General features: G+C 43.2%; 1 protein-coding gene across 1 annotated transcript; it reads left to right on the top strand.

The window, feature by feature from the left end:
- Window positions 1–53,730: 53,730 nt before the first annotated feature.
- On the top strand, window positions 53,731–67,205 carry LOC144826889 (urokinase plasminogen activator surface receptor-like). The gene is made up of 5 exons (XM_078685345.1): window positions 53,731–53,813; window positions 57,174–57,290; window positions 58,081–58,236; window positions 59,482–59,631; window positions 67,075–67,205. The coding sequence occupies exons 1-5, from the start codon at window positions 53,762–53,764 to the stop codon at window positions 67,197–67,199; spliced, it is 600 nt and encodes a 199-aa protein (XP_078541471.1). The 5' UTR covers window positions 53,731–53,761; the 3' UTR covers window positions 67,200–67,205.
- Window positions 67,206–72,089: the final 4,884 nt, after the last annotated feature.

Here is a 72,089-nt window from a genome sequence, read left to right as displayed (position 1 = left end):
ACAGAGCCACGAAAACTCGCTGTCGAGGCGGATAGATGGGTGAGCACCCGAGTTCCCCGGAGTCCGATGGGAGACTACGGCCGGGGATCCCCGGGCAACCACCGACCACGAGGCGGCGGAGGAGGCCAGAGCTGGGGCCGAGACGGCCCCCCGGGGTCCTCCCCTACCTCCACTTTGCCATCCCTGGGTCGAAGGGGGGGGCCCCCAGCAAGACCTGGGCCCCGCCCGAATGTTGCGTGCCACAGATGCCAGCGACAGGGCCATTATGCGAACGACCCTCTCTGCCCGATGAACCAGCGACCGGCACCACCGGTCCCCCGAGCCGCCAGATCGCGGCCGCCACCCTGAGTGCAGAGGGAGACGAAGAAGAAGACGACGACACCGAGCAGGCCGAGTGGGAGCCCACCGCTATGATCTTAGCATGCCTGGGCGATCGAGACATGATCCCCCGAGACCCGATCCCAGGCAACACCCAGAAATACTGCCAATGGGTCACCATCAATGGACGCCGGGCCGAAGCCCTCCGAGACACGGGAGACAGCGTGACGGCAGTCCGCTGCCACTTGGTGACCCCCGAACAAATTCTTCCCAACGTCTTGTGCCCAGTGCGGTCGGCGGACAACTCTGAGAGTTTGTGCCAGATGGCCCGCATCCCCTTCGAGTGGGGAGGGGTGTCGGGCATGCTGAAGGTGACTGTCCGAGACGATGCCCCCGTGGACTGCCTCCTCGGGAACGACCTGGAAAGTTCCCTCTGGGCCAGCGTAGAACGGAGAGAGCATCTGGGGATGCTAGGCCTTCCAGAGTGGGTCTGTGCGACCACCCGCTCCATGTCCGCCCGAGCCTCCACCCCAACGGAGAAAGCCCCGACCGAGGAGCCGGAGTGGCCCGCACCTCCACCGGCCGTCGTCCCCGAGGACGCCGACCCTGAACCCGGCCCCCCGGGGCCCAGCCATGAAGAAATCACCGAGCTCGGCCAACTTCCAGAACTAGCTCAATGGCTCCAAGAAGGTGGCCCCACCCGCGAACAATTCCGACAAGAGCACAGCACCTGTCCCTCCCTCGAGGGAATCCGACGACAAGCCGCCACTCAAGCCGCTGGAGACCCTGCGGGGTCCCACTGGGTCTATTGGGACAACGACCTTCTCTACAGTGAGCAGAAGATTGCCGAACTAGGGGCCAGCCGGGTGCTGGTCATTCCCCTACGATTTAGAGACTTCCTCTTGAACTTAGCACATGATGTGCCCCTCGCCGGGCACCTGGGGCAGGACAAAACTTACAGCCGCCTGGTGACCCACTTCTACTGGCCGAAAATGCGCAACGATGTGCATAATCACTGCAGAACATGCCCGACCTGTCAAGCCAGCGGGAAGAGCGGGGGGAAAATCAAAGCCCCGCTCCAGCCGTTTCCCGTGGTCACCACCCCCTTCGAGCGAGTGGGGATAGACATCGTGGGGCCCCTGGACCCCCGCACCTCTCAAGGGCACCGCTTCATCCTCGTTCTGGTGGACCATGCCACCCGCTATCCGGAAGCCATCCCCCTCCGAACCATCACGGCCCCAGTAGTAGGCCGAGCCCTAATGGGGATCTTCTCCAGAGTCGGCTTCCCCCGAGAAGTCGTGAGTGATCGGGGCACAAACTTTATCTCCAAGTATATGCGATCCCTGTGGCAACAGTGCGGGGTCACATATAAGTTCACCACCCCGTATCACCCCCAAGGGAATGGACTTGTGGAGCGGTTTAACCGAACACTGAAGGGAATGATCAAGGGCCTAGAGGAGCCATTACGACGCAAATGGGATGTTCTGCTGCCTTGCCTCCTGTTTGCGTATCGCGAAGTACCCCAGAAGTCCCTGGGGTTCAGCCCCTTCGAACTATTGTATGGGCACCCGGTCCGAGGCCCCCTCAGCCTGGTCAAGGAAGGCTGGGAGACGGCTGTCCGAGGTGCCCCACCAGATGTCTACCAGTACCTCCTGACCCTCCGCAACCAAACTCGGAAGTTCCGGGAACTGGCCGAAGCCAACCTGGAGGCTAGTCAGGAGGAGATGAAACGCTGGTATGACCGGAACGCCTCGTCCATCGAATTCGAGCCGGGCCAGCAAGTCTCGGTCATGTCCCCGGTTGAACCTTGCGCCTTCCAGGACCAATGGACGGGGCCCTTCAAGGTGGTGGAGCGCAAGAGCCCCGTCACTTATTTGGTGGACATGTAGTCCCCCAGGAACCCCCTCCGGGTTCTACACGCTAACCAGCTCAAGCCGCACTTTGCCCGCACTGAACTAAGTCTGCTGTTAGCGACCGATGACGGAGCTGAAGACGACTCCGAACCTCTGCCAGATCTCATGAGCACCACTGAGAAGGACGGCTCCATCGAAGGGGTCACGCTCTCCTCCACCCTGACCCCAGAACAGCACCATGACTGCCGGCAGCTGCTGGAGCAATTTGCAGATCTATTTTCCCTCACCCCTGGGGTTACCTGATGGTGCGTCCACGATGTAGACACCGGTGACAGCCCACCTGTAAGACACCGAGCTTTCCGGGTGCCCGACCGAGTGAGGGCCTGCATCCAGTCCGAGCTGGCCAAGATGCTAGCACTGGGGGTAGTCGAACCCTCCGACAGTCCGTGGGCCAGCCCAGTTGTCCTGGTCCCCAAAGCTGCCACCCCCGGCACGCCCCCGGAGCTCCGGTTCTGTGTTGACTACCGGGGGCTGAATGCAGTCACCAGGACCGATGCCCATCCCATCCCCCGGGCGGATGAACTGATCGATCGCCTGGGAGCTGCAAAGTATCTCAGCACCTTCGATCTCACGGCCGGGTATTGGCAGATCAGCCTCACTCCTGGAGCACAAGAACGATCAGCCTTCTCGACCCCTGATGGCCACTACCAGTTCAAGGTGATGCCCTTCGGCATGAAAAACGCCCCGGCCACCTTCCAGAGACTGGTGAATAGGGTGCTAGCGGGGCTAGAAGAGTTCAGCGCCGCCTACTTAGACGACATTGCGGTGTACAGCCTCCACTGGGATGCGCACCTGACCCACCTCCGGGAGGTCCTGACGGCCCACCGTCGGGCCGGACTGACAATAAAGGCCAGCAAGTGCCAGATAGGCCAAGGGTCCGTGACCTATCTGGGACACCAAGTAAGGAGCGGCCAGGTGGCTCCCCTCCAGCCAAAGATTGACGCTATCCAGGCCTGGGAGCCCCCTGTCACCCAGACCGCCGTCCGAGCCTTCCTGGGGCTCACTAGATAGTATCGACGCTTCATCAAAAACTATGGGAGCATTGTGGGACCCCTCACAGAACTGACCTCAAGGAGACTACCCCAAAAGGTGCACTGGACCCCCGAGTGCCAGGTAGCCTTCGACACCCTAAAGACCGCTATGTGCACCGCCCCCGTGCTCCAAGCCCCTGACTACAGCCGGGAGTTTGTGGTCCAAACCGACGCCTCGGAGCACGGCATTGGGGCGGTCCTCTCCCAAGTAAACCCTGAAGGGGCCGACCTTCCCGTTGCCTTCATCAGCCGGCGGCTGCTGGCCAGAGAACAGCGATGGAGCACCATCGAGAGGGAAGCCTTCGCCGTCGTGTGGGCCCTAAAGAAGCTCCGGCCCTACCTCTTCGGCACCCACTTCCGGGTCCAGACCGACCACCGGCCCCTGCGGTGGTTGATGCAGATGCGGGGAGAAAACCCGAAACTGTTGCGATGGTCCATCTCCCTCCAAGGGATGGACTTCACTGTGGAGCATCGCCCCGGCAACGACCACGCCAATGCTGACGGCCTGTCCCGATTCTTCCGCCTCGGCGAGGAGAACCCCCAAGAAGATGGGTGACTCCCCCCTGCCTTCAGCTGGGGGGGACGCGTGTTGGACCCGGCCTCAGGGCGTGGTCCTACCCCTCCCGCATTGCGGGCCCCGGACGACATCGGCCCTCCACAGAGCCTCGGGCAGCCCCTTCCGCCCGATCCTGCATGCACCAACACTACCGGTCCGGTTACCATCACGGCCCCCACACCGGCCTGACTCCATCGTGGGCCCATCACGTCCTGAGCACGAGGCCTCGCCCGACTCCATCTTGGGCCCACCACGTCACGAACAATTGGCCTCGGCCCCGGCCCAGGCCCCAGCAAGCCCACCTCGAGGCGCCAAGATCTACCCAGGTGGTCGAGTGGCCACACGACAGATCCCGGAAGAAGGGGAGTTTCGATGGGCCTCCAGCCGTCCCCGGACGCCTGGTATCGATCGCCCCCGGCATCCCTGGGTGCTGGCTCCACCCCCCTGCTGGGTGTCTGGACACCATCTTCCCGGCCCCTCTGGCCCCAAGGTGCGAGGGTCCGGACATCAAAGGACTCCAGTCCTATATCTGGGCCAGCCCCAGAGTAGGACGGCAGTTGTATCCTGGACTGGAAAGCCCTGCTGACGCTGTCACGGCCGACACCAGAAGAACTAATTTCCCTGTAACCTGAAGATACCCTGAGAGCCTGCTGGCGCTGCCGCGGCCCACCTTTGCCGAACTATCTCTGGAGCCTGCTGGCGTTGCCGCGGCCCGCCTTTGCCGAACCATCTCTGGAGCCTGCTGGCGTTGCCGCGGCCCACCTTTGCCGAACCATCTTGAGAGCCTGCTGGCGCTGCCGCGGCCCACCTTCGCTGAACCATCTCTGGAGCCTGCTGGCGCTGCCGCGGCCCACCTTTGCCGATCCATCTTGAGAGCCTGCTGGCGCTGCCGCGGCCTCCTCTTTGACGCCAACCACCTGTCGAGTCCTGCTGGCGCTACCGCGGCTCGACCTCTCGGAACCCCCGGCTCGAGGATTGAGAGCGGTGCGCAGGGTATCCCTTCCTGCACCCCTATCAAGACTGTCCCGCTACCCTAACCCTTTTACGAGACTTTACAGATCCCACATCTGCTTGTACATATCGCTGAGAACCAGCAACCTTTATTTCCTGATAAAGCTTACGAACTCAACCTGGTGTGGTGTCCATTTGTAGTGTTGTGGTTACTCTGCTGTCCGATCCTAGGAGAGGGCCCTCACCCAGGAGGCCTCTTGGTAACGCTCGGCTACTTCTTGACGGAGAGGTGGACCTAGGGGTGGTCAGTCAGACATCTTCTGCCTCCCCCGGGGGTGGTACCTGAACCCAGCACTCAAATGGAGCTCAGGACAGGGAAAAGGGGAGGCAAACAGCCTTAGCCCCTCTGCTGGAACGGTTGGGAGTTCCCTCCCCAACCAAATGTAAGTTTGGCTGCAGGAGCTGATGTTAGCTTTTGAGCTGGGGCCACTACCCCCTTTCGTGGAGAGCAAGTTAAAAGAAGACCTGAGACAAATTTTGTTAAGGCCGCACTGATTCCTGTTGAGAACTCCACAAGAGTGTAGGTTGAGTGTGGGGAGAAAATGGCGGCCGGCTGAACAGTCCGGTCGGGAGCTCCTCACTCTCCGAGCCCGATATTTGCGTAAATAAGAGTCACGTGTGAGCAAATGTATGAAGGGCACTAAAAAGGCATATCGAACAGGAGTTAGGACCTCAAGTCAACTGGATCAAACTGAGTAAGGGAAAAAAAACAACCGTTGGAAATTCTTACCGATAGAGTCGGCAGCGAAGGCAGCACTAACAATTCCTGGCGCAGTGGAGTCACAACAGAATGAGGCGGCAACGAGCTGAGACACGCTCTGGCTGGGAGGCATGTGGGCAGAAGCAGTAGCAGCTTGCCGCAGCAGCAGGAGGGCCACTCCAAGATTCCCCCTGAGAGGAAGGACTGCGATCCAGGCAGCAAAGTAGAAATGTCACACAAAACAAGACAAAAAGAGGTGTGGGAAACGAAAAAAAAAACGAATACACAAAAAAATGAAGAATAACATACTTACATGGAATGTAAATGGCCTAAGAATAAAGAGATGTAGACAGAAAATCATGGAATATTTGAAAGCAGCAGATTGCGACATAATTATACTACAAGAGACCCACCTCTTAAAAGAGGAATGGGCAGACATAATTAAAGATCAAAAATGGGTAAACACCTATATCTGCATCAACTAAGAATGCTGCACGAAAGATGTGGTGATCCTGCTCAAAAGATCTCTAAAGGGAAGAGTCGATTCATCTGAGGTAGAACGAAAAGGGAGCTGAGCAATAGCCAGAGTTAGAATATATAATACAGCATATACAATAGTGGGCTATTACGAGCCGAATATAGACGATCCCACTCCACTTCAGAAACTGTACTTTCAGTTATTGAACCCCAGTCCCCCATTATAATGAGAAGAGATTTTAATATAATTTTAAATCCAGAAGTGGACCGTCTCCCGGTTAGAAATAGAATGAATCTACCAAAAATGAGAGAATGGGTGATTATATTTATTAAAGATCTGGGGATAATAGACATCTGGAAGGAGAAGGGGAATAAAAACAGATGCTTTACTTTTTAGAATAAGACATATAAACATGCATCAAGAATAGATTTTTTTTCTTATTGATAGTCATCTGACTAATATCACACAGAAGGTGGAACATCTAACAGCCCACCTTTTGGACCACTCAGCAGTTTCACAACAGCTATCACCTACAACTCCCTCCCTCCTTCATTGTGGACAGTGGACCTCAGTATTTTTGTATATCACTCAACAACTGAAACACTATCTAAGGAAACAGCCCTGTTTTTCCACATGAACTCGGGGATAACGTCTAAACAAGTCATGTGGGACACTTACAAAGCAGGCATTAGGGGTAAAATCAAAAATCTGGCTAAATACAAACATAGGAATACCAAGTCCCTTATAAGCCAAACAGAAAACGAAATAAAAATCCTGGAGCAAACTCTGTTACAAGAGGAGAGCCCTAATGTAGTAGCACAGATAAAAGAGGAAATAAAACCAAAGAGGGATGCTCTTTTTGATACACTGGAAACAATATTAAGAAATAAATGGGAAGCAAGTACGCTTTCGCAGTATAAATATGGGGAAGGATGTGGAAGATTCTAGCATGGAAACTAAAAACAGACCTATCACAAAACAGGGTAACAAGCATTCAAATAGACAACAACCATCTTATAGCTTGAAGGATTCAAGGATTAAAGAGGCCTTTGTAAAATGTTTCATGTACTGTATTTGTTTTAAATGTACTGCGAAAAGTCTTCTGCCACCTTAGAGGAAATATCTAGCTTTCTGGAAAACTTAACACTTCCAATCCTGAATCACGAAAAGAAGAAAATGCTTAACCAGGAAATTACTGAAGAAGAAGCATCAGAGGTGATACGAGGCCCGAAAAAAGGGAAAGCAGCAGGCCCTGACGCACTGGCCAATGATCTGTATGCTAATATAATGGAAGTCTTAATTTCCCCTATGACCGAGCTCCTAAATAAAATCTTCTTAAATCAAGGAGATCTCCCGGATTCATGGAATGAGGCCTTCATACCCATCAAGGGAATGATCCAACCAACTGCGTATTATATAGCAAAATCTCTCTTTTAAATACAAACTTCAAAATCTACTCACAAATACTGACCAAAAGGCTTGTCAAGGTTGCTGGTTGTTAAATTCATCCAAACCAGAAAGGCTTTATCAAGGGGAGATAAATACAGGAATTAACTCAAGAACAAATCGGTGCACTAGACATAGCCACCCAATATAATACACCACTATCAATCGTCACCTTTGACGCAGCTAAGGCATTCAACAGAGTCAGCTGGGTATTTTTGAATGAAGCGCTGGGGAAATTTAATCTAGGAGGAACCTTCCAAAAAGCCATAAAATTTATATACAAAAACCCCTTATCTAGAATCCTGGTCAACGACAGCCTCACTTATAACATAACAATTAAGAGGGGCGCAAGGCAGGAGCGCCCCTTATCTCCCTTTTTGTTTAACCTTGTCAGGCCCCCAGACCGAGTTGTGGCGGTGCTCTGCACTGGTCTGGGCCCAACAAGCCAAAAACTGCCTGAAAGCAATTATTGGACGAAGCTCGTGCGAAACCGGCATTCCAAGATGGCTGCCGAATCCAAAAACTGAGTAGCGGTCTAGTCAATAGACCACAGCTGCTCGGAGATTAGGTGATGCGCGAGTGTGAAGGGAAATGCGCACTTCTCCGAGAGTTTGACCGAGAGAGCAGCTTTCCGTAGTGTATCGGAAGCTTAGTCAGGATTTAGTAGAATTTACCGGCCAAAGTTATAGAGTAGGGATTTCATGACCTCCGTGAAGAACAACGAGTCGGCAAGTCCTAGGCATTGTTTGAAGTTTACCAGAGAAGAGTTCCATTATCGCCGCTCCCGTTCCCTCGAGACTCGCGTGGATAACCAACGGCGAAATCTCGAGGCACCAGTGTTCTCAACCTGAGGGAAAAAACAGAATCAGAAGAACAGAGTTAAGTGATGCCGCCAATACTAGAATGTAAAAAAACTCTGTAATGATAATCTGTCAAGTGTAAATAGAGATTGTAAATACTTACCAAGAACTGTTGATTGATAAAGGCTCAGCTTAATTCTGAAAAGAAGAAGGAAGAAGAGTCAATACCTAGGTATCATAGAAAGTTAGTAAAAGTATAGATAGAACTATTAGAATATAGATACACAAGAAGGATACAAGATAAGATACAATCCCCCCCAAAAAAGAAGTAAGTAGAGACACATTAGAATAGATAAATATCTAGGCAAAAGTTAGATAACAATTAATAAGATATTTGTGTTTCAGAAAATGAAGGAATTGTTAATAAAGGAACGTAAATAAGGACCACGCCCCCAAAAGAAATAACAAGAGTACACCTAGTAAGTAGATATACTAAGACATAGGAATAAGAGAATTAATAAGCAGACATAAATTAAATAGGATAACCTTGTGTTTCAGGTACAAAGTTTACTGGGCGTAGACAGTTAGTTAAGAATATCACAGAAGGAGTAGAAGAGAAGCACAGATCATGGCAGATAAGGGTAGGTGAAAAATATAGAAGGATAGACTAGAATAAGATAGAGTAGATAGGAGAAGCTAATTGTGTTTACTCTTTCAGGTTCTTCTAGAAGAATAGAAGTCTGCAGGTCGGGCTAGAAAATAGAAGAACCAGTCCAGGACCAGTCTCTTCTTTGTTTATTATTTTATCCATTCCCCCATTCCCCAGAGGAAATAGTCTGGAGGTTCAGCATTTATTGCCCCCGGAGTATTTTCTAGAGGGATTTGGGATCAACCATCTCTGTTCTTGCGCAAGTTTATGGTAAGAAAATATATAGTCATTAGACAAGATTTAAAGGAGTCTGACAAACCTCTACTTAGAGCCGTTAGCCTCTCTGCTGAGAGAAAACAAGGAGATTTTACAATTTATCCACCAAGGCTGGGAGAACAAATTTGCACTGTATGCCGATGACCTGATGTTATTCACTAGTAAGCTAAAAACATCCTTTCCAATAACTGAAGAGGTTATGGCTCAGTTTGGAAAAGTGTCAGGTTACATGATAAACCATTCAAAATCCGAGATCATGGAATGGGATTACATCTCAAATAACATGCTGGTTAAGGAAAAAATAAAAAAACTTGTCATAGAGCTGGTAAAAGACATACAAAACTATAGTGTAGTTCCTATATTCCCAATAGGCTCTGTGCATTGGAATAATATACCCTATAGATGTGACGTAGGAATTAGGTCTACTAGGTCTCTATCGAATATATTAGACTTAATTGTGAGTGCCAGCTAGCTCAGAGGTCACTAGAAACTTTCTCGAATAAACAAGAAGGGATTAGTTTCTGACAACCGCATAAACATGACAACTTTGTTTCCCCAAGATAAAACATATCTTTCAGAGTCATGGAAACAATATATAGATATTTCACTCAGTCATTCGTGCATGCTTCGTTTCATCAGAGGTGCAGAGAAATAGAGAGACGGGCGTTTTCAATAAAAGTATTTATTGAACAGTCTTCTTTCTCATGCAGAAGAAATGAACTGCTACAATCGTAATACTGGCTGCAAAGTATAATGCATACAGCAAGAAGAGTATCATAAAATAATACAGTAAAAGCATGCTATGCTTCCTAAGCCATATTATACAAACATAAATAACCAAGACTAAAAAATACTCAACTGGTGCTTCTAAAATACACCTACCCCGATGTACCTAACCTAAGTCTAGTACAAGGGAAGAATTAAGTGTGGTGTAGCATACGTTTAGTATTCTTTTGCCAAGAATCTATCCAAGATTTCTCTTAGGGTCTAATCAGCTCCGTACCTTGGTTTAGAATGAAATAGGTCTGGTATCTCTCGGTCTCAGGACTCGATTTCCCAACACCCTGCAAGGGGAGCTTGGAAACACTGGAGCTGGATTTCTCGGCAAGAGAAAAAATACAGCGTCTCTCTCAGTGCGTCAGCTGGAGGGTCAGCTTTCTTCGGCACTTGCTGTAGCAAGCTGTGCCGGGCAAGTAGAAGTCGAACAGCTCCAAACCACCGTGTTTTTGCTAGGGCAGGTGTGGACATATTTATACCTTGAAGGTGCCGAGTTTGACGTAAAGGTGGACATAATAACGTCACCAAATAGTTGCAGTTCTTTGAAAACTCCATGAGTTCTTGGACAAATCAATATTCAAGCAAGCGGAAGTCGTTGTGGCTTTTTGGAACTAGTGGAAGTATCCATGCCTGTATTTGGACTGCATGGGCTATGTCTAAATATCGTTATGATTTCTATGCCTATAAAAGGACGAGGTAATTTTTACCTATATATGGGCATGAATTGGGAAAATTACACTAGGGTCCTAAAATGCTATACAACACCCACTCCACTTTATTATGTTCGACATTACTAAAATCAAGCACTAAAACATATTTAAAGCATGTGTTTACAATCCCACCCAAAAATACATAAAAATGCATTTGAAATGGTTGCACACGAAAATGAGCATTTGTATTGAACGCATTTGAAAGCAATGATTTCATTTTAAGCATATAGTATGATATTTGGCAATGCTAACTGCTGAATGAATCTTGAAAATTACATTTATTAAATGGCTCTTAAATACAGAAGAAAATAGGTCGAGATCATCTCATAGGAGAATATATCAACTGTTTTGGTTTGTGGAAAAGGTCAATATTATTTCTAGGAAGTATTCACAGAATTCTCATTCTTTAAGAATAGTTCTACTTCAAGCAGATTACTTTGTGCCAAAGTTCAAATTTGGAACAAGTCAAATCAAATCGTAGAAAAATAGAGTTTGGAAGTTTTTGTTTTGAAAAACAAAGGTCGAGTTCAAAGTTGATAGAACGCTGCGTGCTAATTTCAAAAGTTATTCTTGGTGTCAGGAGAAAACTTCTAATCTTCTAAGCTGGCAAAGAAATCGTCTACCACAGTAGGTGAAAGTTGAACCACTTCATTAAGTAGATAAATCGTACACAGATGAGAAGCATCACCGTCAGCGTCAGTCGCAGTAGCAATGTTCACAGTAGATGGTACCTGTGTGCCTGTTGGTCCACGTATCTCACCCTCAGCTGGAATTGCTGGTGAGACCTGAATGAATGCCATCATCATGATTGGTAGGCGCTGGGGACAACACAATGCGTGAGCCATTACCGAACGAAGCAAAGCGTCAACATCCGTTGGCAGTGCTGATGGAAGTGTCAGACAAATATCCAACACGCATTCCTCTCCACAAAGCAGGCATCGTAGAACAGGTAAGATGCAATCTTGCTAGATTGGTCTGAATGACAGGAACCACTAGGTATTCAGATCTCTCAAACGAGCCAAGCCAAGAATCTGTGTTATGCGCTCACGATACCGCATTGCCAGAAGAGTGTTCTCCATGATAATCTGGGTATTGCTGGTGACTGGACTTGCCATGTCGGAGCAGAAGGAACAAAAATATTATCCCTGCTATGAGTCCCATAATGAGAGGCAGGCCGCCGAACACGAAGTTTGGAAAAATGCCTAGGACTGCTTCAAAGGGTGCTAACAGTCTCGAAAAAATTGTCTTAAATACATGTACAATACCACTGGTATCAGACATGTTTAAGATACGACCTAACATTTCTGCGAAATGTGTGCGACAGTTTGTTTGCAATAGGGCATGTATCTCTGCAGAGGACCTTGCAACTTGCAGATCATACTTCTCTCTGGACGAGGTCAGTGACACAGTGTTTTGTAAAAGAATGGCTTTCATTCTGCTTAAAGTATCAATTCGTATAGAAGAAATGTTCAGTGAAGGCCATAGTGGCGACTCCCGGTCTGTCTTAGTTTTAGGAAATAATACTTGCATACAGCAAGTGACCCTGGCTAACACACTAACGAGATAGGCTATTCCTGGCATCATTCCACAACAGCTGTGATAATTCAACATTATGTAGCTCCCATTGGGAAGCTGCCTAAAAATTGTATCTATCACTGCTGCCGGGGAACCTTGCAGGTGGCAGGATAAGTTGGTTGAAGAGCCATCGCAGGCTCCTTGTAAATGAATGCCCTGACATAGAAACGTACCGCTCAGTATGGTTTTGCAATTTTTACCACTAAGAAATACCTCCTTTTCCCCACTCCAACATTTGTGGGTGTATGTTAAATCCCAGGTCGACTTTAAGTATTTTTTACCCAGCCTTTCATACAGGCCTGCTGGTATGTGTTTCAAGCATTACTGAAACTGGAAAATGATCACTTGCATCGTGATAGTGCCATGTATTATCCATTCCACTGCTGGTTTCTCAGAAACGGTAAATGGTAATCTTTCCAGTTTTTCTATGCTCAGCACCGCATAGTCTGCACCCCTCAGTGCCAAAGAGATTTGTTTATCTGTAAGGTTAAATCCAGTAAACAATGACGTAGTGTTGATTAGATGCCAAGGCACATAGCCTGAACAAATGTTTTGTAACGTCCAGCCTAGCAGCATTATAGAACGCAATTGAGACTGTCCATGTTGTAACATGAGCAAGTCCTTTTCCACTATGTCTATGGCAGAGGATACAAAGCTGTCCAAAGAATAAATTCTGGATGACAGAGTTGTTATCCCATTGTTAACTACAGAGAGATCTTTCTCTAAATTAATATGATACATTTCTCATATTCCCTCTGCAGTTTCCATTTGCGTGACTTTCCAGGCTTCATTATATGCAGCATAAATACCGGCGTATATGAAAGATTTATGACGTGGTTTACGAGGTCCTTGTTAGAAGTCTCTCATATCAACGCCACCTTTAAGTAAAGTTAAGTGTTGTTTTATATCTGGGAGTACAGATTTTTGTAGCCACTCAAGACACAGTTTTCCTACAATGTAAGTTGTTATTATCCCTGGATGTTGTCTTTGGACATATCTTGGATCTGGCCTAGTTACTGTCAACCCCTGTGTCTTATTCTGAAATCTATCTTGAGTTATTCGTGTCTGGTGGCCACATTAACCATTTCTTCTAATCAGGATTAGTTCTGTTCTGTTGTAAAATATATTTTACGTCTACCTCCTCATCTGTAGTTCCATTACTATCTGGTGTGGGTTTAGGTATAGACGGTTTGTTTAAGTCTTTTATCTTAGCAAGGCCAAGACAAGATGTCTGTTGAACAGTTTCATTTAAGAACAATATTTTGTTCTGGGATGATGCAGGCTCTAAAAAAGACTTCTAAACCTTGCACCAGCCAGTCTTTTGTGCCCCAGACAGTTTTTGTCTCAATATTGCCTTTCCAAAAGTCAAAACCTAATGTGGACAATTGAGCATAAAAGGCCGTAGAATAAATTTGCTTAATATTAGTCAACATACTTTTCTTTCCTGTCTTATTAACATTTTTAAAGTAAAATGTTTCTGGATTTGTGACATTAAAACCTGAGAAGTATTGAAGTCTCTCAAATCAACGCCATCTTTAAGTAAAGTTAAGTGTTGTTTTATATCTGGGAGTGCGGATTTTTGTAGCCACTAAAGGCACAGTTTTCCTACACTTTAAGTTGTTATTATCCCTGGATGTTGTCTCTGGACATATGAAGTTGAAGTTAAAACATTTATAAAGCGCTCGTATACCGAACGGTTTCTTGGCGCTGAGGACGGACATACCGGAAAAGGACTATTGTGAAAAAGCGCGTGAAAAAAGCTGGGACTTGAGAGCCCTGCGAAAGATTGAGTAGGAAGCGCTGTCCTAAAACTGAGGGGAAGAGCATTCCAAAAGGCAGGGGCCACGGTGAAGAACCTCATGCCGTCATATTTTTTCCTCCTGAATCGGGGGACGCACAATAGAAGCTTGGAGGAGGACAGCAGATCCCTGTTAGGAACATAAGCTATGATTTTTGAAGCTAGGAATGCTGGCCCGGTGCCTGCTAAGGCCTGAAAGATTAAGCATCCAATTTTGAACAAAGAGCGTTCAGAAAGAGGAAGCCAGTGTAAGGATTTTAGCAATGGAGTGACGTGATGATGCTTGGGCAGTTTAAAGATTAGACAAGCAGCCTGATTCTGGATCAGTTGGAGACGGCGCAGCTCGTAAGCGTGAACACCAGCATATAGCGCATTGCTGTAGTCCAGGCGTGATACAATCATAGCTAATAGGATGATTTTCAGAGCTTCTGTGGAGAAGAAGCGAGAGATCTTGCGTATGACACGGAGCTTGAGAAAACAAGAGGATACCACAGCACTAATTTGGGACTGCATAGAGAGATCAGAGCTGACTCTTATCCCAAGAGTTTTAACGGAGGTAACGGGAGGGGGAGAGGGGCCCAAGGAAGAGGATCAGGGGCTGGAGATGCCACCCGTAAGTACTAGCTCGGTCTTATCGGGGTTCAGTTTAGGATGATTGAAATTCATCCAGTCCCTGATAAAGAGCATTATGGATTGAACTTTAAGAGCAGAAGCAGAGGAGGAGGAGAGATTAAAGATGAGTTGGAGGTCATCGGCGTAATTAAACACCATGACGTCCAGTGTCTGAAGAGCAGAGATAAGAGGAAAGATGTAGAGATTAAAGAGTAAAGGAGAAAGAGATGATCCCTGGGGAACACCACAGGGGACCGGAAGAGGAGAAGCAGAGAAACCAGCCAGCTGGACCGCCTGGTGGCCGTTTTCTAAGAATGAAGTGATCCATGCTAAGGCGGTTCCCCGAATGCCCGCACCCCTGACACGATCGAGCGAAAGGGTATGGTCGACCGTGTCAAAGGCAGCGGACAAATCCAGGAGAACCAGGGCCTGAGGGGAATTGATGTCGGCAGTCAGCACCGCCTCTAAGCTCATCCAGTACAGAGAGAACAACAGACTCTGTGGAATGAGCAGGGAGAAAGCCCGCCTGGTGAGGATCTAAGAAATGGGTTTCTTCAATAAAGGAACTAAGACAGGTGGTAACATGGCTCTCCAAGATCTTTCCCAAAAAAGGGAGCAGAGAGATGGGGCGGAAGTTAGAAAGAGAAGAAGGGTCTGCTCCAACCTTCTTCAAGATGGGAATAATTTTTGCCAACTTGAAGAAGTTAGGGACCATCCCCTGTGTGAGAGAGTCGTTAAGAAGAGTTAACGGGGGTTCAGGGCAAGCTGAGAAGATCTCTCTGAGTATGTGAGCAGGGCAGCTATCAGAAGGAGAGCCAGTTTGACCTTGGTAAGTAAGGAGGAAAAGTTTCACGAGCAATCAGAGGGAGTTGCTCCAAAGAATGAGGGTGTGAGAAGCTAGGAGGGGAGGGAGGAATATTAGATTTAATTGCCACAATTTTATCAATAAAGTAATCATTTAGAGAATCACAGAGGGATTGCGAGGAAGCCGGTTTAAGTGTGACTCTATCAGAGGTAGACAGATCATGGACAATAGAAAAGATGTCCTTAGGTTTGTTGGCAGCGAGGAGGACCTTGGTGGTAAAATAGTCCGATTTGGCTTGCAGAATAGCTTTTTATAGTCATGCAACAGGTTAAGGTAAGATAGTTTTAAGACTGGGCAATACTTCAGCCTCTACTGTCGCTCAGCCTGTCTGAGAGCAAGTTTTTTAGTTTTGAGGTCGGTGGAGAACCATCTATTAGAATCATGAAGGCAAAGCGTCCGAAGACGTTTGAGGGGTGCCAACTGGTCACAAGCTGAAGACAGCCAGTCATTGATTGCTACGGCTTGAGAGTTGGGGACCAATTAGTCAGGTCCGGGGGGAGGCCGAGAGGGAAGTGCAGAGCGAGGAAATGTCCACTCGTCCCCAATTACGAGCCCAGGTGTTAGAGGGAAGCAATGGCTTGCTAGTCAGTCCTCGGTCAAGAGAGAATGAAATAAAGAAATGGTCCGACCAGGGACAAGGGCCAATGACTGGGGTAGGAATGTGTAGGTTGGTAGACCAAACCTGGTCCAGGGTGTGTCCGTAAATGTGTGTCAGAAGATGTACATGCTGGGAAAAGTTTAGGTTGCCAAGCAGGTCCGTGAATTCTTTTGAAAGAGGATCTTCACGGGGATCAGAGGGCCAGAAGTTGAAATCACCCAGTACCAAGATATCTTGGATCTGGCCTAGTTACATTCAACCCTTGTGTCTTATTCAGGAATCTATCTTGACAGTTATCCGTGCCTGTGTGTCAGATTAACCATTTCTTTCAATCAGGATTAGTTTTGTTCTCTTGTAAAATATATTTTACGTCTACCTCCTCATCTGTAGTTCCATTATTATCAGGTGTAGGTATAGGTATGGACGGTTTGTTCAAATCTTTTATCTTGGCCAGGCCAAGACAGGATGTTTGTTGCACAGTGTCATTCAAAAACATTATTTTTTCAGGGATAATGTAGGCTCGAAATAAAGCTTCTATTCCCTAAACTTGCCAGTCTTTTGTGCCCCAGACAGTTTTTGTCTCGATGTTGTTTTTCCAAAAATCAAAGCCTAAAGTAGACAACTGAGCATAAAAGGCCGCAGAAGAAATTTGCTTCCTATTGGTCAACATACTTTTCATTCCTGTCTTATTAACATTTCTAAAGTAAAATTTTTCAGGATTTGAGATATTAAAACTTGAAAAGTATGGACATTTTTCATAAAATGTTTTTGAGATACCCTTTAGTGGCATTTGACAATGTTCCCATTGATTATAAGTAAAAACAATTCTAGGGTTTGCAGATTTGTGCCCATAATGATCAAAACAATACATGTGTTCATAATCTTATGATCCCTCTAAGTATTCATGTTTGTTTTGTAAATTTTGCTGACATTTCTAAATCTGCCATCATGTTATTAACAGTCTCAAAATCCCAATCATCCAAAAATGTACTTGGTGAAACAAAGTCATTCAAATAAACCTTAAACTGGTGTAGAATCTTCAACGGCTCTACAGGACCATAAATGTCACAATCAGTTCTGTCCCATGCTATACCACCAGGTAGAGGAACGGCTGTGATGTTCAGTGACGACAGGTCTCTTTTTACACAATGAGATGATTTGTGTGATTTCAGGAGCAAGTTGATGTTCTTATTTGCTGTGTCCATTTTAATATCTTTTCCATCTATCAGCTTTCCCAAACTTAAAACAAGAATGAGCCATAGTAGGAGATAAAATACACCTAACACAATCCAAAACTCAACCCATGGTAAAAACAGATAAGTATTTGCAAGCTGGTGAAAAAGTTCTGATACTTGTTCCTTGAAAATTTTATTTGCTGGCGTTGTTTCTGGCTCACTGGGATCATCAGAAAAGATATCAAAATTGATGAAATAGCCAGAGGCAGTTCTTTCAATTGTTGGTATTGTATCCGGATTACTTGAAATCGTTGGAGATGCTTTGTACCTTGACATATTAGTATAGTCAGATGCTATATCATTGTAGACGGGAGTTTCTTGACGAACTGTTATTTGGGTTTCAAGAGGCACAAGTTCCATGGCTTTGTTGCATAGTCCTTCTTTTCTTACTGCAGATTCTTCAAAGGTGATGAGTCTCAGTTTGAATCTCTTGGATAGTAGGAAGATGTGGTTGTCTGCAGCATCTTTGTAGTCCACTGGGTCTACTACTTATTAACGGCCACAGGGTGTGGTTTTACCAGGTCAATTAATAAGAACCAGTTCTCCTTTCTTCCAGCAAGGGACGGCAGTAACAATGTTCTTGATCCGTGGACAGCTAGCACAGGTACTGGTTTTCTGTAAGAAGGCCCAAATTCCTTCTTATCCGCTATTTATTCTCTGACCAGATCCCCAATCCTTGGAATCCTGACAGGTCTTGCTGGGACAGGTGGTTTTTCTTCAGTGGTCGTTGGCTTCTGTATTGTGTTGCTTAGACTTCTTCGTGTTTCATTTAAGTCCTGCAAAACGGCCAAACGGTCTTTGACATCAAAGGGTTTTTGTTCTACTACTGAAGTATGATGATCAAGGTCTTCGACAATCATTCTAGAACCAAAAAGGATTTTATATGGAGTGATTCCACCCAGAGAATTTCTTGGCAGATTGTTAAGACTACGTTGGACACTTATTAGATGTTTGACCCACCCGTCACCCGAGCATAATACCCTTCTTGTTATAGATTGCTTTATGTCACAGTTTTTTCCCCACAAACAAATTTCCCTCAGGATGGAATGGACTTGAGTACCGCAATGCAATGCCCAAGCTGACCATGGCCTCTTTGTTAGCTCGAGAGCTAAACACTGGACCCTGGTCAGAATGTAGTGTGTCGATTGCGTATGTGCCGATAAAGACTCGCAAATCTTTTATAACAGTTCGGGCGTCAGCCAAGCGCTGAGGCCACATCCAAATTATTCTTGTGCAGTAATCCATTGCGACCATGATATATTTATAGTTGCCATCCCTTTGTAAGGGACCACAGTGGTCCAGGTAAACACATGCTAGTGGTTTATCTGAAATTAAAAGGGGCGTCTGCTCCGGACGTTTCACTGTTGAAACTTTCCTTTTCTGGCAGATTTCACATTCCGAAACATAGTTTCTGGTCTGCTTCCTCATGCGCGGCCACCTGTATCGTTGTTTTAATAATGACACAGTGGCGGAAACACCTGCATGTGCAGAAGCCAGTCCTTCATGTGCTGGTAAAATTACTCCTAATCTATGTTCCATCTTTGGGATTACTCTATCCCTCACTCCAGGGATTCGATCAAAAGGAACATTATTTGCATCAGTTATATATGAGTACTTGAGTGGAAAGCCTTTTGGAAGTGTTTTACCACTAACTATAATTGAAGCAGTGACAGCTTGCATTATTTCGCTGTCTATTTTTGTTTTTGTACTAGTGATTGCAGCTACGAAGCCGTTTGCACGGCTGCCTTCGCAGCTTCATCAGCCAATGTATTCCCTGCAACGTGAACGCCATCACGCTGATGACTCAGTGTATGAATCACGTGAGTCTTTTGTAGTTCTTTCTGTAATAGAACTACTTGTTCCCAAAGCAACTTATGCTTGATTGTGCCACCTTTTGCATCTTTGAAACCGTTTTGAACCCAGTTCTGCAAGTATTCATTGTAAGATTGGACGTAGTAATATGAATCACACACAAGCGCCATCTTGAAAGCCTGTAGTTCAGCTCGCTGAGCTGTACATTCTCCGAGTGATTGAGTTTTTGTGACCATAGGTCTGAATTTACCATCGCGCCATTGACCTTTAACAATCGCACAAGCTGCACTATAAGCTTGTTTTCCCCCAATTGCGAGCTGTGCTGTGCTGATCCGTCTGTATAAATTATACATACGTAATGTTCCAGAGGCAGAATCTCAGTGGGCAGAGGACATTCTTGTTCGTATTGTAGAAATTCATGAGTTTTCAAGTAGGGGTCAAAAACGTATTCAACGTATGTTGCAGAAAGAGAATTAATCCATTGTATCCATCTTGGATGTAAAGCTTTTGCATTTGGAATGCTCGCTTTTGTTACTGACTCTAAGGCATGTACAGGAGTAACGATCATTATGCGTTTACCCTGCGCGAGAGCTCTCTCTTTTGCTACTGCAGTTTGAAACCACTGTCAGATTTTTTTCTATTGAAGTGAATTTCATTTCAGCTTGTGTGTACAAGTGTGATTTATAATCTATTGGTATCTTTTCACCTTCATTAAAGGTTTGGTACGTGAATCCGGATCTCCCTGGGATGATTTGGATTACAAGGTTGCGTACATTTACACGTGTCTGTATATGTGTTGTTGTTAATATGTCTGTTTGCACTGAACGCAAAATTTCTGTGTGTTTTTGAGTCCAATTAGTAGGTTTGAAATCAGGTTTGATTAATTCGTAGAGAGGTTTAACCGTTTCTGCGTAATTTAGAATGTAAGGGGCATATTACCAACAACTAGCGATAATTTTTGTCTCTAACTTGTTTAGAGACAAAAATTATCGCCGCACATCGGCGATTTTTATCGCAGATAAACCTTGCTATTAGCAAGGTTTATCGCAAATGCGATAAAAAACGCCCGCAATGCATGAATATCGCTGAAAAGTCAGCGATATTCATGCATTATCGAGCAAATGCTCTTAGCCATGTTATCCACCTCCCATTGGATAACATGGCTAAGAACTGCTCAGGGCAGGTGTTAGCTTTTGGAGATATTCGCGCTTAGCGCAAATATCTCCAAAAGTTGGTAATAGGAGATAGCGATGTTAGCGACTGTTTCCAGTCGCTAACATCTTGGCACGCCCACTTTGCATATCATTAGTGATAAATATCACTGACATGCAAAGTGGGGCCCATGATGGTCGCTATCTCCTATTAGCTGTCGCTAACTGGTGTTAGCGACAGCTTGGTAATAGGGAGATAATTTTATCTCCGCTTTCTTGGCTTTTAAAGCCAAAAAAGCGGAGATAAAACCCCTTGATAATATACCCCTAAGTTCTTCCGAAATTCAGGAATCCTAGAATTGACTGTAAGTTCTTCAGCGTTGGTTGGAGCAGCGCACATTTTTATAAAAAGTTTGCTGCCAGGCTTTTGCCTTCACTTGAAAGTTCGTATCCTAAGAATAGGACACTGAGATGGGCAATTCTTGATTTTTTTAAAGTTGAATTTGTACCCTTCAGAGGCGAATCCAAGTATTATGCTGTTCACCCTGTTAAAGAGCCTGTCCAAGTCATCGTCTGTAAGATAGATGTCATCGACATAAGATAATGCCTCATCATCATACTTTTGCAGTAACTCTGTTACTCTGGCTGAAAATAACCCAAGACTATTCTTGAATCCCTGTGGGAGACGACAGAAGAGACGTGTGTCCCCATATTTGAGAAAGCGGTCAGATACCTGCTGTCAGGTGCAATATTTTGACAGAAGAAACCGTTTGAAATATCTAATGTGGTTTTATATTTTTTGCGCACAATGTTATTCAATAGTGCTGCACTGTGTGCTTTTTGTACTGCAAAGGTTTTGCAACAAGAATTTAAATGTCTGTAGTCCAAAACTAGACGATATGTATTGTCTGGTTTGGAGACAGGAAACAAAGGATTGTTCATGGACGAGGTGCATGTTTCAATCAGCCCTTGGTATTCAAGTTGATCTAAGATCTCCCTGACTTGTGTTTTAGCTTCTTGCTTAACTGGAAACTGCTTCTGAGCAGTAGGTTGATTTTTTAACTGCATCTTATGGTGAGGAGAGTCCTCATTCCATCCCACATGATTTTATTATAATGCTGAAGCCTGGGCCACTGCCCATTTTCTGGCATAGGTGTATTGTTTATGAATAGGAATGTGATTTGAGAAGGTTGGCATACTGATGTCTTCCCCATGCAGGCACTCCCTGACAAATTCAGGTGGCCAGTCTTTTTCAGCCAGAAGGATGTCATAACCCTTAGAGAGTTTTTCCCAAAAGAGTGCTCTTATTTTTCTAGTAATGTCCCCCTCCAACCGGAGCGTTACTTCATATAACTTATGGGGTACACTAACCCTGGTATTGGCATTTTCAACTTGAATATATTCATTCAAGTCCACTGTCTCCAGATGATCCTTCAGGATCTTGCGAGCTATGGTAACTTCTGCTGCGCAGGCCCACTCCCCGTTCTTGAGTTGTGTCCTCAAGATCCTCGGCATGTCTGATTTTTAGACTTGCTACCTTCTTTTTGGTGATTTGAGTTTTCTTATTTTTTGGAACGTGTTGATCGTCTTTGGAGTTCATGCGTTCTTCCTTGTGTTCTGATCGTCCTCTTCTTTCAGATTTCTGTGAGGAAGTCTGAAAGGTACGAGAGGAAACTGTATCAGTATCTTGATATCTATCAGGTTTTCTCAAATTATCCCTGTTTCTGATGGTATACCTCTTTTCAGAGGACTCCTTTTGAGGAGACCTACCTCTAGATTGAGAACGCTTCTGTTTAGGAAGTGTCCATCTAGTATTTTCCCACTTCTTTTTAGGAGCAGTGAGTGTGTTTTTAATAAAAACTTTTTCAGGATTTTCTGTTAGTTCCAGTTTTACTGGTTTCCCACCCAAACTATCTCTTCCTAGTTCCTCATAGGATTTTTCTATTATTCTGACCAGTTTGTATGGTTGCTCAGTAACATCAAGTTCTTTTAGTTTTTTGGCGGATTACCATGGATGCTGCTTCACCTTTTATATTAGCTAATATTATAGCTGAGACCTGTTTGAAATCCTTCAGTAACTTCATACCGAGATTTAAAGCAGGCTCTGCCCAGTATTCATTTTGAATCTGTTTCAGGACATCTGGTATTACCGCCATAGACGGAACACCATGTGTTTTTGTGTAGATTGCAGCAAAGACTGTACCCAATGTGGCACAGTCCTCGAGGTGTGGTGCGATCCCCAATGGTAAACAGATTTTTAGAATCCTGTGTTTCTCATGAGGTGTACTATCTGGAAATACTGCCTCGATTTGAGTAATTTTTTGAGCTAACCAGAATGGAATTTGTTCCCTTTTTGTAGGTAATTTACCGATGACCGATTGTATGGTCTGTGGTGTAATTTTGTTTGTGTTCCCCTGATGAAGGGTGTGTTGTGGAATTCTTTTAGCTGGTTGGACTGTGCTGAGCTAAACCATTCTTCACTTGACATTCTTTCAATGTCAGGATATGGTGTATAGCTGGCTAGTACCGGCCATGTTGCTTCTGGTCTACCTAGTGGACCGAGCCTGGTAATGTGATTTTGATGTTGTAGGGCGCCTTTAAACCAGAGCTGATGCTCTTGGTAAGTTAGTGGAATTTCAATGTCCTCGAAAGGAACAAATTCCGCTGGAGGTTCCTCTATCTTATAGAAGTGGAACACATGTGTTCTTGGATTTGCTTCACGGAGGATAAACCATGAATAGAATACCTCTGTCTGCCGATATTCGTGTGCCTCTATGACAAATATTACCCTACCACCTCTCGATGATAGGCCTTTTTGTATGAGCTTTATAGCGATTTTTTTCCGTACATTTTCCGGGATGATTATAGCATCTGCATCGGTTTCTTGAATACCTGTATGGTTTAAACCCAGTTGGTTTGTATTTTATGCATCTCCACAGTTTTCTTCGTCACTAGTCGACATTTTGTTTACTGAAAGTTTGCAGAGCAAGTTTCAAGGAAACAAAGATAAGGTGCACAATATTTTGGAACGCCGTATCCTTCAACGTTAAATCACAAACAAAAACTAATTCATAGGATTTTTCATCCTACTCAGTTATGGAGGATATTTTATCCTTTAACCCACTCTAGATGTCTATTGGAGTATTTTACGGGTAAAAGGGGTCTATGATTTACTCTAGTATCTAGTGTTAAATTAGTGCCTTACCAAATGTTGGGCGCCATGTAGTGTAGTTCCTATATTCCCAATAGGCTCTGCGCATTGGAATAATATATCCTATAGTTGTGACGTAGGACTTAGGTCTACTAGGTCTCTATCGAATATATTAGACTTAATTGTGAGTTCCAGCTAGCTCAGAGGTCACTAGAAACTTTCTCGAATAAACAATAGGGGATCAGTTATTGACAACCGCATAAACATGACAACTTTGTTTCCCCAAGATAAAATGTATCTTTGAGAGTCGTGGAAAGAATAGATAGATATTTTACTCAGTCATTTGTGCATGCTTTGTTTCATCAGACGTGCAGAGAAATAGAGAGACAGGCGTTTTCAATAAAAGTATTTATTGTACAGTCTTCTTTCTCAAGCAGAAGAAATGAACTGCTACAATCATAATACTGGCTGTAAAGTATAATGGATACAGCAAGAAGTGTATTATAAAATACTGGCTGTACTTTACTGGCTGTAAAGTATAATGCATACAGCAAGAAGAGTATTATAAAATAATACTGTAAAAGCATGGTATGGTTTCAAAGCCATAAAATACATACATAAATAACCAAGACTAAAAAGTACTCAACTGGTGCTTCTAAAATACGCCTACCCTGATGTACCTAACCTAAGTCTAGTACGAGGGAAGAAGTGAGTGTGGTGTAGCATAAGTTTAGTATTCTTTTGCCAAGAATCTATCCAAGATTTGTCTTAGGGTCTAATTAGCTCCGAACCTTGGTTTAGAATGAAGGAGGGCTGGTATCTCTCGGTCCCACGACTCGATTTCCCAATACCCCGCATGGGGAGCTTGGAAACACTGGAGCTGGATTTCTCGGCAAGAGAAAAGACAGTGTCTCTCTCACTGCGTCAGCTGGAGGGTCGGCTTCCTTCGGCACTTGCTGTAGCGAGCTGCGTCGGGAAAGTAGATGGTCGAACTGCTCCAAACCACTGTGTGTTTGCTGAGCAAGTGTGGACATATTTATACCTTGAAGGTGCCGAGTTTGAGGTAAAGGTGGACATAATAACGTCATCAAAGAGTCGCAGTTCTTTGAAAACTCCATGAGTTCTTGGACAAATCAATATTCAAGCAAGGGGAAGTCCCTAAATGCTGAAGCCGAGTTTTCCAGAAATCATTGTGGCTTTTCGGAACTAGTGGAAGTATCCATGCCTGTATTTGTACTGCATGGGCTGTGTCTAAATATGGTTATGATTTCTATGCCTATATAAGGACAAGGTGATTCATACCTATATAAGGGCATGAATCGGGAAAATTACACTAGGGTCCTAATATGCTACACAACAAAACCAAACCAATGTCCTTTTTTACAGGATTTTAGGGGAACTCAGGAAGCTCCTCTAAGTGTGGGGTGGGCTTCCACTAACCTTCCACTAAACTTCATGGGAAATTCTATCATAATGAAGTTGAGCGTCGTGCTGAAGTTTACTTACATCTTTAGTGCTATACCGCATGAGTACAAAAAAGAATGTCTGAAAAAGCTACAAGGGGAATTAAACAGTTTCATTTGGGCTGTAAAGGAGGCGAGAATCGCCTGGAGAAAGTTTAGAAAGAAAGACCTAGGAGGAATAGCTAGTCCTGATCTGAAGGAGTATTGCAAGACATTCCAATTTAAATATCTAAGATCACTACTGTACAGTTGCGAGGCCTCTCCCGCATTTATGCAAGCGCTGATCAAAAAGAATGATAATCACTTTCTCTATAAGTTTGATCACCCCTAATTCTTCAAAAAGATAAGATTAAAGACCCTCCAGTCAGCTGCAAAACTATGGTTTTGGATAAAGAGTACACTGAAAATCCTCTATTATAGTGATTTTGCCCAGATTTGGGAATCACCTGGCACCCTGGAGTATCTCAACGATAGACTAGCGATTCCCCTAAAAGAAGGAGGAATAAACAAATGGGGGGGGAACTTATTGAGAAAAATTCAATCATCAGCTGGGATGCCCTTGCAATCCAAACCAAAGGTTTTCATTGCTAGATTTAAATACTGTCAGTTACAGAACTGGTTCAAGGGCCTCGGGGAAGAAGAAACTGGTACCAGGGAAATCGAAAAACTATTTCAGAAAGACAAGTCTCCTAAAAAAGAATTCTCCTGCTGGTACTGGGCTCTCATTCAGGCCAGGGAAGAATAATTGACGATTCCAAACAAGATATGGAAGAAAGAGCTGCCGATTTTGGATCTATCATACTTATGAAAAGTATCTATGGCTACATGCTGCCGCATTGTTAAATCTGCTTTGTTGAGGAAAAAAATCACCTGTTCACCACCCACAGAGCGTTTTGATCACTGAGAAAGCTATCGAGGATCAACAAGCAAGTGGTGAGATGCTGCCCAGAGTGTGGGGAGGAAAGAGCGGACGACCTCCATATGTTTCGGTAGTGCCCCCAGTTCAAGCAATTTTGAAATGAAGTAGGTAAATTTCTCTTTAGTCTCGTGGAACTTACAGTAGCGGCAAGCACAGAACCTGTCATTATTGGCATGGACATAACAGCACTAATCTTTCGAATCTAGACAAAGAGCGAGTAAATTTACTCTTTTGGTTAATACTACTGGCTAGGAGAGACATTTTCATAAGGTGGATGAAACCTATACCTCTAACACTTAGAGAATGGTTATGCTCAATATAGAGAGTATACACCTTATACAAATGTAGGAGAGTAAGTAAGAGATATACATTTTGGGATATTTGGGTAAAATGTAACCATCCTGCCTGAATACTGCTTTTAATGTATACGTCCAATGATTAAAACAATGGCACCTCAAGCAACGGGCTCCCTCCCAAGTTATGGTGGGGAAACAAGGGGACCATCCCAAAGGAAAACTCAGATACTCCTCTTTTCAACCTCAGACCCAAAACACAAAGGAGCTGTATAATCCGTACCAAAAAGGATAGGACGGGGCGTCCGATACACCCCTTTCAAGAGCATTACAAAATGAGGACAAAAAAAAGTATAGGGTGAGTGTGGCATGACCTCTCCCAGACTACTGAGGGGAAGGACCCTGTGTGGGACTTAATGAGACCCTTGGCCTCATGCCTCCCTCCTTTCTATCTTCAAGCTGCCTACTGGGGTAGAAGCATATGGTTTCCTCCCGAGGTCTAGGTGGCATCAAATTGACTTTGGATGGCCCCAGAAATGGCCCAGGGCTATAGTGAAGCAGCCCCCCCTCCATACTCTTGGGTTCAGAGTGCCAGAGCTATCCCTGACTATGATTTGCTGGAACAAGCAAGTCAGACCTTCACCTATCTCCTGTCCCGCTGATCGGTGAGCCAGAATGAGTAGAAGTGAGCCCTGTGGGACCACTAAGGTGAGAGTTTACTGGCAACAACTAGGGCCTCTCGATTGATGCAATAGCAGGCAGTATGAGTCCCCTAGCACAAACCAATATGGACAAAACCACTGTCTCCAATGGTTTTCACAGAGGGATTGCGAGGAAGCCGGTTTAAGTGTGACTCTATCAGAGGTAGACAGATCATGGACAATAGAAAAGATGTCCTTAGGTTTGTTGGCAGCGAGGAGGACCTTGGTGGTAAAATAGTCCGATTTGGCTTGCAGAATAGCTTTTTATAGTCATGCAACAGGTTAAGGTAAGATAGTTTTTAGACTGGGCAATACTTCAGCCTCTACTGTCGCTCAGCCTGTCTGAGAGCAAGTTTTTTAGTTTTGAGGTCGGTGGTGAACCATCTATTAGAATCATGAAGGCAAAGCGTCCGAAGACGTTTGAGGGGTGCCAACTGGTCACAAGCTGAAGACAGCCAGTCATTGATTGCTACGGCTTGAGAGTTGGGGACCAATTAGTCAGGTCCGGGGGGAGGCCGAGAGGGAAGTGCAGAGCGAGGAAATGTCCACTCGTCCCCAATTACGAGCCCAGGTGTTAGAGGGAAGCAATGGCTTGCTAGTCAGTCCTCGGTCAAGAGAGAATGAAATAAAGAAATGGTCCGACCAGGGACAAGGGCCAATGACTGGGGTAGGAATGTGTAGGTTGGTAGACCAAACCTGGTCCAGGGTGTGTCCGTAAATGTGTGTCAGAAGATGTACATGCTGGGAAAAGTTTAGGTTGCCAAGCAGGTCCGTGAATTCTTTCGAAAGAGGATCTTCACGGGGATCAGAGGGCCAGAAGTTGAAATCACCCAGTACCAAGATATCTTGGATCTGGCCTAGATACATTCAACCCATTGTGTCTTATTCAGGAATCTATCTTGACAGTTATTCGTGCCTGTGTGTCAGATTAACCATTTCTTTCAATCAGGATTAGTTTTGTTCTCTTGTAAAATATATTTTACGTCTACCTCCTCATCTGTAGTTCCATTATTATCAGGTGTAGGTATAGGTATGGACGGTTTGTTCAAATCTTTTATCTTGGCCAGGCCAAGACAGGATGTTTGTTGCACAGTGTCATTCAAAAACATTATTTTTTCAGGGATAATGTAGGCTCGAAATAAAGCTTCTATTGCCTAAACTTGCCAGTCTTTTGTGCCCCAGACAGTTTTTGTCTCGATGTTGTTTTTCCAAAAATCAAAGCCTAAAGTAGACAACTGAGCATAAAAGGCCGCAGAAGAAATTTGCTTCCTATTGGTCAACATACTTTTAATTCCTGTCTTATTAACATTTCTAAAGTAAAATTTTTCAGGATTTGAGATATTAAAACTTGAAAAGTATGGACATTTTTCATAAAATGTTTTTGAGATACCCTTTGGTGGCATTTGACAATGTTCCCATTGATTATAAGTAAAAACAATTCTAGGGTTTGCAGATTTGTGCCCATAATGATTAAAACAATACATGTGTTCATAATCTTATGATCCCTCTAAGTATTCATGTTTGTTTTGTAAATTTTGCTGACATTTCTAAATCTGCCATCATGTTATTAACAGTCTCAAAATCCCAATCATCCGAAAATGTACTTGGTGAAACAAAGTCATTCAAATAAACCTTAAACTGGTGTGGAATCTTCAACAGCTCTACAGGACCATAAATGTCACAATCAGTTCTGTCCCATGCTATACCACCAGGTAGAGGAACGGCTGTGATGTTCAGTGACGACAGGTCTCTTTTTACACAATGAGATGATTTGTGTGATTTCAGGAGCAAGTTGATGTTCTTATTTGCTGTGTCCATTTTAATATGTTTTCCATCTATCAGCTTTCCCAAACTTAAAACAAGAATGAGCCATAGTAGGAGATAAAATACACCTAACACAATCCAAAACTCAACCCATGGTAAAAACAGATAAGTATTTGCAAGCTGGTGAAAAAGTTCTGATACTTGTTCCTTGAAAATTTTATTTGCTGGCGTTGTTTCTGGCTCACTGGGATCATCAGAAAAGATATCAAAATTGATGAAATAGCCAGAGGCAGTTCTTTCAATTGTTGGTATTGCATCCGGATTACTTGAAATCGTTGGAGCTGCTTTGTACCTTGACATATTAGTACAGTCAGATGCTATATCATTGGAGACGGGAGTTTCTTGACGAACTGTTATTTGGGTTTCAAGAGGTACAAGTTCCATGGCTTTGTTGCATAGTCCTTCTTTTCTTACTGCAGATTCTTCAAAGGTGATGAGTCTCAGTTTGAATCTCTTGGATAGTAGGAAGATGTGGTTGTCTGCAGCATCTTTGTAGTCCACTGGGTCTACTACTTATTATTGGCCACAGGGTGTGGTTTTACCAGGTCAATTAATAAGAACCAGTTCTCCTTTCTTCCAGCAAGGGACGGCAGTAACAATGTTCTTGATCCGTGGACAGCTAGCACAGGTACTGGTTTTCTGTAAGAAGGCCCAAATTCCTTCTTATCCGCTATTTATTCTCTGACCAGATCCCCAATCCTTGGAATCCTGACAGGTCTTGCTGGGACAGGTGGTTTTTCTTCAGTGGTCGTTGGCTTCTGTATTGTGTTGCTTAGACTTCTTCGTGTTTCATTTAAGTCCTGCAAAACAGCCAAACGGTCTTTGATATCAAAGGGTTTTTGTTCTACTACTGCGTATGATGATCAAGGTCTTCGACAATCATTCTAGAACCAAAAAGGATTTCATATGGAGTGATTCCACCCAGAGAATTTCTTGGCAGATTGTTAAGACTACGTTGGACACTTATTAGATGTTTGACCCACCCGTCACCCGAGCATAATACCCTTCTTGTTATAGATTGCTTTATGTCACAGTTTTTTCCCCACAAACAAATTTCCCTCAGGATGGAATGGACTTGAGTACCGCAATGCAATGCCCAAGCTGACCATGGCCTCTTTGTTAGCTCGAGAGCTAAACACTGGACCCTGGTCAGAATGTAGTGTGTCGATTGCGTATGTGCCGATAAAGACTCGCAAATCTTTTATAACAGTTCGCGCGTCAGCCAAGCGCTGAGGCCACATCCAAATTATTCTTGTGCAGTAATCCACTGCGACCATGATATATTTATAGTTGCCATCCCTTTGTAAGGGACCACAGTGGTCCAGGTAAACACATGCTAGTGGTTTATCTGAAATTAAAAGGGGCGTCTGCGCCGGACGTTTCACTGTTGAAACTTTCCTTTTCTGGCAGATTTCACATTCCGAAACATAGTTTCTGGTCTGCTTCCTCATGCGCGGCCACCTGTATCGTTGTTTTAATAATGACACGGTGGCGGAAACACCTGCATGTGCAGAAGCCAGTCCTTCATGTGCTGGTAAAATTACTCCTAATCTATGTTCCATCTTTGGGATTACTCTATCCCCCACTCCAGGGATTCGATCAAAAGGAACATTATTTGCATCAGTTATATAAGAGTACTTGAGTGGAAAGCCTTTTGGAAGTGTTTTACCACTAACTATAATTGAAGCAGTGACAGCTTGCATTATTTCGCTGTCTATTTTTGTTTTTGTACTAGTGATTGCAGCTACGAAGCCGTTTGCACGGCTGCCTTCGCAGCTTCATCAGCCAATGTATTCCCTGCAACGTGAACGCCATCACGCTGATGACTCAGTGTATGAATCACGTGAGTCTTTTGTAGTTCTTTCTGTAATAGAACTACTTGTTCCCAAAGCAACTTATGCTTGATTGTGCCACCTTTTGCATCTTTGAAACCGTTTTGAACCCAGTTCTGCAAGTATTCATTGTAAGATTGGACGTAGTAATATGAATCACACACAAGCGCCATCTTGAAAGCCTGTAGTTCAGCTCGCTGAGCTGTACATTCTCCGAGTGATTGAGTTTTTGTGACCATAGGTCTGAATTTACCATCGCGCCATTGACCTTTAACAATCGCACAAGCTGCACTATAAGCTTGTTTTCCCCCAATTGCGAGCTGTGCTGTGCTGATCCGTCTGTATAAATTATACATACGTAATGTTCCAGAGGCAGAATCTCAGTGGGCAGAGGACATTCTTGTTCGTATTGTAGAAATTCATGAGTTTTCAAGTAGGGGTCAAAAACGTATTCAACGTATGTTGCAGAAAGAGAATTAATCCATTGTATCCATCTTGGATGTAAAGCTTTTGCATTTGGAATGCTCGCTTTTGTCACTGCCTCTAAGGCATGTACAGGAGTAACGATCATTATGCGTTTACCCTGCGCGAGAGCTCTCTCTTTTGCTACTGCAGTTTGAAACCACTGTCAGATTTTTTTCTATTGAAGTGAATTTCATTTCAGCTTGTGTGTACAAGTGTGATTTATAAGCTATTGGTATCTTTTCACCTTCATTAAAGGTTTGGTACGTGAATCCGGATCTCCCTGGGATGATTTGGATTACAAGGTTGCGTACATTTACACGAGTCTGTATATGTGTTGTTGTTAATATGTCTGTTTGCACTGAACGCAAAATTTCTGTGTGTTTTTGAGTCCAATTAGTAGGTTTGAAATCAGGTTTGATTAATTCGTAGAGAGGTTTAACCGTTTCTGCGTAATTTAGAATGTAAGTTCTTCCGAAATTCAGGAATCCTAGAATTGACTGTAAGTTCTTCAGCGTTGGTTGGAGCAGCGCACATTTTTATAAAAAGTTTGCTGCCAGGCTTTTGCCTTCACTTGAAAGTTCGTATCCTAAGAATAGGACACTGAGATGGGCAATTCTTGATTTTTTTAAAGTTGAATTTGTACCCTTCAGAGGCGAATCCAAGTATTATGCTGTTCACCCTGTTAAAGAACCTGTCCAAGTCATCGTCTGTAAGATAGATGTCATCGACATAAGATAATGCCTCATCATCATACATTTGCAGTAACTCTGTTACTCTGGCTGAAAATAACCCAAGACTATTCTTGAATCCCTGTGGGAGACGACAGAAGAGATGTGTGTCCCCATATTTGAGAAAGCGGTCAGATACCTGCTGTCAGGTGCAATATTTTGACAGAAGAAACCGTTTGAAATATCTAATGTCGTTTTATATTTTTTGCGCACAATGTTATTCAATAGTGCTGCACTGTGTGCTTTTTGTACTGCAAAGGTTTTGCAACAAGAATTTTAATGTCTGTAGTCCAAAACTAGACGATATGTATTGTCTGGTTTGGAGACAGGAAACAAAGGATTGTTCATGGACGAGGTGCATGTTTCAATCAGCCCTTGGTATTCAAGTTGATCTAAGATCTCCCTGACTTGTGTTTTAGCTTCTTGCTTAACTGGAAACTGCTTCTGAGCAGTAGGTTGATTTTTTAACTGCATCTTATGGTGAGGAGAGTCCTCATTCCATCCCACATGATTTTATTATAATGCTGAAGCCTGGGCCACTGCCCATTTTCTGGCATAGGTGTATTGTTTATGAATAGGAATGTGATTTGAGAAGGTTGGCATACTGATGTCTTCCCCATGCAGGCACTCCCTGACGAATTCAGGTGGCCAGTCTTTTTCAGCCAGAAGGATGTCATAACCCTTAGAGAGTTTTTCCCAAAAGAGTGCTCTTATTTTTCTAGTAATGTCCCCCTCAAACCGGAGCGTTACTTCATATAACTTATGGGGTACACTAACCCTGGTATTGGCATTTTCAACTTGAATATATTCATTCAAGTCCACTGTCTCCAGATGATCCTTCAGGATCTTGCGAGCTATGGTAACTTCTGCTGCGCAGGCCCACTCCCCGTTCTTGAGTTGTGTCCTCAAGATCCTCGGCATGTCTGATTTTTAGACTTGCTACCTTCTTTTTGATGAATTGAGTTTTCTTATTTTTTGGAACGTGTTGATCGTCTTTGGAGTTCATGCCTTCTTCCTTGTGTTCTGATCGTCCTCTTCTTTCAGATTTCTGTGAGGAAGTCTGAAAGGTACGAGAGGAAACTGTATCAGTATCTTGATATCTATCAGGTTTTCTCAAATTATCCCTGTTTCTGATGGTATACCTCTTTTCAGAAGACTCCTTTTGAGGAGACCTACCTCTAGATTGAGAACGCTTCTGTTTAGGAAGTGTCCATCTAGTATTTTCCCACTTCTTTTTAGGAGCAGTGAGTGTGTTTTTAATAAAAACTTTTTCAGGATTTTCTGTTAGTTTCAGTTTTACTGGTTTCCCACCCAAACTATCTCTTCCTAGTTCCTCCTAGGATTTTTCTATTATTCTGACCAGTTTGTATGGTTGCTCAGTAACATCAAGTTCTTTTAGTTTTTTGGCGGATTACCATGGATGCTGCTTCACCTTTTCTATTAGCTAATATTATAGCTGAGACCTGTTTGAAATCCTTCAGTAACTTCATACCGAGATTTAAAGCAGGCTCTGCCCCGTATTCATTTTGAATCTGTTTCAGGACATCTGGTATTACCGCCATAGACGGAACACCATGTGTTTTTGTGTAGATTGCAGCAAAGACTGTACCCAATGTGGCACAGTCCTCAAGGTGTGGTGCGATCCCCAATGGTAAACAGATTTTTAGAATCCTGTGTTTCTCATGAGGTGTACTATCTGGAAATACTGCCTCGATTTGAGTAATTTTTTGAGCTAACCAGAATGGAATTTGTTCCCTTTTTGTAGGTAATTTACCGATGACCGATTGTATGGTCTGTAGTGTAATTTTGTTTGTGTTCCCCTGATGAAGGGTGTGTTGTGGAATTCTTTTAGCTGGTTGGACTGTTGGAGTCCGCATGACATATTGTACTAATTGTCCATGTATTTCAATTAATTGTTTTAGCTGAGCTAAACCATTCTTCAGTTGACATTCTTTCAATGTCAGGATATGGTGTATAGCTGGCTAGTACCGGCCATGTTGCTCCTGGTCTACCTAGTGGACCGAGCATGGTAATGTGATTTTGATGTTGTAGGGCGCCTTTAAACCAGAGCTGATGCTCTTGGTAAGTTAGTGGAATTTCAATGTCCTCGAAAGGAACATATTCCGCTGGAGGTTCCTCTATCTTATAGAAGTGGAACACATGTGTTCTTGGATTTGCTTCACGGAGGATAAACCATGAATAGAATACCTCTGTCTGCCGATATTCGTGTGCCTCTATGACAAATATTACCCTACCACTTCTCGATGATAGGCCTTTTTGTATGAGCTATATAGCGATTTTTTTCCGTACATTTTCCGGGATGATTATAGCATCTGCATCGGTTTCTTGAAAACCTGTATGGTTTAAACCCAGTTGGTTTGTATTTTATGCATCTCCACAGTTTTCTTCGTCACTAGTCGACATTTAGTTAACTGAAAGTTTGCAGAGCAAGTTTCAAGGAAACAAAGATAAGGTGCACAATATTTTGGAACGCCGTATCCTTCAACGTTAAATCACAAACAAAAACTAATTCATAGGATTTTTCATCCTACTCAGTTATGGAGGATATTTTATCCTTTAACCCACTCTAGATGTCTATTGGAGTATTTTACGGGTAAAAGGGGTCTATGATTATCTAGTGTTAAATTAGTGCCTTACCAAATGTTGGGCGCCATGTAGTGTAGTTTCTATATTCCCAATAGGCTCTGCGCATTGGAATAATATATCCTATAGTTGTGACGTAGGACTTAGGTCTACTAGGTCTCTATCGAATATATTAGACTTAATTGTGAGTGCCAGATAGCTCAGAGGTCAATAGAAACTTTCTCGAATAAACAATAGGGGATCAGTTATTGACAACCGCATAAACATGACAACTTTGTTTCCCCAAGATAAAATCTATCTTTGAGAGTCGTGGAAAGAATAGATAGATATTTTACTCAGTCATTTGTGCATGCTTTGTTTCATCAGACGTGCAGAGAAATAGAGAGACAGGCGTTTTCAATAAAAGTATTTATTGAACAGTCTTCTTTCTCAAGCAGAAGAAATGAACTGCTACAATCATAATACTGGCTGTAAAGTATAATGCATACAGCAAGAAGTGTATTATAAAATACTGGCTGTACTTTACTGGCTGTAAAGTATAATGCATACAGCAAGAAGAGTATTATAAAATAATACTGTAAAAGCATGGTATGGTTTCAAAACCATAAAATACATACATAAAGAACCAAGACTAAAAAGTACTCAACTGGTGCTTCTAAAATACGCCTACCCTGATGTACCTAACCTAAGTCTAGTACGAGGGAAGAAGTGAGTGTGGTGTAGCATAAGTTTAGTATTCTTTTGCCAAGAATCTATCCAAGATTTGTCTTAGGGTCTAATTAGCTCCGAACCTTGGTTTAGAATGAAGGAGGGCTGGTATCTCTCGGTCCCACGACTCGATTTCCCAATACCCCGCATGGGGAGCTTGGAAACACTGAGCTGGATTTCTCGGCAAGAGAAAAGACAGTGTCTCTCTCACTGCGTCAGCTGGAGGGTCGGCTTCCTTCGGCACTTGCTGTAGCGAGCTGCGTCGGGGAAGTAGATAGTCGAACTGCTCCAAACCACTGTGTGTTTGCTGGGCAAGTGTGGACATATTTATACCTTGAAGGTGCCGAGTTTGAGGTAAAGGTGGACATAATAACGTCATCAAAGAGTCGCAGTTCTTTGAAAACTCCATGAGTTCTTGGACAAATCAATATTCAAGCAAGGGGAAGTCCCTAAATGCTGAAGCCGAGTTTTCCAGAAATCATTGTGGCTTTTCGGAACTAGTGGAAGTATCCATGCCTGTATTTGGACTGCATGGGCTGTGTCTAAATATGGTTATGATTTCTATGCCTATATAAGGACAAGGTGATTCATACCTATATAAGGGCATGAATCGGGAAAATTACACTAGGGTTCTAATATGCTACACAACAAAACCAAACCAATGTACATTTTTACAGGATTTTAGGGGAACTCAGGAAGCTCCTCTAAGTGTGGGGTGGGCTTCCACTAACCTTCCCCTAAACTTCATGGGAAATTCTATCATAATGAAGTTGAGCGTCGTGCTGAAGTTTACTTACATCTTTAGTGCTATAGCGCATGAGTACAAAAAAGAATGTCTGAAAAAGCTACAAGGGGAATTAAACAGTTTCATTTGGGCTGTAAAGGAGGCGAGAATCGCCTGGAGAAAGTTTAGAAAGAAAGACCTAGGAGGAATAGCTAGTCCTGATCTGAAGGAGTATTGCAAGACATTCCAATTTAAATATCTAAGATCACTACTGTACAGTTGCGAGGCCTCTCCCGCATTTATGCAAGCGCTGATCAAAAAGAATGATAATCACTTTCTCTATAAGTTTGATCACCCCTAATTCTTCAAAAAGATAAGATTAAAGACCCTCCAGTCAGCTGCAAAACTATGGTATTGGATAAAGAGTACACTGAAAATCCTCTATTATAGTGATTTTGCCCAGATTTGGGAATCACCTGGCACCCTGGAGTATCTCAACGATAGACTAGCGATTCCCCTAAAAGAAGGAGGAATAAACAAATGGGGGGGGAACTTATTGAGAAAAATTCAATCATCAGCTGGGATGCCCTTGCAATCCAAACCAAAGGTTTTCATTGCTAGATTTAAATACTGTCAGTTACAGAACTGGTTCAAGGGCCTCGGGGAAGAAGAAACTGGTACCAGGGAAATCGAAAAACTATTTCAGAAAGACAAGTCTCCTAAAAAAGAATTCTCCTGCTGGTACTGGGCTCTCATTCAGGCCAGGGAAGAATAATTGACGATTCCAAACAAGATATGGAAGAAAGAGCTGCCGATTTTGGATCTATCATACTTATGAAAAGTATCTATGGCTACATGCTGCCGCATTGTTAAATCTGCTTTGTTGAGGAAAAAAATCACCTGTTCACCACCCACAGAGCGTTTTGATCACTGAGAAAGCTATCGAGGATCAACAAGCAAGTGGTGAGATGCTGCCCAGAGTGTGGGGAGGAAAGAGCGGACGACCTCCATATGTTTCGGTAGTGCCCCCAGTTCAAGCAATTTTGAAATGAAGTAGGTAAATTTCTCTTTAGTCTCGTGGAACTTACAGTAGCGGCAAGCACAGAACCTGTCATTATTGGCATGGACATAACAGCACTAATCTTTCGAATCTAGACAAAGAGCGAGTAAATTTACTCTTTTGGTTAATACTACTGGCTAGGAGAGACATTTTCATAAGGTGGATGAAACCTATACCTCTAACACTTAGAGAATGGTTATGCTCAATATAGAGAGTATACACCTTATACAAATGTAGGAGAGTAAGTAAGAGATATACATTTTGGGATATTTGGGTAAAATGTAACCATCCTGCCTGAATACTGCTTTTAATGTATACGTCCAATGATTAAAACAATGGCACCTCAAGCAACGGGCTCCCTCCCAAGTTATGGTGGGGAAACAAGGGGACCATCCCAAAGGAAAACTCAGATACTCCTCTTTTCAACCTCAGACCCAAAACACAAAGGAGCTGTATAATCCGTACCAAAAAGGATAGGACGGGGCGTCCGATACACCCCTTTCAAGAGCATTACAAAATGAGGACAAAAAAAAGTATAGGGTGAGTGTGGCATGACCTCTCCCAGACTACTGAGGGGAAGGACCCTGTGTGGGACTTAATGAGACCCTTGGCCTCATGCCTCCCTCCTTTCTATCTTCAAGCTGCCTACTGGGGTAGAAGCATATGGTTTCCTCCCGAGGTCTAGGTGGCATCAAATTGACTTTGGATGGCCCCAGAAATGGCCCAGGGCTATAGTGAAGCAGCCCCCCCTCCATACTCTTGGGTTCAGAGTGCCAGAGCTATCCCTGACTATGATTTGCTGGAACAAGCAAGTCAGACCTTCACCTATCTCCTGTCCCGCTGATCGGTGAGCCAGAATGAGTAGAAGTGAGCCCTGTGGGACCACTAAGGTGAGAGTTTACTGGCAACAACTAGGGCTTCTCGCTTGATGCAATAGCAGGCAGTATGAGTCCCCTAGCACAAACCAATATGGACAAAACCACTGTCTCCAAAGGGGGAGCAAGTGTTGCTCAGGGGAGGAGTCTCTCATGAATTAATATCACACAGTGGATACAGCACTTCATTAATACTGCAGGCCATTCAGCACTCTGAGTCAGCACTGAAAGTGAAGATTAGAAAAGTCAAGGTCGACATGGCACTATTGAGACAAAACCTCCGAATAGCTGTAGACTGAATAACAGAAGCGAAGGAAGACACAGTGCTGGGACTCTCCTCTGAAGTATCTTGCCTATCTCTTGATGGAGAAGAGGATGCTTAAAAGCGACTTGCCGATACAATCTCTGGTTTATTGGGTTCCTGGAGGGAGCTAAGGAACCATCACCGGAAACATGTCTGGAGTAGTGGATCCTGTTCTGCTTGGACAATGTTCACCTGACCCCCTAATTTGACATTGAGAGCGCCCACACGTCACTGGCTCAGAAATCTCCACTAGAATTCCCACCTCTTCCTACGATAGCCAGATTTTAGAACTAAAGAGACAGAGATTCCATCCTCAATGGGGCAAGAGCAAAGGGTCACCTAATGCGGTATAGTAATAATAATACACTTTATTGTACAGTTAATAAAAACCATTACAAAAATATGCAATACTTGAATGTCTAAAAATGAACAATAAACCACAATATGCTGGTGATAATTCTTAAGATTTGTAAAAAGTTATTCTTTTAAAGAATGCCGTGACTAAAATATGGAATACTTCGTGCTATGTATACGAGTTCGTGTTTTCGATTAAGACTTTATCATAATTCCTCTCTTTTTCTCAAAATTGATTATGAATTGGACTGCGCCGCAAATAAGTTGAGGATCCACAGAACACAGTGTTTGTATGATTGCAGACCGACAGGTGCGTGTTCCAATTTCATTAAACTTCGCCTTTAGTCTACTCCGGCGTTCCGAGTTCATGGCGGGACAGATACAGATCAGATGAATTAGGTCTTGTTTTCTTGCTCCACATAATTCGCACCCTTTGTTTTCTTGCATCCTCCATTTCGGTTGATCAAAATTTGTCGGGAGGTTACCCAGCCTTAATTTTAGGTATCTATGTTTGATATACGCTGAGAAGGCAAGTTGTAGATATGCTGCCGGAGCCGGATTTTTATATGATTGTATTGTCATCCAGGCGTGTTCGCGATGACTTAGGGATGACTTATTGTTGAGTAACGAATGCCTGCTAGCCGCTTTTTTTACTGTTTGTTTGAACAACGGTACTGGAAGCCTGGTTTCCCAGAGTGGGGCCAATTCTGTTGTTTCTAGAGAGAGTTGTAAAAATTTAGCGTACTGGGAATTCGAGTTGTTGTTAATTGCCTCCCACATAGCGCAATAAATTTCTACTTTCTGGTTCATCCAGACGTCGTACCAACATTTGACAAACTCGTATTGTTTTAGCAGAACTTGGGATTGCAGGCCAAATTCTAATTGTACTTGCGCAGGTGATGCATCAATTGGCAAACCAAATACACTTTTATAGATTCTTGTTTGTATTTTCTCTATTAGCTGCGCACTCCTCCCGTGATGTAGTACGCTCCCGTAAGATATTGTTGGCAGTAATTTGGCTTTCATTACGTTTAGGAGCGGGTTGAACATAGGACCTCTAAGTTTGATGGCTAAGTTGTTGAAGGCGTGTAACAAGGCAGTCCCCTTCTCTTCAATGGCTTTGAAATGTGTTACAAAGTTAAGGCGTTTGTCTACTTGTATTCCCAGATACTTATAACTGTCGACCACTTCCAAATTGCTGCAAATGCTGATGACGCTTTATGGCGACGAGTTATGACCATGATCTTGGTCTTCTTGCTGTTTATTTCGAGTAAGTTTAATTTTGTGTATCTGGTCAGTGCTTGTAGTAGGCGTTGCAGGCCGATTTTTGTCTGGCTCAGTAAAACCACGTCATCTGCGTAGGATAGGTGTGTAACACGCAGGTGACCAAGCCGTGGTGGATGAGCAGTGGTCTGGTCTAAATTTGATGTTAAGTCGGCCATGAATAAATTGAAAAGATGAGGTGCCAACACGCAGCCTTGTTTTAGGCCGTCGAAGGTGCAGATCCTTTGGGTTAGCCGCTGTCCGTTGTCGATCTTTACCTGCATCCAGGTGTCGGTGTGTAGATCGATGATTGGAGTTAAGATTGAATCTAGCAGGCCCTGCTGTTTCAGTTTGGTCCAAAGTAAATGCCTGCTAACACGATCAAAGGCCGCCTTGAAGTCCACGAAACAAGCATATAATGTTTGGTGATGTTGTAAGCTTTTTTCCGCGATTAGACTTAAGGCCATTATGTTTGCCATCGTGCCTGTTCCGCGGCGAAACCCTGTCTGATTTACCAGTATTTTATTATTGGTATCAGACCATTTTGCGAGATCCGCTAGTATGGGATGCATAATATTTAGCTTCTGCGTCAATGAGGGCAATCAGACGATAATTGGCCGGATTTTTGCGGTCACCGCCTTTGTAAATTGGATTGATGATTGCTCCTCTCCAACTTTCTGGGAGCTGACGTGTGTTATTTATGGATCTAAACAGATGGTTAAATTTACTGGCCCAGTATTGAGGGTCCTCCTTGTATATTGCTTGCGGGATGCCATTCGGTCCAGGCGCACTGTCTTACCTACTTTTACTAATTATTTGTGTTATTTGAAGTTCATCGCTAATCTGCAACGATTGATCTATACTTGCCTGTTGGGTTCTGGACATGTTTTGCCAATCATGAGGCTTTTCTTTCGAGGCCGCAGTACTTGAAGTTGTTACTGACGGCTGAAAAGCGGGTCTTATTGAGAAGGTGGCGGCTATTTGTTGGGACCATGCGCTTTCAGTTATACAGGTCATACTTATGACTTGTGACGGTCTGCTCAGGGAATTTACTTGCTGCCAAAAGGCCCGGCTATTGGATTTTTTTATGTTATACAACATTTTAGTCCAGAACTCGTTGGCTTGATTATTTTTCTCCATCCAGATTAGCTTCTTGTAGAGTTTTCTTATTATTCGAACTTCTTGCCAAGCACTTGAGTTGGCAGTATGGCCTTGGGCTCGTCTTGTGAGTTTCCGCAAGCGTTTTCTCAGGGTGAGTGCTGCCTTAGAAAAAGCAGTACTACTTGATGAATTGGTGTTCTTTTTGATATTGGTACTTTTCCTGGATAACCTGTTTAGATAGTTAGTCCAGGTCTCGGAGCACAGATTTGTATCTTGGATCAAGGATTGAAGTTCGTTCTTGGCACCCAGCGCTATTTGTGGCAGGATGGTGCTTGTCCACCTCAATCGCTTCAAATTGATTGTAGATACTTCGCCTACCATTGTTCGTGCTTGCTTGTACCTTGATAAAGTCAGGTTCATTTCGATGTGCTGCATTGAATGGTCACTATCTAATGAACTGATTATTTGAACGTTTTTTATCAGTCTTAACAAGGGTAATGTGACTATCGTGTAGCCTAAGATTGTGCTTGTGCCTTGACCTGTGTAGGTTGTAGATGGTGGTATATCTTGCTTGCATCTACCATTTATCACCCTTAGCCCAAGATGCTCGAGATCCCACATCAATTGCCTGCCAGCTGAATCGGTCTTCTTTACGGGTGGGATTTCCTGGGGGTCAACGCCCCACTGCTCGTTTGCTATAATGATGTTATCCTCTTCTTCCGGCCAATGCAGGAGATTGGCATTGAAATCACCTGTCAGTATGATGTCCCATCTTGGCTGTTCGAGCCGAAAGTCAGAAACGACATTATTAATGCGTTTGAAGAAATCTTTTTTGGCTGCATATTTCGGGTGGGCATAAACGTTAATCAGGATAGTTGTTCGAGTTTCTCCCTGGGTCTTCACATCCAATTTGATAATTTACATATCCGCCGAGGATGCATTCTGATTGTCCCGAGTAATACCGTCAGGGCAGATTTACACGAAAGTGACATATCTATCTTACAAGAAGGCGCACCATGGCGGAAGGATTGACAGATGCATCAGAAATTCAGACGCATCAGTTGTGGCAAAAGTCACGCATTGCTGGAGTTGTGTCACAAGCATGACGCAACTCCATCAATCCATTTTGTGTCCTGTTCCCCCTACACTGCATCACTCCTTATGCCTGCTTCAAGCAGGCGTAAGGTTTTGGCGCAGTGGCGTCTTAAAAGTGACGCCACTGCGTGTGACGCAGTGAAATCGGGTAGATTTCACTGCGTCACTTTTTATGAGGCTTTCCTGGATAGGAACGCCCCCTGCATACATTATACCTGACGCAGGTATAATGTGATGCAGGGCTTTACAAAATGACATATATCCCTAGATGCATCATGTTGTAAATAGGGCACATTGTTTGCGCCACCGTTGCATCACAAAAAGTGACGCAATGGTGGCGCAAAGAGGCGCAAAGGGCTTGTAAGTCTGCCCTGTCATGTCTAATCACAGCAGAAACCGTATGATCAATTTAATCAGAAACAATGGAGCATGAACCTATCATATATGCTCCTCTATCTCGCGCTGTGGCCAGCGATTCATGATTCTAAGTTGTACTTCTTTGATACTTCACAGGAGGCAGGGGCCTGGTTACAGAACAACTAATAGAGTGAATAGGTTAACCCTATGTCCCTCAGAACTTGGGCATTCATAAAGTAATCTACAAGTGGTTCAGTTGAGTAGAGAAATTACTTTGAGCCTATGAAGTTTTAATAAATGCAAGGTAAGTCTAATACCTTTCTTCATAGACTTCTGATGAAACACGCATAAATAAAATAAATTCTTGGTATGAAAATAGTATTTACTCTTTAAATCATATATAGCTCTCAAATTCAATAACACCAAAGACATCAGTTACATGAAAATGAGGTGAATTAAGTGAAACAAGATGACAGACGTGACTGTGCGAGATTATACACATGTAGTAAGAGACATTCAAATGAACGTTGACATTTCAACCCTGGAGTATGTGCAAATAGGCGTCACAGCAAGTCTTCCTCAGGAGGAGAAGGTAACAATGGTTGACACCCTAAGGGAGAAGGTGGTTCATATATGAGTCACGTGTATTCCATAACTAGGGTTCATAATTACTATACACTGTGGCCATATAAATGATCAAACTCACCGATTCCGAGACAAGCTAAACACTCCCACAACAAGGGTGAGTGTTAGAGGGTAGGTTTGAGTTCAAGGCTGTGGAATAAATAAAACCAGTTAAGTGGTGTATTGTAACCAGATTAGTCTAATCTAAAAACAGCCTGGTAAGAGGACTAACCTCACCATGCAAAGAGGTCCAAACATCTCAAACTGTGAGATTTAACTTAGTAAGCAGTGGTGGTGGATCATAGACTTACCACACCAATTTATAAGCAGAGAGAGCACTTTACGGTTGGAATCTGAGGGTAAAAAATGAGGGTAAAAATCGAGATATATTATGAGGGGATTGTATACAAAGTGACAATAAAACATGCAGCTTATTAAAGCGCATGACCTACCGCATCAGGATAAATCAGAGAAGGGAAGAATCCACTACATTAATTAGAATCTGGGGGATACAGATCAAGTTAAATGTAGGAACTCCTTAATTGGTGCAAAGAAGTAAGAACACATCATTTTCAGGCAGCTTTCAGTGTGTGACATACCTTGGGGAATTGGTATGGGTACAAATCGGGATGTAGATTTTAGAATCTTCTCAATAGGTATCTAAAAGAAGAATGTCAACTAGTTTAAAAGTTTGTAATTTAAAAAGTAAGGGAAAAATTGAGCAGGGGGCCAGCAGCCACTGCCTACCTTCAATTCGATAGCACAATGAATGTGACTACTGTGGAACGCTGCAAGGTCGTGTCCGCGCAGGGCCTCCGGTATTTGTGAGGAATGCACGTAGCCTGAACGTCAGCTGCTGCCCACGACCATAGAACAGTAACCTCTCATATATGCTCCTCTATCTCATGCTGGTGACTACAATGGTAAATTTGGGGCAATTAATCTATACCCAGAATTGTTATCTGATGATATTTGATCTAGTAGTATCCCCCAAATTAAGTCCAATCAAGGGGAGTTGTTAGTGGGTATGCTGTCAGCTAGAAATGTATACAATCTGACAGGCTCAGGTAACGTCTGTTTCTTATAATTTACTTACATATATTAATCAATGTCATTGTGAGATTAACCATCTTCAGTTTCTGGCCTTCTGCAACTCTCAGGAGAAAGTGATCTACCCATTGGTGTTGAGTAGAGCTGTAAAAGAGGTACTTGGTTCACAAGGACACTTTGACAAACACAATAGTGAGTTATAATTTTAATGAAATGTTACATGTTTAACAAGAGGTGTCTGGTGACTGTAGTGTTTAAGAAGCTCTACAAACTAACTGTATCTTTATCATTGATTTATTACCATCTAGGAAGGTTGGTCAAATAACTTTTAATAATCACAAATGATTGCATCATGCTTGTTCAAGGGTATGGTTTGACCGCGGCTTCACCAAAAAAGGCTCTCATTGAAACATGGATGACATTGTGAAGCTTTGTCACATCTTTGAAAAAACAATTTTTATTAGGAAAGTGGTGAGGTCAAGGATTTGGGGGACTTGTGACTAGACAGATCCTCAAACAATCAGCCACCTGTATTGAAAAGTTGTCAAATGTTTTTTATAATGAAAACTCTCACATCCTCTCTATGTGCGACTCACTTTAGTAGGATTTATGGTCCCACTATGAAGGCCATCAACAATAGTGTACAGCATTGGGGAAGTTTATAAGACAAAGAAAGCCAGTAGGGCTATATGACAGTCCCACTAGTATTTATCATATTAGTTCAACAGTTAGGCCCAGACTCTCAACTGTTTGTGATTCTACCACCAATGAATCACAAGTGTAGGTAATAGACACTCCTGTCCTGTACGCACTAAGCATTGGGTAAGTGTTTGGTAGCTGAGTGCCCTGGGAGAGAGTGTTCAAGTTTTAAAGGAATAGTGCTTTCTGTGATAAGAATATTCCTCACTTTGGAGGAAGTTGTCATACTTGACGGTGGCACCCTGCACCTCATTGGCCAATGGTGCCCCCTGCTTGTCACCTCAGAAGCACAGATAAATATGGGACAGATGGCCAGCAACTTAGATATCCGCCTGAAAGTACAGGAAGAAGAAAGACTGCCCTATTGCAACGCTGGACTGAATCAAGACTTCCTTGAAATAAATCGGCTAATAGTGATCCAAAAATCAGAACCCCGGCACGCCAATCATTTACACGTACAATTTTGTATACAAGTCTCTAAAACAAGGAAACACAATGATGGGGAGCGATACCTCATGTTACAGGAATCATCTAAGCGAGCAATAATTGAACATTCATTAAAATGATTTATTTACTGATGAATATCAAAAAACACAATCATTGGCACTACATCAAATATTAAAACATTCACAAAAATGATTTTTCTATGACGTGCTTAGAAATCCAGTCCTTGTTATGTAGAACATTGGAAACATCCAACGCGCTTTTCGTCAACACCGTGACTTCCTCGAGGCTGTAGAAATATTCATGAATACAATGGTTGGTACATATATCTGCAATTGTAGAACCACAACACGCCTCATTATATCAAGGCAGAAGAGTGGAGTGGGATAGAAACCAAAGAAAGAGTCATACATAAAACTAAAAGAACACCCAGAAAAAGAAGGTAGGCTACCCAGATCTAGAAACATCAATTAGTGAGTGAAACACAAACCACACAAAGAAACAGCATGTGCAGTGATTCATGCAGAAATACACTCATTATAAGGTGAGTCTATGACTCAAAAACACGTGAGAGCAGAGGAAAAGGAAACATAGGAGAGTGCAAGAAGGGGTCCTTATAGCCTTATAAATGCCCAAGGAAAGAATATTCTGGAATAAACAAATAATTGTTAACAACCTTAAATGATGTTCACACGAGGGTGTGAATTATAGCTCCTTGAAGTTCGTTCTTCCCATGCGTTAGTGGTCAATTTTTGTACAGGTAATGCTGCATTTCTATCAAATCTTTACAACAAACGCGGCATCACTAATCAAAGGGTTATAATAAACATACTTTCATAAATTTGACCAAGTGAAACACGAAACTTGCACAATTATGGGAACTGGGCCAGCCTAATTTAAATTTCACTCAGGCTACTTTTCACAAATGTATCATGGTCAGGTATTTAAGCTGTAATGGAAACTCCCACATAGACTGTGACAGGATTTGTATAATTCTTAACTTCAAAGACAGTTCTTTCCTACAATTTTTGTTTTGCTTTCTGATTGTATCCCACTCTCAGGGATTTGTGTCAAACACTTAGGCTATTTCTTCAAACCTTTTATGTCACAGCTTTCTAAGAAACCAATTATTGGGCATGCTGGTCTTCCAGACAGGTATGTTGGTTTAGTGGAGAATACACTGTCCCATTTATTGCTGGATAGCAATGATTAATGGACAATTAACCTGTCATTGAATCATAATATTAATTGCACTCTTGTTCTGTGCTATTTGAAGGGAGCTTTCTATCGCTTGACTCAGGATGTGGATATTAATGAGTCTTACTTAGGAGGGGACCACACATTAGTAATCACGTTATGCTATTGTCATAGGATATAGCTGGTATTGACTCTAAGTTGCAAAATATGGATTGGTTAAAAAGTTGTATTGCTTCTTAATATCTGGTCTAGGGACAACATGTTCTGGATGGATCCTGCTTATTTTCCTGCTATTCCATCTTTTTCAGGAAGATCTAAAGGTAGACTAATTATTGAAGTCCTTTTAGCCTTTATTTGTGCCACAGTAGAACACCCCACTGTTCAAAGATATCTGTAAGCTCATTAATTGCCCTTTTCAAAGAAGGGTATTAATCTGCTTGTCAATTTTTTAACAACAAAACTGTTCCAACATCCTCTATTCCTTCCTCATTTAAAAAAAAAGCATATGTTTTCCTTTAATTTCAACATTTAATTGAGGAAATTAATCTCTACTCAGAATATGGGTCCGATGATGTTCAATCTAGAACTATCTTCCATTTATTATTTATTGATTGATTTATTTATTTATGTGATGAGGTTTATATAGTGCTGGTTAGTCCAAAGTTCGGCTTGGTAGGTGACGGCTGAGGGGAAAGTCCACAGCCTATCACTTCTATAGCTATCAAGGTAGCTCCACTGGGCATCGGCCAAAATGCTAAGTCTCAACGGTCGGTGGCTAGTTCACAGATTCTATGTCCTGATCGGTGAGATGGATGGGGGATATGCTCGGGGTCTGACGATGTCCAATTTTGTCCAAGAATAGTAGGTCATTGTAGTAGAGGATCACAGTGGCGGCCATCTTGGGGTCAGGCAAGAGATGCTGCCCCTGTTGTTCCATTTGGTTGGCTTTTCTCATTTGTGGATGGGCCTGCCCCCGCAGGCCACCGGGATTTGATTCTTTGAAATATGATATCCCAGGGGGGCATCTGCTTCTTCACATGGCTATCAAAGCTGAAATGTTTTCAGTGTTTTATGTGTCAGGCATTAGCCCTCTGGTGGCCATCTTAGGGTCAGGTCCCCGTGAGAAGGAATTATTTATATGCAGACAATAAAAAATTTTTAAGCAAAATAAGATAATCCTCAAAGGAAAAGAGATATGTTGTCATTTATTTAACAACACAGGATAACAATTTAAAGCAATATTTGCAATCATTTAGAAATAGAACGAGAAATCGGAAAATGAAAAAGCCCCAAGAAGGGAGGAAAGGAAGTGTGCTCAAAGGCTGTGTGAAAGATTATAAAGATAGTACACAAACTTAAACATAATGTACATATATCCCAAAATCAACAAAGAATTACAAATTATTCCAAGAAACCAAAACGGCCTACATCAATTAAGGCAAGTATTTGGGCAAGTATTACAAAAGAGAAAAGGGGCATTCCACGGTCACATGTATAAATCAATCATATAAAGGAGATGTGCCGGATGTCCCAAAGTGAAGTGGTGTCGACGTTTCGACCCCTGTGTGTAGGATAAATTCAGTCCTTTGCCGGGGTCTTCATCAGGACCGTAGTACTGGGGGAGGGACGAAGAGGGGCCGTCCTATCTGAAAAATGTAAACCCATGTCAAGGAATGAGATATAAACTTTAAAAACTAAACAGTCGTTTGTACTGTACACCAAGGAGGTGACTTAGTTAAAAACAAAACTAAAGCCATGGAGTCCAGGTCTTAAGACCTCTGGACAAGGGGACCAAAAAGCAGAATACGTAATTTATCCATAGACATGCTTATAAATTAATTATGGTATACCATACATACGAGGCAAACATTAGTGATGTCCACACCAAAAGGGGGACCAGTTGATAATTCATGTGATGATATGGGACTCAGATTGACTCTTAATCCAAAGAGGACCTTGGTTCCAGAGTTGGGTCTCAATGTTTTAAAGGAAGAAATATAGGTGATTACCTGAAGTGGAATAGAACACACTCCGTAGAATTCAACTCAGGGAGCTGCCGGTTATGTAATAATTATGCAGCTGGGCAAGTCTAAGTAAAACCATTGGGTTCACGTTAGTTAGTGTAACCTCTGCGGGTATATAGTATTATATAGGACACTAAAACAAAGTGAGTTACCTTAGTCTATTCTATCCAACTGGTAATGATGTTGCTTTTTCATCGATGCTGACCCTTTGGGTCAGATACATCGATGATGTTCTGTGTATTTGGCAAGGAAATGGCGATCAATTGAACGAGTATCATACCTGGTTGAACCAACGGAACACCAATATTCAATTCACTCTTGAGTCGAGTAATAAATCAATACCCTTCCTTGACATTTCAATTTATGTAGAAAATGGTAAACTTCTTACAACGTTGTACAGGAAACCGACAGAGAGGAATTCTCTATTACATTATGGTAGTCACCATCCTAGAGGCCTCAGAGATAACCTTCCTGTAGGACAATTCTTGCGAATTAGAAGAAACTGTTCCTCTCGCATTGACTATCTCAAGGAATCAGAGATCCTCAAAGATCGCCTAGTCTCACGGGGTTATCCAACACGCATGGTGAGACGTGCGAGAAAACGAGCCTGGTATAACCCGAGAGAGAATTTGCTGAATCCTGAAGGTCGTGTGGACCCTGAGATGAATCGGATGATTTGTGTCACCACCTTCACTACAAGGAGCAATGATGTCAAAAAAGTGATCAACCAGAATTGGCCTTTAATAGCCCACGAGATTGATCAACCACAGCTCCCTCTTCACGCTTTTAAGAGATCAACAAACATTCGAGACATGGTGGTTCATTCTTACCTGGAACCAGAGAGCTCACCAACACTCACAAGCCTATGGAACTTACCACCTGTGACAGGTCATTTTAGATGTGGGACCTGTATCGCTTGCGAGACAACCATCCAGACCAAGACCTTCACCCATGGACAACAAACTTTCAGACTAAAACATCACACTAATTGTAATACTGACAATGTGATTTACATAATAACATGCCCATGTAGTAAAGTATATGTGGGGCAAACTCAGCAAAAAATTAAATCTCGGATCTCTGCACATTGCAGCAGACTACGCTGTAAGGTTGTAGGTGCCCCCCTGGTAGATCACTGGCAGACAGCTGGGCACACTGTGAAAGATCTACGGTGGTTGGTAATCGAGAAAGTGTCCTTAGGGAGGAGAGGCGGAAATCTAGCTGCTGTGCTTAATGTACGAGAATGCAAATGGATGTCATTTCTGGACTCCATCAAAAATGGCCTTAATGAACAGGATGGCAGCCTTGCACAATTGGCCGCACTGAGATGACAAATCAACCCACTGTAATATATAAGTCCTACTGGTTATTCTCATTCATTTAACAATCTGATTGATCAAGGTAACTCGTCTACACCATCCTGCGAGACAGGTGCACGAGTATTTTCCCGCAAGGGTACCATAGTATATCAAGGGTTATGATTGAGTGTTGATATTGTTTGTTTTTATTCTCCTTACAAACATCTAATGATTGGTAACCAACCAGTGTGTCCACTCGCCTTCACTCCCTTGCATGGGTTGTGCGCGAGTGTATATTTTCTGACAATTTCTTCTACCTATACGTGCAAATCATATTTTCGCTTACTCTGATGGGCTGTATGTGAGCGCTATTTTTTCGAAAAGTTTTTAATCATACATGCAAGCCAATATACTAACACTGCGTGAAAGGGTGGTTCCCTCTTTTATAAATTTCCAACTATTATTATGAGCGATTAAGGATAGGACGATGCTCCTACCACTTTCGAGTCTTTCCTCTAGTTTCACTGACTGACGCTACGCTGTAGCCCCGCCCCCAAACTCCGCGTAGCGGTCTGTGGAGGGTGGTGATTTTCCTGGCTGCTCCACATAGCAGTTGAATAGTGTTGGGAGTCACGACTGCAGCAAGACGCCATGCTGCTTTGCGCCTGAATTCTGAGTAAGTAGAGTACTCTTAATGGCCCGTTTGGATACTTTCTCATCAAGATCTGGTATTCAGTCACTTACGGTCCGTTATGGTTGTTGCAGGGCTTGATTGCGAGGACTGACTGACGCTACACTGTAGCCTCGCCCCCAAACTCCGCGTAGCGGTCTGTGGAGTGTGGTGATTTACCTGGCTGCTCCATGTAGCATTTGAATATTGTTGGGAGTCACGACTGCAGCAAGACGCTCTGCTGCTGTGCGCCCGTATTCTGAGTAAGTAGAGTACCCTTAAGGCCCGTTTGGATACGTTTGCCTCAAGATCTAGTATTCAGTCACTTACGATCCCTTATGGTTGTTGCAGGACCTGATTACGACGACACGGAGTCGACCGGTCTTTCTGTTTCCAATTCTCCAGTTCGTTAATCACTGTACGAACGTCAAAAGGTACGGACATACGCGAATGTGGTGTCTGTTTATCAGACCTTCGCATTGCGATCGTATGTTAATCTATGTGTCTATACGTTTAATTTGACAGCTAATTGAATCAGCGCAGCCCTTTCACCAACCAGCAACATCATTACCAGTTGGATAGAATAGACTAAGGTAACTCACTTTGTTTTAGTGTCCTATATAATACTATATACCCGCAGAGGTTACACTAACTAACGTGAACCCAATGGTTTTACTTAGACTTGCCCAGCTGCATAATTATTACATAACCGGCAGCTCCCTGAGTTGAATTCTACGGAGTGTGTTCTATTCCACTTCAGGTAATCACCTATATTTCTTCCTTTAAAACATTGAGACCCAACTCTGGAACCAAGGTCCTCTTTGGATTAAGAGTCAATCTGAGTCCCATATCATCACATGAATTATCAACTGGTCCCCCTTTTGGTGTGGACATCACTAATGTTTGCCTCGTATGTATGGTATACCATAATTAATTTATAAGCATGTCTATGGATAAATTACGTATTCTGCTTTTTGGTCCCCTTGTCCAGAGGTCTTAAGACCTGGACTCCATGGCTTTAGTTTTGTTTTTAACTAAGTCACCTCCTTGGTGTACAGTACAAACGACTGTTTAGTTTTTAAAGTTTATATCTCATTCCTTGACATGGGTTTACATTTTTCAGATAGGACGGCCCCTCTTCGTCCCTCCCCCAGTACTACGGTCCTGATGAAGACCCCGGCAAAGGACTGAATTTATCCTACACACAGGGGTCGAAACGTCGACACCACTTCACTTTGGGACATCCGGCACATCTCCTTTATATGATTGATTTATACATGTGACCGTGGAATGCCCCTTTTCTCTTTTGTAATACTTGCCCAAATACTTGCCTTAATTGATGTAGGCCGTTTTGGTTTCTTGGAATAATTTGTAATTCTTTGTTGATTTTGGGATATATGTACATTATGTTTAAGTTTGTGTACTATCTTTATAATCTTTCACACAGCCTTTGAGCACACTTCCTTTCCTCCCTTCTTGGGGCTTTTTCATTTTCCGATTTCTCGTTCTATTTCTAAATGATTGCAAATATTGCTTTAAATTGTTATCCTGTGTTGTTAAATAAATGACAACATATCTCTTTTCCTTTGAGGATTATCTTATTTTGCTTAAAAATTTTTTATTGTCTGCATATAAATAATTCCTTCTCACGGGGACCCCTCTATATATTTACCACTTGACGCCCAGGTCCCCACGACTGCATGGGTTCTACCCCCCTTTTATAATATCTTAGGGTCAGGAACATTATAGTTTTGGGGGTTCCTCTCTTTTGAGTAATTCCCATGGGTCGCCATTTTGAGGTCAGACGTGCTGTGTTGAAGTTTAAATTAAATCAAAGAGACCCACAGTGGTATGGCAGTCAAGGTGCCCTTAGTGTCCCCTGGTCCCTGCTCGCTGTGATGAGCTGCTTCCGCTCTTCACCTACTAGTTCAGGACACTTTCAGGAGATTTCAGAGCCATGGTATGTTCCAAGGGTCTCCCTGTGAAGCTACTTCAGCCCCCGGGGGGCACATCTCCACTCAGGGCCTACGTTCAGGATCCAGCCGACCTCCGAGGCCTCCTGCAGCTTACCCGATAGGGGACGGGACCGCCATTTGGAAGTTGGTAGGCTACCTTGTCACTTGGATTTTAAATTGCAGATTCTACGGTTGGGCTCCGGCACCGCCACATGTACCACAGGACTCTTCACAAAGCTACTTTGCCGTATGGGTGCTCCCTTGCCCTCCGGGCCTCCTTTTTGGGAATCGGCATCTTCCGGGACCTTGTCTATATTTACAAAACAGGAGTTGGTTAAATTTGACACTTTGACAAACAAAATAGTGAGCCATTATTTCAATAACATTTTACATGAATGAGATTATGAAGCTTTGGTACAAAACAATCCTTAATAGGAGTAATTGCTAGCACAAGGCTTGGAAGGACTTGTGTAACTTTCTTTCATTGGTTTCAAAATCTACACAAGTGCTTTACCTGAGCAGTGTGGAATTCCCAGTTGCAGCGATTTTGGAAAAGGGGGGTGGTGATGGACAGAGTTTCTGTTTTTTCTGGGAACAGGGCAAACCAAACTACCAAGCCAATTCTTATAATTCCCAGTTGCAGCACAAGTGCAGTGAAGTGTCAAATCTGTGTGGTAATCACCTTCAACAAGTTTTGATTCTTTTTTAACTCAGAATATGCAATTAATTACTGCAATAAATTATTCTCAGCCTGGATGAACCTCAGATCTGTATGACAGAAAGAGATAAAACATGTGCTGGCTGTGCACTCCTCAGTTTGTTTCTAAAGTTGATAAGGTGAGCAAGAAATCAGGGAATACGAAAACATGAAGAGGAAATAGAACATATGAAATGTACCATATAAATGCGATAAAAGCCTCTTCTTAGGTTTCAGAATTAAGGTGGTAGAATTCCAATTTGCACTTGTATTTAAATGTATGAATTTGTAATGGATATAATGTACAAAAATCAGAATCTGCAGCTTAAATTGCAGGAGCCACAACAAATAGCAGGATGGAAAGGAGGTATTTACTGCACAAAATAATAACCGAAAAAAGATATCCAGAGTGTGGTATTTTCTGGGTTGGTTAAATACCTCTTATTCCTGGTTATGGTCCTGGTAGTGTGGTGACACATACTGATGCAGTGTTTAGCAGCCCAAATTCCTCATGTTTGCTTCTGTTGGCATTTTTATTGAAACATTGTCAGAGGTGCAATGTTTAACCTATGCAGTAAATACTCCACCTGTGATAAATATATCTAAGGAGAAATTATATTATTCATAGTTATGAATCCTGCCCAATGTATATATGTTTGTTTGATTGGAATTCAGCCCTGCACTTAAAATCTTGGCCTCAGTACAATTCTGCTTTTGCTCAATAAATCTGTCTCACATCATGCCATACAGTTTATTTTAAAGCACTTCTCACGGATGATGCCAGCAACCAGAGAACTGCACCCAGTCACACAAAATGTTCAGCCACATCCTGTGTACAGAGATCAGGTATCATGCACCACCCCTTCTGAGGCGGTATAAAATGCCAGCCCTGAGACTGAGATGTGCAGAAGACCAAGGCAGGTGATCCAGGTTACAGACTCCAGCACCCTACAGCTTACTCTCTTAGCACCATGAGGGCCTTCCTTGCAGCTGTGGCCTTGCTCCAGGGACTGATAACTGGAGGTAAGATGAGCGTGCCCTTTTACAGTCTTAATTATTTTGAGTTCACTTAAAGACGCACAAAGATTAGAAAGAAGTAATGATCAGGACCGAGCTCACTTTTCTCCAGAAATTAGCTGACCCCATCTACTATCATATCATTGCCCTTTCCCCTTTGTTCCTGTCTTTCCCTGTATGTTCCATTGTTTATCTCAGTTTTGGTCAACCTGTAATTGCAAGGGAATCCCCACCCACAAACTGAAAATCTGGTGCTGTTGTAGGCACACCCCCCTTGGTTTGCTCTAGGGTGGGCTGGGTGTCCGTCTGAGACTCTGCTTGGCTGGACCTTGTAAATGTTTGAGTCCTGTACCCTGAGGCTTGTCTCCCTGTGACAATGCAATCATTTATGGTTTCAAACATTGAAAAAGATTGAGGGTAATCACCTTATTATTATTATTATTAAATTTATAATGCGCACAGTTACCCTAACAGGGTTTCCCGGCGCGTCCACTCCTGCAGACTGACTAAATAGCAAGCTGATCACTGAGAGAAAAACCAGGTCTTAAGATCTCGCCAAAATTTGAGGTAAAGGGATTCCTGTTTCATGGAGCTAGGAAGGGAATTCCATAGTCTGGGACCAAGAAATGAAAAGGAGTGACCGCCCATTCTCGTTATTTTACAACTAGGGGTTACATATTTGCCTTGCGTGGATGAGCATGAAGACGGGTAAGGGACATAGGGATGGATAAGCTCCTGGAGATAAGACAGAGCGGTTCCTTGTTTGATTTTAAAGACAATACACAGGGTCTTAAATTTAATACGACTTTCAATGCGGAGCCAATGCAGATCCCGAAGGAAAGGAGGAATGGACGATTTCCTTGGGATGTGACATAGAAGGTGGGCTGCGTAATTCTCCACCACCTGCAGCTTCTTCAACACCTCCTGACTACCACCCAGATACAGAACGTTTCCGTAGTCCAGGCGAGAGGTGACAAGTGCCTGTACCATCATTCTTTTCGTGGAGCTTGGGAGCATCCAGATGATCTTCCGCAACCACCTTAGGATGGTGAAACAGGTGGCGGCAACGGTGACCACCTGTTGCCGCATTGAGAGATTGTTATCAATAACGAACCCAAGGTTACGAACTTGGGTAACAGGTTGAGGAAAAGGACCCATTCCCTGGGGCCAATGTTGGGGGCCCCAGAGATGTTTGTGTTTGCCTAAAATAACCACCTCGGTCTTGTCTCCGTTTAGTTTCAACAGATTGGATCATATCCACTCGGACAACCGCCGCAAAAGATATGGAGCCTTCCTTAGTGGTGGACAGGGAAAAGATAATTTGAGTGTCGTCGGTGTACGAGTAAAGGGATAGACCCACGTCCTCCACAATAGATGCCAGGGGTCTCACATAGATGTTGAAAAGCACAGGGCTCAAAGTGGACCGCTGGGGAACTCCGTACACCGATGGCCTAATGGTAGAGGCGGATTTGGAAGAGGAGACCTGAAATGTGCCGTCACTGAGAAAGAAGGCCAGCCAAGTTAAAGCAGGACCCTCAACTTCTGCCGACTGGAGAGACTTTAAAAGGATGGTATATGACACCGTATCAAATGCGGCGCTCAAATCAAGTAGAATGAGTGCCGTAGTCTCCCCCCGATCCAGGCGGGAGCGCAAGTTCTCAGTGACCGCCAACAAAGTGGACTCTGTAGAAAAATGAGTTCTGAATCCTGATTGGGACGGGCGAAGAAAGCCCGAGCTTTCCAAATGGATTGACAGCTGACAGTTAACAAATTTTTCCAAAACGTTGGAGAGCGCCGGCAACAGAGAGATAGGACGAAAATTTGACATAATCATATGGTCGTCTCCAGGCCTTTTTAGCAGAGGTACAACCATTGCACGCTTCCAATCCAGAGGGACGCATGATTCTCGTAAGGAGGCATTTAGAAGTGTTTTAAGAACTCCAAGGGCATCCGGTGTAAGCTGGATGTTAACAGGTAAAGGGTCAATGGGAGAACCAGATTTTACCCTAGCTAGACAGTCAAAAAAAGATCTATTGTCAAAAAGGGACTATGTGGAGATCTTGGCTGCTGAGGAGTGATGACTCCCGCAGGTCGAGTCAATCAGGAGACTCTCCGTATTCCCAGAAATGGACGACTTTAAAAAACTATGTATCGTCTCAACTTTAGTAATAAAATAGTTTGCTATATTATTGCATTGAGTCTCGTCGAAGGCGGGTGGCATTGGTGCGGTGTTAGATCCTGCCAGCTTCTTGACCATAGAAAATAAGGCCCGTGGACGATTCAGTCAGTTAGTGATGGTATTAGAGACAAAGGAAGCCTTTGCAGGCCAGGTGGTACGTATTTAAGGGTGCCTTGTAGTTGGACTTGCTGTTGGGGGCATAGGTCTTGCGCCATCTTCTTTCCAATCCTTGCACTTGGATTTCATGAACTTTAACTCATTATTGAACCATGGGGCAGGAGGATGGTGGGTAGAACTACGTTTTGGGGCCATGGGCAAGCAGGAGTTGATGGACTTAACCAGCCAGTTAGACACTGCGGGATTTAGGGAATGGAGAGGTAAGTTAGTATCAGGAGGATTCACTTTTAGGAGAGTTAAGGGAGTCTAAATTTAATTTGTTCCACGGCCTCCAACTGCCAGAGACATCACTGCACTCAGGCATGGTGTCCCCTGAGATTACTAATTTAAATTTGAATTGGATGGTATAATGGTCAGATCACCCAAGGGGAAGATTGGGAGAACTGCAGTCCAACAAAAGGTTGGACAGGATTAGGTCCAACAGGTGACCCGCCTGATGAGTGGGTCCCTGATTATGTAGCCGCAAATTAAGAGCTTCAAGATCGCCTAGAAGAGTTAGACTCCACTTGTTCCGGGGGTCCTCTAAATGGAGGTTAAGGTCCCCCAACATGGTAAAGTTAGCCACCTTCATTATTGCGCCAGGGAACACAGACAGCCATTTCTTGGGGTTCCCTGGAGGACGGTAGATAAGCATGCCAGATAGAGTCGTTTGAGGGAAAACAACAAGTTTGAACAAGGCAGCTTCACAATCTGGAAAAGCCTGAGGTTCAAATTTACAGGAGTATATATCTTAACAGCAATCCCGCCTCCTTTCCTGGTTCCTCTGTTGCTTCTCGAAATGACAAATCCAGGAGGAAGGGCGCTGGCAACGTCTGGGCCTGAGCTGGCATGTATGATACAGCCCAAGAAGATTCTTGGCTTCTCCCTATTTCTAAATCATTTCATTGCGAAGAGTGAATGGGCCCCACTCTAAGGTTAAAGCATCTATCCTTTTTACATGTATTTCTCCATGTTTGAAATGAAAGTACAATTATACTCAGATCTCTAGAATGCATTTCTTTTTCCAGCAGATTGTCTACTTTGCGAGCAGTGTCTTGCTACCGGCACCACCCAATGCTCTGGTATCTTCAAGCAATGCCCTCCTGATGTCACTCACTGCGTCAAAGGGCTGGAGAACAACACGCTGGGTGAGTGTCACATGCCACATCTGTAACCTGACTCAATCCTCAACATTCTGGCCAAAGATATTTCTTAAGAGGGTATTGCAGCTTGCACCACTAGTCACTCCCGTCAGCGCTGCCAGATACAAGTATCAACAACACCTACATACCATTACATTCATAAAAGTATGACAATTTGGAGCCAAAGCGGTAGGAAGGGTCTGAGTAAGCACCCTGGTAGTATTATTTTAATAATCATATGCTGCATTGTTAAATAGTTTGCTAATGTGCTTTTTTAAAATATAGAGTGACAGAGCCAGCATGTGATGGATTGCCATAATATATATGCCGCTGATATGAAATATGTGCTGGTGCCTAAGCACCCTTCAAAGTGCCCTTCCATTGCATTCACATGGCAGCAACTTGCGATTCACTAATGAGGGTTTTCTGGTATAAATTCCTCAGCCTTGCCAGCTGCAGTTCTCCTGCTTGCCTGCTTTCAATGTACTAATTCTCAAACAATCTCTGGCAAAAAAAATGTAGGTTATAATTGTAGAAAAAGTAATAAAGGCATGAGAGTGACACCAGTGTAGGAATTCCATTGAGTAAGCCTTGTTGAGGGAGGTGCCAGATGAGACAGCCCATTCAAAAATGTTCAGGAGGAATTTGACCCCACCATAAACTTGACATTTGATAAAAAACATACTACAAGTTACTTTGACTCACCAAACCCTTGATTTTTCAAAGGGCAGCGGTTTCATCCATACTACTTACTCATGTCTGCTCTGAAACTCACACTACGCATTTGTTCCAACAGGGGGTGATGTTACTCTAACGGCGTTCAAGAACTGTCTGGATCCTTCCCACAAAGCAACCTGTGGAAGAGAGTCCTGCCATAAAACCTCAGTTTTTTCTTTAACAATTAGCAGAACTTGCTGCGACTCAGACTTCTGCAATGGAGGAGATATACAAGGTATGTACGTTCATGACCCAGGTTATTAGGCTATAAGCAGGGTGTGAATCGATAGGTAGTATTCACATCTCTCTTTTTTATGTGTATGTGTTTACTGTTTGCAAGAAAGGAATGCGAGTAAAAGTTTTTTGTCCTGTTTGCACAGTAACTTTTTCGTTATATGTTGAACGTTGTTAGTCCTTGTTACATATACGTTTGTGTTCACTGCACTATTCACTGTCTCCTTTCTTTTTTTGGGGTCTCGGACAGGTTTTCGTTTAAGCTAGGTAGCACCGATGATGAGAACAGGGCCATCCTGGTGAGTACCAACCAGGGGTCCCATTGGTGGTGCGCCCGTGAGGTGCTACCTAGCTATTCACAAATTTTTTGTCGTCCTTTTTGGTGAATGTGAGTTCTGTGTTGACTGTAATGTTTTGATCAGAGTTTGGCTGCCTTTTATTATGGCAATAGACTGGGACACCGTAACAATCTCTAGAGGTAGAGTTGTCGCTGGGATGACTATTTGACTATCCAGTGGTGTTCACAGACTTATAATTAAATTGCCTTAAGAACTAGGACATTTGTTTTTCTGTTGACTTACTGAGTGGAGGGCGTCCTAGTTCTGTCTTTCCCTCTTGACTCCTATTGCATGTGCGCATGTACGTTCATGACTCTGCTCTCTACGGTCAGGTGGTCTTTCATGAAGCCAATGCTCATAGTCTCAAAGATGTCAACAGGAAAGTGGACATTCCAAAACAATTGCCACACTTGCCTGTAAAATGAAGATTTTTTGAAGATTTAAAAAAGACTCTTAGTGTGTGTCCATTGTGGGGCCTGCCATGATGTGCTGCCTAAAGTCTGGATCCCACCTTCCCCTTCCTTTAAAAAATCTCCGTCTGCTGGGGCCTGGAGCCTGGGATAACTGGTAAGTTCAAACCACACTCGATATATTAATAATTAAACCTCAAGGGTGCATGGCTGATATGCAAATGGGTTGTTGCCCTCACACCTCCCAGACATTGAGAATACAATGGTTCAGGTCTAGGGAGTTACTCAAAGCACACAATTGGAAAATAACTGTTATTCTGGGCTAGCATAAAGTCAAAAAATCTGTGCCTCATGAGATAAACCTAACATTTGTTTTATTTTTATACAATGTGGGGTGTTTAATGTTGTTGCTGTTAGGGTGGCAGAAGTTAGCATCGACTTGGCACCCCTTTTATGATCAGAATAATGCTTCTCTATTCCTGTTCTGTGTTATCATAGTGCCTGCTGTAGACGAGACCCCCAATGGATATACATGTGAGGATTGTTTCACCTCCCAGTCTGCGGACACCTGCCCAGCAGCTGCAGAAGTTCAGTGCACTGGGGAGCAAAACACCTGTGCCACCTACATTGGAACTGGCTCCAGACCTGGTGAGCTACATACTTTTGTAAATATGAGTTATATATCCAACTGCACTAATATTCTTGTTTTTTGGTTCTTTCTTTCAAACTAAGGGGCTGATTATGAGGTTTGTGGTACCGACACCGATTTGAAGTCAGAGTCGATAGCACTGTCAGATTGCCGCATTACCATGTGGTCAGTCCAACCCCAATGGACGAGGAACTGACCAACACTTCCAAACAGCTCAAAGAGCCCATTGGGCAGTCAGTCCTGTCACATCCCCAAAAATGGAGACGGTGCCTTCTCAGGCCCCGCCATGGGGATTACGCTCATCCTCTCTGCCAGCCATTTCATATCAGTTCTTCCAACGTGAAAAATGGCTGGCAGAAAGGCTTTTTTGGGGCACCTAGAAGTACCCTGTCCCTGTGGCCCTCCACTATGGGCCCTGAGGGGGCACCTCTCGTGCCCCCTAAATATCCTTGCATCATGTGGCAGATATTGCATTGGTGCCGGCCTAGGGGTGCAGGGATGTTTAAAAACATGCCTCTGCATTGGGGCTTGCCTCATTATCAATAGACATGTTGCCAACTGCTTCCGCAGCGGTTGGATCCGAATTTGGTAGGTGAGACCACTGACTTCTTTTCAGTCAGTCCAGTTATAACAACGATGGCTGTACATGATCCAAGGCAAAGTAAACCGAGGCTAACCTTCAGAGCGTCCATTCTTAATTTTAAAAAACAGTGCTATCCTTCCAAAAAGTGACTAAACCCAGGAGAAATATTCAGTTTCTGACATGGGAGAGACAACATGTGTTCTAAAAGAACCCTTACCCACCAAATGGTCCCTCGCTGGCATGCTTAATCACCACGTTCTTCTCACCCCGCTGCGGAACGGGGCATGCTACGACCAACGAAGACTTATTAGTGGAGTGATTTTATGTGTTTGATGTGAGCGTGGAAGGGTTAGGAAATAAGTGAGTTAAAAAATACATGGCTGCATATAAAACTAAACTTTTATACTCCCTATAGCTGGTATTAATAAAAGTGGGGAAATGGAAGAATAAATGCTGTAATGGGGAGTTTCCCCGCGGGTCTACAAGTTTCGAAGCCTACCTCTAAGCTTGTCTTCAGGATGGAGGACATTGATCCCATGTGCCACTCTTACTGTTCCCTAGTGTGGTCATCCTGATCAATGTTGAAGGCTCGTATGCATCTAGGTCAACATACATTCATTCAATATCTACCTAAAAAAACATCTGGAAGGGTAGAGGAACATAGTTAATAATCGTAGTATATACTCTAATATACACCCCTTCACCACACTTGTGAAAGGTCGAAAAGTGATATATTTTTCACTCCATGCATTCATTGTAATTCTCTTTGCCCTTTTTGTTGTTCTGTTCAAGATGTACAAGCCAATCCAAGACATATAACAAGAAACACACACTATAAATGCGCTTTCATTTTACAGAGGTATGGGCAGTTTTTTAATGCATAAGTGCTGTGTGCCAGTAGTTATCTTTATAGGAGAGAATACACAATCTGACAATTTCTCAACATCTTATAAAAAACTGAGAGGTAACGGACACCCATGAGCTTCAACACGGGAGGGAGGAGCGTTTGTATTCAAACACTTGGGGTAGAGGAAGGATTAAGTCAAGGTAAAAAAAATATATATAGAAAATGGAAGTACGTCTGGATATGCTGCCCGGGGTATCGGCTCTGGCGCAATCACTTCGTCAAAGCTGCTCTCTCACCCAAAACACTGCCTGCCCGTGGATCCATGCTGGTTTTTGTATCCAGTTAGTTCTGCAATCAGTGTGCGTGTGGATGCCAGAATGCTAACCCCAAAGATGGCCGCCAGCCTGGGGATGACTAACAGCCTGATTCATGTACGGGCCGTTTTGCGTGGCCCTAATAGCGAATCATAGCGACTCGCTATTGAGGACACGCAAAACGGCATTCATGTAGGAATTTCTAAATCAATAGCGATTCCTACATGTTCTCTATTTGCGAGTAGCAATTTGCTACTCGCAAAAAAAGGAATAACTCCCCATTCATTCCTATGGGCCAAAAGGCCCATAGGAATGAATGGGGAGTATCCCTCATTTGCGAGTAGCAATTTGCTACTCGCAAATCAGATAGCGATTTTAAGGGTGCCAGGGGTGTCCAAAGGACACCCTGTAGCACCCCTAAAATGCACATTTGAACAGGTGTTGCGCACACACATGTCCAAAGGACATGTGTGTGTGCAACATGCAACTTAGAATTTTTTTTTAATGTTTTTGCTATTTACCGAGAGGTCTGACCTCTCGGTAAATAGCGGCCCAATTTTGCTAAATCGCAATTTTTGCAAGTGTCATGAATAGCATTTAAGGAATCTCTAATAGAGATTCCTTAAATGCTAATCCTCGCATGTTTGCTAATTCTTCATTAGCGATTTTTGCATTTGGGATGATGAATCCCAAATGCCAAAATTGCACTTTGCTTCATGAATCAGGCTGTAAGTTCCTGGCCCAAGAGGAGCTTAGACCGTGTAGCTAGAACCCTGAATTCACAAAATGGCTGCCTCGATATGGCACAACTTCCTGGTTGGCTTGTTTTTAATATGTTTTTCACAAATAGAAGTTCGCTGATTCACTTAGACAGATCTGGGAAGTGGGAAATGAAAATTTAAATTATTATACAAGGTATTAATAGAGGAATAGAAGGACAGTTTTAAAAAAACATTGATAGTATTAGCATGAGTTCAGTACTACATTCAGAATATGGGTCTCACGAGGAGCCATTTGATGTTCATAAAAGGATGCTTTCTAGTGATTGTTTGCCTAATGTGAAAATGTACATAAACTACTTAATTTACGCACATGGAATATCGTCATTCAGGCCCCTTGGCTCATGGTGTAAGGGTACCTGCATTGACTGTAGGCTGCCAAAAGGGTGCCAGCTCGTGGGAAAGGACTGAAATGCACTTCCTGCAGTATTGTTCTGTCATGGAGTGCAGCACAGCAAGGCGACTTTCTGTGCTGCACTGCGTGACAAATTCATATGTGTTGTGGGGCCCACTGGAATCGATAGTCGGTTAAGCTGCTCTGGTCGTAGCCTTTGACATGGGAAGGGCCTCCCTCTTGGCCAATTGGATCTTCTACCCTGATATTTCCACTGCATCTGTGATAAGGGACAGGAGGGCTGGAGGGGGGCGATATCCAGGTTGGTGATCATCTTCATTTGGAATGAATCCCACCTGGAAATGATGGATCAGGCTGGGGATAACCTGTTTGAGGAGGGAAATAAAAGTCTTGCAAGTATCTTGATGTCAGAGTTCAGGATGGAGATCAGACAATAGCTGCTGTAGAGCAAAAGGGTCCTTATCTGGTAATCACTGTACTAATGGAGAACTGCAGGAGAGACCTAGGGCTCTTAGCCTTTCGCAAAGGCCATATGGAGGCAGTCACAGTTTCCACCCTATAGCACAGATATAATATTTCCCCAGATAAAATTCCCTCCCGGGTAGGTACCTTGTTATATGTGATGGCTTGCAGGATTTCCTCCTGGCGCTCTCACCCTCTTGGCCCCCATCATTAAGGCAAGGTAGAGCCAGAGAGTCACAAAAGGTGTTTACGCTGTCTTCATTGTTATTGATTTCAGAGATGTACAGTTTTCTATAGTAGATCCTGAAGGTGTTCAGGATATTCTGTGGGGCATGGGTGAAGTAATCTGTGTACTCACTGACTGCCAGGGTGGGACTGCGGTTTACCGCTGTCTAAGTAAGGCAGCAACAAGCCTCCCTGCTTTCTGCCCTTGCTCGTAATGTTTATAGAGCATGTCCTCTACCTGGGATGTACATAGGGAGATACGTTATATTCTGGCATTCTTCAGCAAATGCCTATTCCCCATGTATGGGGTGTGGAGGCGGATTGGTTATAAATTCAATATATAAAGAAAATGGGTTTGCGCACAGCCGTATTTGTATTGCAATTAAAGATTATCAGAAAGTTCTCTTTTCTAATTGAGTGCACCCTGAGGTGACGTTTCCGTCCCAGAACGTCTTAAAACTTAACTGAACCTTGGTGCTTCCATAAATCCTGGTTTTATCCCCCTTGGGGCACTCTCAGTGTTTCCTTATAGGTTCCAAATAATTTCACAAAAAAGATTCATTTGTATTATTTCATGAATTTATTCATTCATTCTAAATATTGTATTGTCTCCTTTTGCTTTCATTCATACAGTCATTGCTGAAGCAGACATATGATCATCTCCAAGTGATAATTATCTCCAATGCATTTCCAGCAGAACATGCTCTTCATCAGGGAGTGTTTTCTGTGAATTGAAATAAAACCCTTAATGATACAAGATAGAGTATTGTTTTAAACATCTGCAGTGTTTCTTGAGATGTCACAATGTGGTGTTCATCAATAAATGTGTGAAAAGAATACAAAAACTTCCATTAGGTGAAATAAAGTGAAATGGTGGAGTGAAACTATAACGAAGTGAAACCGATCGAGGTGCGCTTTAGTTATGTGTAAAGACACATGCTCATGCAAATACTCACTGAGTGTGTCCTTATGAGCTATTTATTCATGAATGGTTTCTGAAAAGGATGTAACGACATAGAATGTTAAAGGGGCGTCCTGTATTGGACACAATAGGCAGTGCACATCTAATTACCCCAAAACGGCTGAATGTGGTGTCAATCACAAGGTTTAAGTCTTAAAGGTTAAACGCAATGTATACAATGGCGCTACAATGCTATAAATCGAAGTTCTAATCTTGCGCTGATTAAAAAAGTGCTCTAAAAGTTCAGAGGCCCCACTTACTTCTGAGCCGATTTCGGTGGTCAAACGGCAAAGGACTCGTCCGGAACGGTATGAGGAGGCTGTGTTTACCCCCCCAGAGATTCTCGATCGTCTGTGTGACGCGAGCGTTATCACATGGTGTGAAGTAGTGAGCAGCAAGAGATGGACTACTCTTGTATGTCTGTGTGGTGGACATCTAGGAATGTGTTATTATCAACCTGAGCCAATATCTGAACATATAAATGGGGAATGCTGTGAGAAGTAAAAAAAGAAGAAATGAAAAGACAAGATGTTATCAAAATAGTGCAGATGAGCTAAATCAAATTAAATGTGAATTAGATACAATTAAGTTCCCCTATGTGATGTGCAAGTAAACATCCTGTGGAACTGTGAAGAATATAGGTATCATTAACATAATATCGACAGTTGCAACCCGAATTGTCCCAGGTGCAAAACTAAAGGTAACAGGCATATTCAATTCTCTCATTGAGTCCAAAGGGTTTCTGTGAATGAAGCTTCATCATCCAGTAATTTTCTCATCGTAATAAATGTTTATTATTATCTCTTCCTTCGATTTTGTCTATTTTTTCAAAAATCATGAATCTCAATTGAGATATTTTATGTTGTTGTTCCATGAAGTGGACGGCCACTGTTGATTTCATGTTTTTGGTTCTCATATTTGACTTATGCTAATTAATCCTCAAACGTATTTTTCTCTCAGTCTATCCCAAGTAAACTTTACCACATGGGCATTTGGTAAATACACAACATTAGATGTTTCACAAGTAGCAGTTACGTGTAGTTTGATACGGTTGCCCTTCATTGGGTGGTGGATGCTGGTACCTTGAATGATGTTATTACAGTTCTGACAATTCAGCCATGGTCTTGCACAGCTGTGTGGTGAACTTTGTGGTTGTTTTTGTTTGAGAATTTCCCCCAAGTTTTTGTGACGAGTATAGGCAAAAATTGGAAGTTCTGAAAATGACTGATTGAAGTCTGGCTCCATAGTTAGTACCGGCCAATGCTTCTGAATAATTTTTTTGAATATTCTGGTAGACGTTGAAAATTTAGATACCACCACTGTTCTGGTGTTTTCTTTTTTTTCTCTTTGTATCAGAACATTTTCACGTGAGGTTGGTAGACATTTGTTGATGGCTTTATTCACTATCTGTGGAGGGTACCCTCTATCTTTAAAGTGTTCATTAAAAGTATTCCAAGATTCCATGACTCTGTTCGCCTCCTCCTTGGTGCTATTTCACAGCATAAAGATATCATCTATGTATCTGTGATACATTAATATTTGGTTTTTCCATTCTTGATTTGACAAAATGTATTCCATTTCAAAACTTTCCATCACTAGATTTGCATAAGACGGCGCCATACAGTTTCCCATGGACGTACTACTGAGTTGGAGTAACCAGTCCCCCTTCCATAGGCGATATCTCTGATGGAGCTAAAAGTGAACCAACTCCATTATGAATATTTGCAATGGTGTTTCCAAATCAGAGTTGAGGAGTGCGTGTTCAATTGCTTCTAGGCCCATACAATGGGAATAGAGGTATACAGTGATTTTACGTCAGCCGTGCAAAGTATGATGTTCTCCCCTTCTTTCCAACTAACAATATGGAGTTTATTAAAAAAGTCAGTTGTATCTTTGATGCATGAAACCATTTTTTTGACACTTGGTTGTAGATACTTGTCTACAAATTGTCCGACTGGTTCGTGAATACTCCCACAGGTTGAGACAATCGGTCTGAAGGGTGGGTCTGTGATGTTCTTATGTATTTTTGGTACCATACATAGTACCGGGCTATTTGGGTTTTCCTTCAGAAGAAATATCCTTGTTTTTTCCTTTTTTGTGCCCATGCTGGATGCTTTGTCAATTGTGGTTTTGAGAACTTTCAAAAATTCATTTGTTGGTTTGTTGTCTAGTCTCATATATGTATTTATTTCCATTATATGTTCTTTGACCCGACGTTTTATAATGTTAGATGTTCAATAAGACTAAAGCTCCACCATTGTCCGCTTTTTGAAACATTATATTGGGATTGTTTGCTAGTTTCTTCAAGGTGGTCCAATCCTTTTGAGTAAGATTTTTAGTTGTCTTTCTTTTGTAATTCATTTGTGCCACATCTTGTTTTTCCACATTTTCAAAGAGGTCTAGCGTTTTGTGGCTAGTTGGTGCCATGGAGGTACTTTTATTTCTTAACCCACGTAACTCATCTTGACCTTCATTCTGTTATGAATGTGATACAGATCATTACAACATTTGCAGAAAAAGAAACTGAACATTTCTGGGCATTGTTAATCAGTTGAATAAACATGTAAAGTTTTCAACATGCATTGTAAAAGAAAAGGTTGAATAAGTATTCTAAAAAGCAGTACAAAAATAAGAAGATTCTTTAGATAATCTCCATAAAATAATGTGGGTGATTGGCATTTATTTTTGTCAGTGTAAAGTTTAAATTATAACTTTTGAGTCAGGCCAGTAGAGATCCCAGGCCCTGCAGTCTTGTCTAGGTTGCCTTTATCAATTAGCTGATTCTCTATTAGTTGCTAATCTCCGATTCTGGCTTCTTTGGAACTGGGACGGGCGTGGATTATTTGCCAAATAGAGACAACATTTATGCAACAGCATTACTCTTGACTGATTATTGTCTGTTTGTTGTTTCTACAGGTGAAGGTGTGAAACAGTATACTGTGAAAGGATGCGCTTCTCAAGATTTCTGTCACTCATTCTACCTGGTCGGGACACAACCCCAAACCTATGACTTACAGTGCTCCCCTGCCAAGAAGCTGTGAGACCATTAGTCATTAGTAGTTGTCAGTAGTTGTTACAAGGGCCTGGCATGCAGAGTCTGGGCTTGTGAAGTGTAACACTGTAAGAAAGAAGCCGATGAACTCATGTCAGCCTTCCTGGGACCCACTATACACATGGGCAGTGTGCTTGGTACTGTTTGGGCTGTTTACAGTCCACCAACCTCAGCATTGAGCCATCTTTGGTGCCTGGGTGTATGAGACGGTTTCATCTGCTTGATGCATTGAGTGATCCAAGCCCAGGCCCTTCAAACACCCAGAGACATTGGCTCGTGATCAGAGAAGGTGCTCCTCCCGATGAGATACTAATGATGACGTCATGTGTACCCATGGAGTCTAGTGTCACCGCTCCATTGTAAATAACATCAGTTACATTATTATCGTACAGTCAATGTATTTCCTGCCAATAAATAAAAATGCAGCTTGCTTAACAAGTCCCTGTGTTGACATTTGATACACAAAGAATGTAACACACTGCTGCATGCTCAAACCCTGGCTGACTTTGAATGTCTGACTCCTTCAGTTGTATCAATTCCTTTCCACCACCAAGGGTTTTTTAATTATGAACACATCTGTGCCTGAACCAGAGAGACAAGGAGTCACCTCCCATCTGAGATGCGGCTGGACATTTTGGATCAGCCACCGGGGCCTGACCTTGAGTTCATCCTTCATCCTTTCCAGATTGAAGGCCCTCAGTGAACACTCTCATTAGAGTCCTAACTATCCAACCGGTGCCTGTCAGTGGGACCCCACCAGGGGCCCCCAGCCACTCCTGCTTGGCTTCTATTTCTTGGCCTTAGAGGTGAACTGCTCTTTGATAGAGTAATGGGCTTATATCCACAATTGTAACATGCTCTGTAATCCTAAAATTGGTCTGCTTTATGCTGTAACAAAACCCATATCATAAAGAATATAAACCAACTCAATAATTTACAGTGAAAAAATAAATACACTTTAGTTGACACTGCTGCATCTACTATGGGTCATTGTGTTTTATTTATAGCTATTGGTTGAGTGAGTAATGGGAGAGGTGGTTTAAAAGGAATATTGGTAAATAGACCCCTATATGGAAGAGTTAATGAATGAACACACAGAGTCTTATAGACGAGGCCTCCGATGGAACCCTCAGTGACATCGAACCATGGCCGATGCCGGGACTGCCATCTGTGTGAACTTCAATGGAGGACGGGTTGGGCCAAGTGAAGTTCAAGACTGTCTCTCAAGTTCATTGCGGAAGTCTGGGTCTACTGTTAGTTGAATAGGACTGAACATTTTAAATTTGCTCCCAGAATTAAAATCACACTTTAAAGCTCTTTATCATGATTGGGGATAAAATAAGAATTTACTATAACAAAAAAAACACATCCTTGCAGAAAAAGTGGCACCTTATGTGGAGAACTCTTACCCACCTGTGGCAGACATAGGTTATAGTGGAGAATCAGAAAACAAAGGAAGAGGAACATAGTTAAATTTCCTTTGATTCCATACATTGATCAAAATAAAGGCTCCCCAGATCAGGAATCCAATGACCTGGAAGAGATAAGGTTCTCTTTTCACTTTTAACTTAGCATTGCTCTTGGATTCTTGGGAGTGGGGGCGCTGCTGCTGCCCCTGTGTGGCCCTGAACAGAGAAACAATGTTCCCGCAGTGCTCCTTGCCCCCGTGCACCACCACAGTCCGAATATGCACATTTGTATGTAACACTGCAGAGGATTCTGGGATGCCCCTAAGCTCTCAGGTCTATTGTAACAAAGTGTATTATTAATTGGGGTGGGCAGTCGTCATCTGTAAGGAATATTAACATCAACTGCCAGAGTGTACTGTAGGTGTCACAATATTTAACATGAGCTCAAACCCCTGGTAGCAATGACACAGAACATACACGCCTACTCTAGGGACATTATTTATGCAGTACTGAAACAGTAATAAAACCAAAATACTGAACAATATGACACCCAAACAGAATTATAAAAAATGAAGTACATTTTTAAAAAGAAAATGTCAACAAAATGACCAAAATCAATGAAGGAGAACCAGAGGAATGAAACTTTAAAAGCTTAAGAACATTTTAGTGCCAATAACATTCTAAGGTACACCAGGACATAAGCACACTTTATCACTCACCAAAATAATAATAAAAATAATCCTGTATTTGTAAAGCATCGTAGGTTTCCCGGCGCTGAGGGCCGTTGGGAAGATTGAACAAGCTATTGCACAGAGTCACATGGTGCTGAGCAGACCCCTGCCGGCGGAGCCGGGGATCGAACCCTGATCCCCAGATTCCAGCGTCAGTCACCATGGCTGCTGCGCCACACCTCTTCCAAAATTGACATCGAAGTTGAGTACAAAATGGAAGTCACAATCTCTCAGCGGGGCAAGGCATCAGACTTTATCAGGAAAAGTCTCACTGAAGTTGGTCAGGCATCGAGAAAGGGCTAAATAAAGTTGGGGATTTTGCAGGTAAAAGCTCTAATCAGGAAAAATTAAAACTTAACATTTAATAATAATCCACATTTGTAAAGCGCAAACCATCACCCGTAAGGGTCTCCAGGCGCTGGGGCCATCGAGAAGATTAAGCAAGCTATTGCCCAGAGTCACATGGTGCTGAGCTAACCTGCCGCCGGCTCAAGGATCAAACCGTGATCCCCAGATTCCAGCTTCAGTCACCCTGGCCGCGGCGCCACACCGCTCCCATTTAGAGAATTTGTTGTATGGTATCTTTGGTAAATCTGCCAAGGCCAGATTTCTACATTAGGATAATGTGGCATATTCAGCATAGTTTTTTGTTGTCCTTGCGCAACACAAGGGGCTGAAAGTGCAATCCATACCCTAGTGTGATAGTTGCCTTGTTACAACTGCACCTAGCGTGCCTCATTGTGGCTTGGTAGATGTGGAGGAGCACTGCCTTGCATTATTCTGCCCCAGGGAGCAGTTCTTTGGGTGGATCAGGGCTATGGATGTGTGGGAGGTATAGCAAGAAGAGGCATAGCAGGAAGAAATAGCTTTATATCTCCTTGTTTCTTCCTCCTTCTCTTCGTGTTACATTTCACAGCATACTTAGAAAGAGGAAACACCATCAGAGGATTGTGTTTTGTGGAAGATGTCCCTTCCTGCACAAAAACAATCCTGCTAACAATGCAGGTCAAACGTGCACCAGGGTGCAAGGCAGCACTTTGAGTGCAAGCACTGGCAGACTTTAGGACTATGTTGTATAATGTGAAATATGGCGCTTTCCTGCCCACTCCCTTCATGCAATGCAAGAAGGTGGCTTGCTGTCTGAACACATTTTTGGGAGGTATAATTCTTGAAGCAGGCATGGCATACTGTACTCTAATGGGTTTCCTTTCACTGAGGTCCCACTGGAAAAGATTTACTTCTGCAAAAAAAGCTCCAAGCCGTACAATTCACCGCAGTTGTTGGTCTCTGTCATGCGGATGTCCTTTTTTCTTTAACTATTCACATAGGGTTCCCAGACCTCAGGAGTAGCTCTTTCAGGGATTTGCGTGGCATGCCCACGGCAAGACCAGGGAACTGTTCTTCATTGGCAAAGTATTTATCATCTTGTGTTTCCCTGTAGCCACACAGGATTTTATCCCACTCACCCTCTGTAATCACTTAACTATCCTGAGTACAAAATAAAGCAGAAACCCTTTATGGTTCACACTAGGTATCGGGTGGGGTGACTCATTGCTCCTCCCTAACCAATTAGCAAAAAGTTTACTGCGGCAACATGACAATCATGTGCTGGAGTTACTGGTTACCTTCAAATCATTCAAAAACACCCCTCCTTCACAAAACCCAAGAACGCCATGTATTGCGATGCAGTGAATTTGAACCCTTTGTGGCCAAAGGTTGAGCACTCCAAGTGCATAACATTCACACTGGGCACTATGGACCAGGGACCACATCCCAGCAGCCACCACTGGAGCGGCAGCTATTGGCTGCTGCTCTGTTTCCCCGTTACATTATCCGTGGGTCGGAGTGGGGGTCTCCTTACTTCATTACTGATAAATAGAAACAAATGTCCACACACACATACAGCACAGTTTAAAAAAAATAACACATTGCAAGCTACAATATAAACATTATTGTCACATTTGAATGAGAGTTAAATTATTACTAAATGAAAGAAAAATAAAATATGACCAGTCTTAAACATTTCAAAGTTGTGCTCTTCGTATCTTAGTGTAAGATACAAAATCAGACAGGATCCAATACTCTTCTCACATGAGGGTATGTTCAAAAGAAGGTATGTTTATTCCAGAAGAAGACCTCATCCATATCCCAACAGATTCTCTGGGCAACTTTTAATCTCTCTTCCACTTCTACATTCCACCTACTACTGCGACACAACTATCATTCCACTGACCCTCTGACCTCTCATTACCCCCACTTCCCAGATACTACAGTTATCCTCCAAGCTGTTTGCAAACCTTTAAGACATCTTCTGTGTACACCTCCTATTATTGTTTAGGACCCCTATTAAATCATAGGGGAACACTCTATGTAGATGTTAGAGTTCTATTGGCCCCAACAGGTACAAGAAAAGCTCCTTGTTTACTTTGGCATGAGAAGTGTGTTCAACAATACTATTGGTCCAAAACGAGTCACCCCTCCCCATGCTTGGAATACTGTCTCTCTCTCCAGCCAGGTCTGACCCAGCTGGTCGTGCTGCTCCGAAACCAAATGGCAAATATGCATGCTCACAACAGCCTGCAGTAGCTTTAGACAGGAAACTACCACTTTTTCAGGAAAGGCATTTCACAACATATGATACCTAAACGGTCCTTACTACAAGGTGGCTGTCCCTGGCCTGAGCATAAACATATCAAACTAGAAGTTCCTATCGGGCTCCTAGGGCCGGAGAGGGTGATA

Source organism: Lissotriton helveticus, chromosome 4_1 (assembly GCF_964261635.1).
Source record: "Lissotriton helveticus chromosome 4_1, aLisHel1.1, whole genome shotgun sequence".
Classification (NCBI taxonomy): domain Eukaryota; kingdom Metazoa; phylum Chordata; class Amphibia; order Caudata; family Salamandridae; genus Lissotriton; species Lissotriton helveticus.
The sequence above is the reverse complement of the archived record's forward strand: the minus strand, read 5'-3'. Positions and strand labels throughout refer to the sequence as shown.

Excerpts from the sequence above, each read along its gene's own strand:
- LOC144826889 (XM_078685345.1), top strand. The coding sequence starts at position 53,762 with ATGAGGGCCTTCCTTGCAGCTGTGGCCTTGCTCCAGGGACTGATAACT. Across the intron at positions 57,291-58,080 it reads GCTGGAGAACAACACGCTGG|GGGGTGATGTTACTCTAACG; the intron begins GTGAGTGTCACA and ends TTGTTCCAACAG. Across the intron at positions 58,237-59,481 it reads CAATGGAGGAGATATACAAG|TGCCTGCTGTAGACGAGACC; the intron begins GTATGTACGTTC and ends GTGTTATCATAG.